General features: G+C 32.1%; 2 protein-coding genes across 5 annotated transcripts; both read right to left on the minus strand.

The window, feature by feature from the left end:
- Positions 1-33687: 33687 nt before the first annotated feature.
- LOC148278198 (uncharacterized) lies at positions 33688-53037 on the minus strand. The gene is made up of 4 exons (XM_088231774.1): positions 52915-53037; positions 35725-35788; positions 35358-35461; positions 33688-35264 (listed from the first exon to the last, which is right to left on the minus strand). Exons 2-4 carry the CDS (start codon positions 35786-35788, stop codon positions 34449-34451), a joined length of 984 nt encoding a protein of 327 aa, XP_088087900.1. The 5' UTR covers positions 52915-53037; the 3' UTR covers positions 33688-34448.
- On the minus strand, positions 39429-45661 carry LOC148278199 (uncharacterized). 4 transcript variants are annotated; one of them, XM_088231773.1, is made up of 6 exons: positions 45198-45661; positions 44662-44724; positions 44129-44218; positions 43503-43577; positions 42216-42382; positions 39429-39954 (listed from the first exon to the last, which is right to left on the minus strand). In XM_088231773.1, the coding sequence occupies exons 1-6, from the start codon at positions 45439-45441 to the stop codon at positions 39940-39942; spliced, it is 654 nt and encodes a 217-aa protein (XP_088087899.1). In that variant the 5' UTR covers positions 45442-45661; the 3' UTR covers positions 39429-39939. The 4 variants fall into 4 exon arrangements, 1 of the variants encoding a protein (XP_088087899.1); XR_015823253.1 differs by lacking the exon at positions 44662-44724; XR_015823252.1 differs by lacking the exons at positions 39429-39954; positions 44662-44724 and having other exon boundaries at positions 41303-42382; positions 45198-45588.
- Positions 53038-72089: the final 19052 nt, after the last annotated feature.

Raw genomic sequence — 72089 nt, forward strand, 5'->3', positions numbered from 1 at the left:
AGGACAAGAATGCATGAAGAGAGGATAAGGAAAGGAAGAGAGATGTACATATTTATTATTATAATGTCTACTAAGTTACATTTACAATTTTAAATCTGACAGAATGATGTTCGTGTTGTTTGTCTTTAAATTTTGTATTGTACACTGAAAAAGTCCTACGAAAAAGGCATTTTTAACATACGATGTTTTACTTATTGGTACATAAAACAGGTGGTACCGTCTACAAATCCTAGCTGGCACATTTATTGTTATTAAACTAAGTAATTCTGCACAGTCAAATATTCTTGTCATAACTTTGTGAAGCAGTAGTTGGTCCGCACACACTCTGCGGTAGTTGGTCCGCACACACTCTGCGGTATTACATAGAATTATTATTAGAATTACCATAGAATTACTTCTCTACTATTGTAGTAAAGTAATTCTATGGTAGGTGGAGACAGCGAGAGTTAATAATAGTTTTGTGTTTTAGGTACTTTATAAATTTGTTCCGAATGTTTTCTATTTTTGTTATATATATGGCGGCATACTAGGGATTCTACATATGAAATGGGCATTGCAAATGGCTTCTAACAAATGTAATATATAATGAAATTAGGGCCTTTGGATTATCAAAGTGTTTACTCATTCGAATTATGAAACCTAACATGCTCAATGCTTTGGAGGTTATTTTATTTATTCTCATAAAACTCATAAGTCCATCATTATTTAGTTTGTAATAAAAATAAAAATAAAATATTTTCCTTTTGAATGAAAAAATAAAGTGCTCGAGTTCTTGTGAATCGACCAATGTTAGTGTTGCGATAGATTTCCGGTTAACGGAGAGCCAATTCACTAATCAGCAGAAGTCTGTGAAGAAAGTGCGAAGAACTTGTGACGTCACAGGCGGAGTAATTTCAAAACCACAAATTGATAAATCATACCGCAGATAATATGAAACGTAAAAATATACAGTTTTGGTTTGATTGTCTCAAATAAAAAAAAAATTAAAAAACACTCAACTTTCCCATTCCAACCGTCCGCGTCCATGCGCTCTCTAGCTGTAGGATAAAATGGTGCTATGTAAATTGTCCATAGTAATAATAATATTTAGTACCGGTACCTGTTATAATAAAATAAATGTACTTACCGTAGTAAGCACCTAATAAACATTAGGTAAAATATAAAAAGTAGAATTGTACTTATAGTAGATATAACTGTGGGTAGTGTATGTGAAAATCCTCCGAGTATTTCATTATTCTTTATTATTTATTCACTTTTATCACCATCAGTAAGTCCACTTTTTTTCTTCCGTTTTGGTAAATTTTCCTACGATTTTTCCTCTTCAGTAGCCTAATAGTTACAGGACTCTCGCGCGTTAATAGGAAAATATCACGTACTACGAATACCGATAAAAATATGTAAAATGGATTTAGAAAAATTAATTGTATTTTCGATATCAATGTGGATTTTGTGGAGAAATGTTTTCATACATAACATTAAACATTGTCCATACAAAAATAAACAAATAAATATATCCTGACATTTTAAAGTTTTTTCATCGTGTTTTTTTGTATTATTTAATATAGTACTTATTGTTATTTGGCATATTATTTATTACTCTTATTTCTTATTATACTTGTAGTATAGAGTGAGTTTCTAGAAACCGTATCTAAAATATCATTTCAATTATCTTTTCATATATTTTTTTTATTGATTTCATTGATACTATTATTTTGTATATTTGATTATGTATGAATCTAAATTTGTGTAATTTATATTTTAATATTTGATTATATCTGATTAGTTTTTTTACATTGTCTTCTTTGGAATTTTATTATTTACGAGTATACCTTGTTTTTCTGGATTGTTATTCTATTGCATCACATTTTATTATTATTTAATCTAATTAATTTTACTGTCTATTTTTTATTGTTAATTATTATGGCTTGACAAGGGCACAGGGATTCAAACTGTCAGTAGGGTCACAGTGAGTCACATCTTGCTGGAGGGTGTGATTCTATAAAATGCTGCAAACGCCCAGTTGCATTCCACCGGCAACACTACTGACTAGTCCTACTCGTTAGCGTCCACGTCGCGAACCCCGACAGAAAAATCTACCATAGAAGGCAACGGGAAACCACTCTGGTCATCTTTTCCCAGGAATCGCTATGGCGAATACATTCAATAAGCTGTTGTCCTGGCTGTGGAGTAGCGCAGGACCGAGATATTTTCGCTGTAGTGATCGCCAACGTCGGGGGGACCTGACAAGTCACCACAAGAAGAAGAAGGGCACAGCCTAAAAAGCCTCCATGTGTAGTCACAATGGGTTCAACGATGGACTTGATTTGTTTCGGAAAAGTTAAAGTGCGGAAACAGCCAACTTTCCTTAAAATACATTTAAGCATATCAGCTTTAAGCTGCTCGCTTAAAATTTATTTAGGTAATAATAATAATAAGTTCAGTAATATTTCAACAAGTGTTATTTTAAATCAATAAATCAAATTTAGAAAAAAATTATGACTTCAAGATTCTCAACAATGTTCCATTTAAATTTAAACGATCACAAACAGTTCAAAATTTACCCAAATCGTGACGCATTGGAGGCGTGGCCGATGCAATGGACCGTTTAAGCGGGAATTAAAAATTATAAATAAAACATTTTCTTACTCCGCAGTATTTCATAGACCCTTATTTATTTTTAATTATTTAAAAAAAAACTCATTCTATTATTTTGAACTGAATCCGATGATTATTTAGAGCCATCTTTCAGACACGGGACAAAAACAGCCGGCAGAGTTTGAAGAAGACGTGTATGCTGTATGTAGGTAGTAGGTACTCTAAAACTAAAAACGTATGATGGCAAATGGAGAAAACACTCGCTCATTACTTTTCAATAAAATATGTGCATATATTTGTAAATTCTTCGCTGCCTTGAAGTTGCCGCCAGAGCAGCGGTGTTGGGTGTGTCGTTTGTCCACCATCTGAAATGCTGTAAAAGGCGTTTCTCAGCATTTGATATTATCTGTTAATGATTTTATTATTTTGTGCATAAAATAACCGGAAATTCGGATTAAACACACCTACAGCTGACTTACTACTGATCCCGTTACTATAATTTAAATCGATCTGTGATGATTAATTAAAAGATTACTTGTTTAAACTTTGAATTGTCGATACCCGGAGCTACGCGACTTGCTAAACTTGGCTTGGTATTATAACAGACGCAAATAATTATTTACATACTCTTCGAAATTCCAGGCTCAAATACTTATTACATAAAAACAGCACTCTACGAAGAATACTGACTACTTACAATGACAGTTTTAGTGATTTCGAATAAAATAGTTTTATAAGGGCCCCGATTACAGTGCTAAGTTAACAGAGTTGTCATCAATTGTCATTTATAAAAATAAACATATAATTTAGTCCCGTTATAGAAAAATAAATTTGAAATCTTAAGTACGTCGCTTATTTAACATGCGTACGTCCCCGATGGGGGATGTGGATACAGTGATGACTGTCAATAACCAACTGAATCTGTTTCACACAAACACTGAAATACTGGCCACAGAACCACGTCTCTGTCTTCCTTGTTATGAAGTACATGTTCGTGATCTCTTATACAGGTTTATTGCCGTATTGGGGGACATTCATTCTTCGCGTAGAAAGGATAAATATTTTTTGTATTGAAATCCATTATAGTTATACAAATTTTACTTCCTAAATCCAGTGTGAAAATGTCCGTTTGAGGATTGCAAAAAATACCACTACATCATTTAAAAAAATAAGAAAGATATATCAAGTCTAGTTTTGTATGTAGACTAGCGTGTCATCACAGCCACTGAAGAGTTAATACATTGTAGGTATTATTTTAAGTGTGGCCCAAGTGCCCGTGAGTTAGGTGTCACCGTGTTATTCCTACTATTTGTATCAAGTATTTGAATAAACTCATTTTACTGCCGAGATTTAATTGGAATTAAAATGTAATTTGTTTTTTATATTTATATTAGTTCCGTCTGAAATGCCATAAATCACAACACGTTTAGTAGGATTGTAGAATATTTAGAAACTATGTTAAATTGATTGGCTCCGAAAACACCTTCATAGTCAGAGCGCTTGCCTACCATGCGAGAGGTCTCGGGTTCAATTCCCGACATGGTTGATATGAAATATTTATTTGGGTGTTTTCACACTGGAATATTTCATAGTTCCTGGACTAGGACTTGAAGTGTAAGACTGATGATCTTACCTTCGTGTAACAAAAATGATCAAGATACGCTGCGATTGGTGTACCGATGCAGTATCCTATGCACCATTAGGTACGAAAAGGGAATGATGATGATTTTGAGTTTGTCCAAATGTTTGTAAACAAAGACTGGATATCACCCCCTAAGGAGTTATTAAGATTAACATATTACAAAAAAGATGGAGAACATTTGAGGGAAGGAAATATGAAAGTTTAGGCATTTAAACGCCTCATGACCTGTCATTGGCTCGTTTAAGTGGCCATTTTTCACACTGTAAAACATTCATCATTTTGTCTATAGACATAGGTTTCACAACCACTTTTAAAAAAATCATCAGATTAAAGAATTGAAGAAATATGGGTGTTTGAACGAAGGAAAAATTGTGAATGAATGTGACCACATAAACAAGCCAATGACAGGTCGTTAGCCATGTAAATGGCTCTTAAATGTTCTCAATCACTGTTGTAATACGGTCATTCATTTTGAGTAAGGGTACTGGTCATTTTGATTCAAGTAATTAAAATCATGAGTATTGAATCTCTTTGATTTTGGAGCTTTACCAGAAACACGACTGACTCAATCAAGAAAAAACAATGTTTTATATGATAAATTGTCACGAAGGCGAAGGTTCTCAGCAAGTCTCAGTTATTATTTATAGTAATATCGGCAGCCAGGAATCATTAGACGAGATCAGAGGTCGAATGGAAAGGCAGTTTACGAGCGATATTGAAGTCGGTAGTTTTGTGTAATTATGAAACGCTTTCAATGAGCCTGACATTTGGGAATGGGTGAAGAATTGCCACTCTCCGCTCCCGCGGAATTGGGCCTGCGACAGTCTCCAAAATCCGATCTTATCGGCTCCACAAAACAAAATCTCCTTTTCAAACTAGCTATGATTTATAAATAGCTATTTCGGTGAAATTTAACCAGTTCGGCGATCAATCACAATTTCTATACGAGGTCAAACGGGTCAGCATTACTACTTAACAAATAAGTAGTTGCCACGCAATTAATGATTCGTGCTGTATTGAAATGTCAAAATATGATAGTCGAGATTGGATATATTTATGTACGTAATTAGCTGTATGTACGAGTGTTCGCCGATATTAGCACGAATGTTTTTATTTTATTTTATTTGTTTATAATTTAAATAACCCGTTAGATTTACATAGACATATAATAAGGTTTAGTAATGTTATTTATCGTCTGGTAAGTGCAGTCCTCGTGTGCTTTTTAAGGTTGATTTTAAATTTGTCTCCGGTATAATTTTTCAAGTAGTAAGGTAAGTCAAGTCCAACGCATAATATTTTCAACTGTCCCGCTTTTTTAATGTGGTAGTGTTATCGTCTTGTGTTATATTTGTGCATGTCAATATTTTTGGTCACCGTAATGTCATCATTATGTATGTTTCCCAATGTAATTTTGCGTACATCTTTTACCGTCTTAATTTTGGTTAAATATTTTATGCCAAACTGATGTGTTTTTCCCTTAGAGCAGCGGTCGGCAAACTTATCAGTCAAAAGAGCCAAATATCAGAAGTATGACAATTATATTTACATAATAAATTATCTATTTATAATAATTAATAGACATAATGCTTCCATACCGATTTATTATTTACATAAAAAAATCATTTGAGAAACTCAGTATTTTTATCTCTCATTAAATACATTTTTTATTTTAAATCTTTTCTTTTCTTTCTTTCTAATTTTTTAAACAGATTTAAGATTTAATTTAATCTCTCATGAAATACATTTTTTATTTTAAATATTTTCTTTTGTTTCTTTGTAATTTTTTAAACACATTTAAGATTTAATTTAATTTTAATAGGTACTTTCAATTTTAAGTTTAAAATTTTTGTTTTTTTAGATGTAAAATTGATTTTTTAAATTTATTTTGTTCTATTATATATATACAGACATACATATTTTCTGACTATCTTCTTAATACTGCTTTTAATACTAAAGCATCTTAAACAAAATTATAAATGTTAATTATTTGATATGTGTATAACATTGTGAATGTACTCTTTTACTTTTATTTTCTTCTTAATTAAAACTAATGTCTGAGCACTCGATGACAAACTTTTATTTAATAGTTTATCGGGACAAAATATGATTCATACTTATGTTTCTTTTTATTAATATTGTGAAAATGTGTATTTTTTATTTAAATAATTTATTGAGAATTCCCTATGGAATTCCATTGTAACGATGTAAATAACTAAACTTAGATTTACATATTAGTTATTATTTTAAAATACTTGGTACACTTATAATTATATTGAAAAAATGTGTATTTTATTGAATGTTTTGAGGTTTGAGGTTTTTCGTACAGTTCAGTCGTAGGGGTCACATAGAGTAATTAGTTGTATGTTAGTTTATTATTTTATTTTGTTGTCTTTGTATCCTTGTTATGTTTGTGTTGTTACCGGTCCCTCTATCACCATCATCATTTCCCTATCCTCACTGCATTGCTACTCCAATCCAGCGTATCGCGATCATTTTTATTTACGCGGCCCTCAAGGTGGTCGGTCTTACGCTGAAGTACCAGTCCTGGGACCTTATGCTGGACTCATTCGTCTTTAGAATCGTGTGCGACTACCGTAATTCGACGTGTGACAGCATTCTTGAATCACCTATCCGAATGCAGTCGATTGAAAACCAATCGACTTTATCTCGAGTGCCCCAAAGCACTCGACATTGACAATCGAATGCGACATCGTAACTTCAGCTGTCAAACCTGTCAAACTTCCTTTTGTAAAAAGCTCGGCATTTATGTTTGAATGAGTGTGTATTTTTGTTGTACTTAACTTAAAATTTACAACACCGATCAATATTATAATGATGACGTATCAACAAATGTGCAACAAATATAACTGTACTTATTTTTAATCTATTATCAAATGAAGTTTCACTAGAAACATGATTTTAAAATTATTTTATCGCTCGTCGTATTTGAGATATACTCGTATTTTATACAATATGTTTTTAAAATCCATTAAATGCATATGAAATATAAGATAACATGTAGATGTGTGTTATGTCAAAGGCAAATAATAATCATAAATGTTGCAGTGTCTCAGTAAAACATTTTCTTTTATTTTTTCATAATATTCCATACACAAAATATTCAACAATGAAGTCTGACAAGAAAAAATAAAAGTTTACGCGTCGCAGGAGAGCCATAGGCCATAGATAAATACGGATTTGTTAGTGTTGCCACTTTCTCATTCGTCTTTGTAATTAAATTGTAGGAGGGTTTTCTAGAATAGCATTATGACAAAGAAATCAAGATGCCCAATCGACTATTGTCGAGTGGGTGACAAAATGTCACATCTTTCCAGCATAAGGCTCCTTGAAGAATTCAATATTGCCTAGAACCACTTTTAAAACGCATATATCACGACAGTGCACCTCGCCCGGGACCTCAAGCGTAGCAGGCAAACGGGCCAACACACTACGGACGGACTTTTCTTCTCTCGATTTCCCTTTTCAGGATTTTTACCTGAGAGTGGAGATCCACCGAGTCAAACACACTCGTCCAGGGTTCTGGATCTATTTTATACTCGGAACTGTATTTTTCATTCGCCCGTAGCTCAATCACAAATAACTATCGACGTGCTTAAAAAGATGCTAAGCATTTGAGCGATCACAATGAACAATAATGAACATGCTTAAGTTATCTCAGTCATAAGTCAGCGCGTGTGTAATCTCTAAGTCAACGCTCGCGTCGGTTTGTTTTCCTCGTAAATAAATACAGTTCACTGGCGAAAAATCGGCGTTCACTATAAAAAAATAAGACAATATATTGCATTCGCAAAATAGTAGAGTATGTATACAAAAAAGTGAAAATTAAATTACAATTACCATGGCGACTGCTTTTCTTGACATTTGGCTTGTCAACCGCCAGCTAAATGCAATAAATAATAAATACACAAATAAAAATAGTAGTTTTGGAATATTTTCCATATTAACACCGGTGAATTTCAAATATGTGATTACGCAGCAGGATTATACGTCGCGAAACGTAAATATTTTGACATTTAATATTAGGTGTTCACGGATGTTCCATTGTGATCGCAAACACGATAAATAACAATGGTGAAAAATTGTTATCAGGTCGCTTATTAGCACGTCGATAGTTATTTGTGATTGAGCTACTGGACACAAAATTTCTTTACGATACCTACACAGGAAAAAACGGATCAGTAATTTTCGCATACGAAACTAGTTTTATAGAGTAGGACTGTTATAAACAAGTAGGGTGGGTTCTATAGTAATTGGACATGCTATGGTGATTTGGCACGCTAATACCCGTATACAGAGACAAACCTTAAGGTAAGGAAAGTACATTCTAATCTCATATTATTATTATCTCATTGAAGTATTATTGTTTGCAGATGACATGAAGATTTTTAGGACTATTAACAATGTTGATGATTGTGCTATATTGCAAAATAATTTAGATAAGCTATCTGTATGGTGTTCTATTAACAAACTTCAATTGCATATAAAAAATGCCATATCATGAGATTTTTCAGGAAAAAAAATCCTATTTTATTTGACTACTCAATCGGTAACACTGCATTGGATTCAGTTACTGAGATGCGGGATTTGGGTATGATTTTTGATCGGAAATTGTCTTTTATCAGTCACATTAATGATATTAGTAGTAGATCTTTGAAGACGCTTGGGTTTATTTTGCGCATCACTGAGGACTTTAAAAATATAAACACTTTAAAAATTTTATACACCTCCTTGGTGAGAAGCATCTTGGAGTATAATTCTACAATAGGGAGCCCTTATTATGCCTCTTACCAAATTGCCATAGAAAGAGTTCAGAATAAGTCTTTGAGATATGTTAATTTTAAATTAGGAATACGTAATGAATTTCGTAACTATGATTATTTTTTAAATATATAAAATTTGATTAAATTAAGGGACAGGAGAACTATTAATGATTTATTAGTTCTATTTAAAATCGTTAATTCAGTATAGGACAGTCGTGAAATTTTGGCACTCATTGGTTTTAAAGTACCAGTTAGAGTGACAAGGCTAGTTCAACTTTATCACTGCAACAATCATATCTCAATATATTCTAGCAATGCAGTACTGAATCGTCTACATGCGCTGGGTAATAAACATTCGGATTTAGGTGACACATTTTTATTGAAATTTCCAGCTTATAAACAATTACTTGTAAAACATTTTAGTGTGGAATCAATATTTTAATTATGTTCTTTCTAAGTAAGCATTGAAAAAGTTGTTACTGTATAAACTCCACTGTAAATAATTATGTATGTATGTAATGTAAAAGGTATTTGTACCGTTAATTCTTGAAACATAAATAAATATGCAGAGAAATACCCCAAGGTCAAGACAAAAGAATGTTCTTTCCTCACCTTAAGTTTTGTCTCTGCATACGGGTATAAATTTAATAATATAAGAAATCAAACACTGATTTGAGTCTACTGAAAACTTTATTTATTTTTACAAATATAAAAAATATAAAAACAAAAAAAAAACGAACATTCGTTTGAAAATGCCCTAACAAGGCGAAACAATTGTCACGAAATTTTTGTTTTTATGTTTTAAATATTTGTAAAAATAAAATAAAGTTTTCAGTAGAATCAAATAAGGGTTTGATTTCTCATATTATAAGTTTAAATAAGGAGTTCTACAAAATAAACACCAAACCAGTCAATACACTAAATATAATGTTTAAAAAAAAATATGTATTTTACTTCCACCATATTATAATAGATTATTTTTGTGATTTTTTTCTTAAAATGAGTGCATTACATTGATTTATTTTTCACCATTAGATTTAGAATAAGCGGCTTTCGCGGTGTTGTGGTTAAAACGCTTGACACGAACGGAAGGTTTCGGGTTCGATTCCCGGTGAGAACACAAAAAGTTAATGCGATATTCCTCAAGCCTGGGTGTTCTGTGTTGTAATTCTCCACTGGCCTCTAAGCCTGTTATGGTGAAAAAAAAAGACAAAAAATAATGTCCAATTACTATAGCACCCATACATAGTACGATCTCAAAAACGATCTCAAACGAAAAAAGTTTGGAAGATTTGAATTTCGAATTTAGATAGATTTTTTTCTGAAAGTGCTAGTTTCAATTTTTGTTAAAATATCATTAGTTTAGTTGACTTTATTATTAAAACAAGGTATTAATTTACGTTATTCTTGTATATTATTTTTAAGTTTGTGTTAATTTTTTTATTCGTTGTCTTTTCTGATGTTGCTTTTTCTATGCTATATTTTCGACCGGTATTATTATGTCTCGGTACGAGTAGAAGGTCTCAATAGGGGAAAGTTTATTTTTAAATATATTTACCTACCCCATTATTTATAAGTACCTACCGTTTTAGAAACGTTTCCGAAAAAAGTGTAAATGAAATTTCACATGTATACTACAAAAAAGAAGTGGAAACTATTCGCATTGTAGTACAGTGGAATGCGATGTCGCTCAGTTTCACACACGCTTTCTCGGGTTCGAAATCGTTATTCGTCCAGGAACAAAGAAAGGTATTACGTGATAGTGATTTTAGAAAAAAGAGCACGATTTGGCATGACGCTATTTTGTATAAGAAGATCCTGAACTCAGATAGCGCAAGGTCCCATCATCCGAGATCTGCCAGTATTCGGACTTGTAGTCGCAAGGTTTGACACAAAAAAGTAGAATGCCTTTTCTGTATTATGTCTTGGCTATCCCTTTCAACGAGCGAGTCGGATATTTGTAATATCGCGTCATCTTAAATCTAAAACACGGGTTATAGTGAATTATGCTTTGTTCACGAGATAACCATTCTAGACAAAGCAGTTGACATATCTTAACCTTCCATACCGATTAATGCCTTCAAAGGCAGTTGAAATAATATGAGAGCAAGTCTGATGCATATCTCAGAAATAATAATGTATTTCCAGAAATAAGGTCATGGGAGAAATAAGGGGACTGTGATAAATCCTAACTGCAGCTATTTATGGGTCGGATATTCCTAAATGTTTCTTCGGAGAAAGCAAATGAAAAAGTATAATAATAAAACGGATAAAAGATTGTCACCTCGGTGTCCTGCAGTTCAGCTCCAAAGGGTACTATGTACTTCTATAACGACCCCAGATAGCAGTGAAACTTGGTACAAACTTGATTTAAGATTGATGGAAGGTTGAAAAGGAAAATTTGACGCGACAAGTTTTTATCAAAAGTTGCTGGAATATTGTTATGACAAATTTGAAGAGACAAGTTTTGAAAAAACTTGCTGGAATCTTGTTATGTCAAGAATGGTATTTCAGAATCCGAAAGTCATATAGTGATAATCGACACATTGCCATATACATATAAATATGGAGAGAATTCCTTTTTTTTATTTATTTTTATTTAAACTGTTATATTTAATCTCAGGACTTTTCTACAAGACCTATGTTTTTTTTGGCACCACAACAGGCCGTGAGGCCCAATTACAGTGGTAAATTACAGCACGGTACGCCCAGCTTTAAGAAAATCACATTTAATTTTTGTGTTCTCACCAGGAATCGAACCCAGAACCTCCCATGTGTGAGCCAAATGTCTTAACCACTACACCACGGAGGCTACCGAATTAAATTAGTGCATGACAAATATCCAAAAAAGTGGTTAATTCCAAACAACATTCAGATTGGCAATACTATCAAAGTCATAGAAAAATGATATATTTCACCGTTTTTGTCCTTGGGTTTCATGTCATTTTTAATTACGCATTTATTATTGGACGTTTTTCCGGCGATTTGAAAACTTTTAATATTGTCAAAGTGTTAATACTCATTTAAAAGGATAAACTATTGATATGCCACTGAGGAAAAAACATTAAAAATGAGTTTTTGTTGCACTGTCACTCGACAAAACATTTCTTGGTGCTGCATTTTTAATTATAATAATAAAAATACGTATTTGGTTTTATTCCACTTTTATTTGTACCTTGGGTTGGCTGGGTTTTAGGGTATATTATTTATTTTGCTGTTGAATCCAGGATGAATGTTTCTCACTCGATAGCTACTCTTAGGAAATAATCTTGGAAAACGTAATCGACCGCAGATAAGTCCCCCCCTCGTTGAGGTCCTGAAATGATGGACGTAATATTGGTATGAAAAGTGAAAAAAACTTCCTAAAATCTTTTAACGAAAATACAAAACAAAAATAATCAACTTGTAAGGAAAGAAAAGAAAAAAAATAATTTGAAATTTATTATTTTATTTATTAAAAAAAAAACAACAGCCATCATAACAAAAAAAAATATTTACAAGTAAACCAAAATTATAGTTTTCTATACATTACTAAATACAATGTCAAAAAAATAAGAAAAAAACGTACCTTTAAAAAGCCGCGTCCCACACGTAAAAAATAAATAAAATATTACAATAACAATAAAATAATTTTAAAAAATAAAATAATTTTTTTTTACTCGGATTTAAAAAACCTTTCGCCGGCAGATCCATACGGGGTAACCCCAGATCATCCCTCCCTCCTTTCTTCTTTTAAACGAGAGAAATTAATTACAATATCAAAGTGTACAAAGAAAATAATTAGGTAGGTACAGTTAGATTAAATTATAATTATTATTTTCAATAAGGGTTCAAGCATTTTTAAAAAAAAAGTTTAAAGTGAGGTAGTATATCGATTTCAGTAAAAAACGTGTTATAATTATTAAGAATTCTAGGAAAAAATGCATTCTTTTTTATTATTCGTGCTTGAAATACCAACATGAAACAATTGTTGCAGCCGTGTTTTTCATATAAATGAGATAAAATAAATTAATTGTCTTAAATTATGTCCTTATGTCGGTCACAGCTTTTGCGGCCATCGCTCAAACGGGGTAAATGGATCCACCTGTGATTTGGAGAAGCGTAATAAAAGTCGCGTTGGTACATTTTTAGTGGCGACCCTCCTACTAGTACCTACGTTATAATAATTTATCGTAATAATAAATATGTATCTATGTAGAGCGTTTTGTCTTCTAAACTGTAATTTGACAGGAGAGTCGGTAATTAAAAATCAGTTCCGCCAATTGAATCAGTAAATAAATATATTAAATTACCGATTCTCCACAGTTCTACTGTCTTCAAAGCTTTGATTTCATCTTTCACAATAAGCCATATTTCCTTCGCGACGATTTCTTGTCCGACAGAGAATCAAGTTAGTGTATCGGCATTTTTATCAAGTATCGTGTAACAACGGGTTTTACAAGTGGATCAAATTATCAACTTCTGTTTCTAATTCATTAATAACACCGTTTATAATATTTGTAATTTGCATCGATAATTAAAACTAGATCCATTTAGAATAAGTTGAAATTTACGAGGGACATTTAAAGCTATTAATTTTCTGCAATAAAAATAGTATTGGTACCTATAACAAGCTAGTTTCGAGACGTTACACGAAACTCTACTCCAACTGTTATACTTGATGCAATATGTATTTAGGCATGTAGACAAAAACATACTTTTTCATTTGACAAGAATTTACCGTTTTTCACATACGATATTTTATTTTTCAGTCTAATCCAAATTTCTCCTTTACTCTTCAATTTTCATATTGTTTTCAAACGTTTCTTATAACTTCAAAAATATATGTTCGTCTTTTAGTTTTTAACTCTTGTGTGGCTGTGATGTCACACTAGTCTACATACGATGCAAGACTTATTTTATTTAAATTATTGATAGACAATTCTTGATGGAATTCTATTGTAATGATGTAATAACTTATATTTACATATAGGTTATTAATTAAAAAATACTTGGTACACTTCCACTTATTTATTTTGACCAATTAGTGCTTTCACCCTCTAATGGGCATCTTCAGACTGGTGAATATTATATAGTGTAAGGATAATTTATATAAAACTAAATATTATCTTAAGTATAGGTACATTTAAAAATAAGTTGAAAAAGCTACAATACTTTTTGTCTCACTTTGTTCCATTGAAATATTGCGTATTGTAGCTTTTTCAACTTATTTTTAAATGTACCTACACTTAAGATAATATTTAATTTTATATAAATTATCCTTACACAGTATAATATTCACCAGTCTGAAGATGCCCATTAGAGGGTGAAAGCGCTAATTGGTCAAAATAAATAAGTGGAAATGTACCAAGAATTTTTAAATTAATAACTTATATGCAAATATAAGTTATTACATCGATGCAAGATTTGATATATGTCTCTTATTTTGTTTAAATTATGAAGTTGTATTTTTGTAATCTTCAAATTGTCATTTTCATATCGGATTCGTAATAAAAATTCAGGATTTTAAAACAAAAAATATTTATCCTTGCCATGTGAAGAATGAATGTGATGCCAATTCAGCAATAAACCTTCATAAGAGAAAGCACGTAAGATAGAACACATAACAAGGAGGATAGAGAAGACGTTCTGGGGCCGGTGTTTGTGTGAAATAGATTAAGTCGGTTATTATCTGTGGGCGGGGGTGCACGCGTGCAAGATGACTGGCGTATTTATGATTTTTAATTTATCTTGCTATAACAGAGCCAAATGATCTTTTTTATAAATTATGGACTTTGCCTGCCATGCAAAGCTCTCGGGTTCAATTCCCGACATAGTTGATTTTATTGTGGGCTTTATAATACAAATAATATAGGTGTACATAAATTAAATATAAACTTAAATGCGTAGAGTTTAAAACTGTTTAAACATTTTGTTCATTATCTCAGTATATTAAGTCTTCTTTGTTTATTCTCACAAGTAAAAATATTTTTAAAAAGTATATTGTTAAGTGTCCTCGGCACGGGTAATCCCAGTGAGGTCACATTATTTTTATTATTAATCTTTGTTTATAATGGAAAAAAAAAAACAAATAAATAAATCTGAAATGGTGTTTTTACATTAGAATATTTTATAGTCTGGACTGGCTGCTAAAGCGTAAGACATCTGGTCATCTTACCTTTATGTAAGAAAAATGATCAAGATACGCTGTGATTGGTGTACTAATGCAGTGCCTTATGCACCATGAGGCGCGGAAAGGGAGTTAAGAAAAAAGAATATCTTAATATATTTTTTTTAATGTCTGAACAACAGTACATTCCGTATTTTGATTGAGATAAAACGATATTACATCATCGCGCGCAAACGATTTTTTTACCACAGACTTTTAGGAGTTAATGATGTTGATATTGTTTTCTAAATTTATAGAACTTCTTCTACAATATATCTCTGTAAAGGACAAAAACCCTGACAAGCTGGTTTCACGGTTTAGTGCGTTTCATGTACCTATCTATTCAAGTAAATAAATAAATAAATAATAAGTGATGTTTATATTTATTATAAAGCAGTGCAACAATCCGTGAGAAAAATCTTCGGAAGATCTTTATCGATATTTTAATAATAAATTCAATTGGGATTCGTTGCATATCATATTTATATCGTAGTTCGGATCTTCACTTCTATTAAATTTATTACGTATCTTCGCTATTTGGCAATCTCATAGCGATAACCCTAAATTAGTCGTGTCTCTGAAAATATGCATTTTTAATTATTTTTTTTGTAGTTTATTTTCAAAATAATATAAAACTTATACGTACTACGTGCAATTTACAAAAAAAATATTTTTTGCTTCCAAAAATTATAAAGTTAAATTTTAAAAATTACATAAATAATATTATGTTTTTCGTCCATGGTCCACTTTAAAAAAAAAGTGAATAATTATTGTCTTTTGGATGTTTGTAGCACTAATTTTGTGGATTGTTGTTATATCTATACAATATTTTTGGGAAATAAAATAACTTTGTTATAATGTATATGATATTTATATTTTAATATCCTTTCACCTCTCTTCCCTGATTTTTTTGCCTTCTCTTTTAGAATCGCAGCTGCTTGATTGTGGAATAATCTACTCACTAATGTTAGAGACGCCCCTTCTTTATTTACATTTAAATCAAGATTAAATGTCACCATCTAAATATTCGAGTTGTTCCTTTCTCCGTCTTCTGTCCTCTCCTCTCTTCAGAGTATAGTGTTAATTTAAAAAAAGTTAATTCTTGTTTTTAATTTTGTATAAAATTATAAGATTCAGTTCGTAGGTAGGAAGAAATTTCCTTAAAGCAATATGCCCGCCCTTATACGTATATATATATATTGTATATGTATAGTTAAATAAATAAATAAATTAATTAACCACTTTATTCGTTTACACAGCCGACTAGTTACGGCAACACCACTATTCTATAGTCAATTTAAGAAGAAACTTTTGACGTTTACACGCTCAAGAAGTTTTGTAAATATATGTAGGAAACAAAGGCTGTACTTTATTGTCGTTTTCGCCCCAATAGTGACGTGCCGCCGGATAACTTCACTATCGATCGATAACGCCGACTTTATATTGAATATCGAATTATATTATGTGTGTTCATTTTAAGGAATTCGCAATACGATTAATTAAATTTAATCGAAGATTATTTTGACGTTGACCTTATTAATGCATCCATTAATAATAGTTGAACTATCATTATTTATTTATTTATTTATTTTGACGGCTTACGCCTCTAAAAAAGTATAAAATAATATTGAAAAACAATTATAATAAAACAAAACACCTGAACACAATATTAAAAATATAGATACATGAAATAAAATCAGCAGAAAATAAGGAAATAATAAAGGAAAATTAAATAAGAAACTATAACACAGGTATGCAGAAAAATAACAATAAATAAAGGGTTTAAATTAAAAAGTATTAAAATAACGGAGGCAATGTATCATAGCATAAACAGTAAAACAAGTATAACACTTAGTACATTTTTACAATTTAGAAAAGAAGTGATTAAAAACTAATGATTTTAATTGGTATAAAGATAAATGAAAGAAATTTAAGTCTCCATGTTTGTTTGCTAACATGTGAAACCGTGAACATGTGAATATGTAAGTATTTGGCATAGTGTGAACTATGCAAATCAACAGCAAAAGAAGTATTTTGTCTCGTTCCGAGCTGTCTCACATAAAAATTCACACAATTTAAAAGTTCGGGACTGTCAAAAGCATTAACTTGAAAGCAGCACTAAATCTGAAATTTCCCTTCTATCAATAATACGTATTCATTGTAATCCTTATCATTCCCTTTCCACACCCAATGGTGCATAGGGCACTGAATTGACATACCAATCGAAGCGTATCTTGATCATTTATGTTTCACGAAGGTAAGATGACCAGTCTTACGCTTCAGGTACCAATCCTGGGACTATGGAATATTCTAGGGTGAAAACACTCTTTTAAATAAATATTTCATATCAACCATGTCGGGAATCGAACCTAAGACCTATTGCATGGTAGGCAAACGCGCTGACTATTACACCACGAGGCCGTCTATAATATATATAATAGTTGAAGTATAATAAATAAAATATACTTTTATGCGTTATGGTTTCTTAAAACAAAGTATGTTCAGGATTTCGAAGTTTAGCTCTATATTTCTCGCATTACACATCCCCACCACCATTCCTCATCCCTATCCCGAGTCAATCTAAATAAAGCAAAATAACTTTCATTATAATTGTATATTGCTACTTCTGTAACTATCTTTGTCTTCTTATAATTACTGTAGGGGGCATATTATAACTTTTCCTTTTGTATTGTTTGTCTTAATTTATGTTTTCCTGATGAATTACCAAATTAAATAATAAGTAAACGTACCTTTTTTATACTTTAAAGATTATATTTTCAAATAGTATTAAGCCATTTAGTCTTAAACACGAAAACCCGTTTCTATTTACCCCATCTGACGAAAAATTATTCAAACTTGAAAAATCAGTATTTATTTATTTATTAGTTCACCCTATTGAAAACTATTTTTACATAATTATATCGTGAAAATGATATAATTTTAAAAAATAAGTAAGAAATTTCATAAGTTTCGTAAGTTTTTATTTTATTTGTCTTTTCTGTCTTTGAAATAAATAAATAAATGAACATTTATATTAAGGAGGGCTCTAAAAAGTTGCCTTTCGGATTACTCGGAATGCAAAAAATATTTGATACTACTTTTGGCCGTCTTCCAGAGCTTGAAGTTTTCGAAAAAGTCATATTTTTGCGCTAAACCGGCTGTCATTTTGTATTTAAGTAAGAAAATCAGTCCAATTAAATTTTATAGTGTGCATTAAACCTTATTAAATAAGCATCGAAGGACGTGAGTTGCACCTTGTTTTGAAATAAATGGGTAGCATTGTATAAATGAGCCATTGTTTTCATCAACATAAGCCAGGCGCTCAACAGAATCAGTTCCGCGGAGTGTAAACTTTTTGCGTTTCGGTAGTTTTAAAACGTGTTTGAATTTGTAATGTAATTAAGTTATATCTTTACCAACAAAAAAAAAATTATCAGTACAGATAATTAAAAAAATGTTCAGACAGTTGTAAACTTCAAACCTCGGTTGAGGGCCAAAAGTAGTATGGAATATTTTTTTGACAATTTTTACGTTCAATTTAATCCAAAATGCAACTTTTTAGATCTCTTTCACTTTGATGTCTAAAAAATAAAACACTTCATACATCATCGGCTCACTCTAATGTACATACATGATTACGTATTGAACTGCAATTGCCCACGATAGCTTGGAAAGCGGTATGTTCCATTGTAAGCTGGGCAAAGTTTCGAATAAAAAAATGTAAATATGATAAAATGTATGAATAAATATGAATTAGAATCAATCTCGTTAAAACAAAAAATCTACACCTAGAAAACACGCCAGTGTTAACTTAAATGGATTGATTGACGATGTTGAACAATTTCTAAATAATCAAGTGGTAAAAAAACATGCGACAAAAAACCAAAAGTTGTTAATGAAATCAAATTAGTTTGCCATGTTTAAAATAAATGCTAATTATCTGCGTTGGCAAAATGTCCCGATATATTTATCTTCAGTTCATTTAGTTGCTATTTCATTTATAGTTCTTTAAGCTCTTATTTAACTTATTGCACTCAATCTTTGGGGTCATAGAACTGACTAATTGAAGTAATCAATTGTAGCGTTATCTCGATCAAAATTTGCAAGAGGGCAAACTTATCATACTGTCGCTGCTATTTAAATATCAAATTAAATGGCTTATGTACTCTCTAAATATGAATATTGTATTTAGATCTGAAAAATCCGGCGTGAGTTTGCTAGATGGTGCATTTGGGGCCAATCATGAAAGGTTTACGATCAATCGTTATAAATATGTACATAGTTATTTGGTCAACTTGAAATTTCCATACGAAAATTGAAATATTTGCATCACAGAATAGATAATTGAATCTCCATTCTGTGATTTGCATAAAATATCATCAGTAATACATGACACGTTAGGTACAAATACGCGTCATAAATAGAACTAACAGATTACGGTAATTAAGCTTTTAAAAATAAATTAATTTTAGCAGCTCAATAATTCAGTGGCTAAGATCTAAAAGGGCCAATGTCGTAAATCACATCATAACAGGAGAGTAATTTTACAGCTATTTTGTGATGTTATAATAAACTGTTCGAGGTGTTTGTTAGCTTCAAACTATGATCAATAAAAAACACACTATCATATACAGGGTGTTCTTTGAACCCTGTCACATCCGAAACCACGATGATCAGTATGAGCAAGAAGACATATCGGCACATCAAAATAAATTTTTAGAACGAATAAAATTTACAAAAATAAAATATTAAAAATAAACAAATGTTTGCTTACTTCTGCAGAGGAGAAACGAGGAGGGAGGAGTCTGATACTGCGTCGCACCCCCCCTCACTTCTCCCCCGCAGCAGTAAGCAACCATTTGTTTTTTTTGTTATTTCATTTTTAAAAAAAAACTTTGTTCTAAATATTTTTTTAAATATGCTAATATGTCTTCTTGCCCATACTGATCATCGTGGTTTCGGATGTGAAAGGGTTTAAAGAACACCCTGTGTGTGTGTGTGTATATTTATAAAATTGTTCAATATATATATTTTTTTATTGACATCAACCCTATTCTACAAAACGTTGTCAAGAAAAAAAATCCGACGCTAGCCCTTTTAGACCTAAGACACGGAATTATGATTTTTAATTAAATTACGATTTTTGAAGGCTGCATTATTTGAATGCTGAATTTGGAAAAACTGTTATTTGGCACTATAAATTATACTATAAATTTAACTTTTTTCTGTAGAATAATGAGTAATATCTCGTATATCAACATAAATCGGGAATTACAAGAAAACTGACAAAATATTTGAGAAAATTGATTTCACCCGCGAGTAGAAACTGAATAATAATAATAATAATAATCATGGTTTATTAACAAAAAATAACAATTTATTTATCTACTACAAACATACTTAGGTAATAGATTTCCCTGGGTCATGTCTAGTCTGCTTAACTAGGTACCTGTTTTAAGGCAGACATTTTTATACAAAATAAACAATAACATGACTACGTACCAGTTAATTTGTTAAACAGTTATCCAATATACATATACCATTTACTATTTTAGAATATTTTTAAATAAGTTTTCCGATTTTTCTCTACCTAAATCCAGCAATTATTTTATTACAAATTTATTTAATTGAATTCGGGTCATGGTTTTGTAATGTTCGGGTAACATATTAATATTTTGGGGCCCAGAAACCCGAAATTACTTTACCCAAATTTAGAGTTTGTGATAGACTCCAGGACCCATCCTCTAGTTTGAATTCTGGTAGTGTGGGAGTGTTCCTTTTGGGATTTGGTAGAATAATTCGCTTTCACAAACATTATTATTCTAAAATATATAATTGCCTTATATCTAAGATCTCAAATTCCTCAAATAACTTGACGCTGAAGCACCCAAAGGGCTTTTTAAAAATTATTTTAAATACTTGTTTTGATTTGATTAAACAAAACAAAAGAAAAAAGGTAAATAAGTATTCACCCACTCTAATTTTATCGGTCCAAGTGGCTTAGGATGATACGTGTGAAATGGGCCTTAAATAAGAGCTCAAAGTACGAGCATTAAAATAAACGAAGATTTTTTATTTCATCATCAGTTCCCTATTCGTAATCAGTGGTGCATGGCGCACTGCATTGGAACTCCAATTACAAATCAGATTAATCTTCATTGACGTTTATTAAAGTTGATCAGACTTACACTTCAGGTGCCAGTCCAGGGACAATAAAATACTGCACTGTAGTAAATTTTATTTTATTTATTATGGTTCACAAACAATAAAAAACTCATATGATATTAATATCATAATCACTAATTGTTATGTTTAATATTGTTCATCAATTATAAATGAACACGAAATGAAATGCATGGAAGAATGACTAGACAGGTGCCACCGTTTTGTAGCAACAATTTACGGACAGTGTATACTTGTAATGCCGTATTAAATAGACTTCATGAACTCGGGAATAGGTATTCCCACATATCTGATATATTAAATACTAAATTTTAGTGTAGGGCATGGTTCCTATAGAACAAACCTTTTGAAGTTTTTCAAAGATGGTAAATGGTAATTATATTTATTTATTCATGCATTTCATAATATTCACAGTTTTTGTTTACTTTGCCCAGCTGTATGAAACAGTACTTATGATTTTCTTGTATTACTGTAGAATGTTTTATTATTTAAACTTTCTACTGAATATGCTGTATAATTTTTAGGTTAATTTTATAAATATAAATTTTGGATATTTTTTTTTTTATAAATCTTGGGTATAAGGAAATTTTTGTTTTTTTTTAATTAAGCTAAATATGTAGTATTATAAATGTTTGTGAAAGGCAGATTTGCCGTTTATGTTAATAAAATAAAATAACATAAAACACAGCGTACACAAATAAAGAAAAGAGTTTATTAAAGGTTTTTTTAAAATTGGCCAGCTTAATTAAATTCTATGATTGTTATAAGAGTTATAAAAATAAATTATTACTAACAGATTATTATAAATTATTTTACCTAACTTACATAAGAGACTATTTGATTGAATACATTGCGTTACAGTTCTATAAATATTTAATGTATCGTTAAAGATATCAATATCAGCATTACTTTCTACATTATTATGTACGTGATAATGCATTAAAGTGCGCCATATTATTGTTGACGGTTGGAAGATAAAATGTTGCGTACGATCTCAATCGCCGACAGAGGATATTCAGGGGTACATTCTCCAAACAAAATGCAGAATAAACATAACAATGAATTATTTTAGAAAGATATATCAAGTCTGAATCTGTCCTTTAAATTCCAACTTATCTCGACCAAATGTTCTAGGCGCTGATCATAAGACTGAAGGGTTCTACACAGGTAACATTTAAATGTTACAGAGATTCAATTAAATACTGTATGTTATGTAATTTGGTGACCAAATTACAGATCAAAATTCCAAATTACTACGAACTTATGAATTGTATTATGAAAATACTGCCTTTAAAACCAAGATTTCACCTCTACGCTGCGAGGAATCTAACCTGGGACACCTAACTCTGCGTTTCACGTTTTCTACGAGGTGGACTTGTCCCCACTCGATTTTCTTTTTTGGGATTTTTACATTAAAGCCAGGCATCGAGACAAAAACACTCAAACACATCAATTTTACCGCTTGGACACAGAAATATGAAGAATTCTCTTGTTCGTGGTTAAAGGAAACCTTTTTAAACCGTTCTAAAGGTTAAGCGAGATGATCGCTCCCTTTAATCACTAAGCGAAGTGAGTCGGGAACATCTTCATAATTATAGTCCATCCAACTGACCTCTGGCCCCGCCTGGAACTCGGAGCATTGTTAGTGCTGACACAGGGTCAGGTCCGCTGCACTAGCCCGCTCACACCACCGCTGACTCCTAACTCCCGACTCTCACAAAGGACACACAGCGGATTGTTTATGGCGGTAACGACCGGCAGTCATTTTCTATTTATCGCGATACTGAGGAAACTATTTCCCTGTGATCAATTTGACCTGTAGGCGTCCATCAAATGTGTCATCATCAGCGTAAAAAATAATAGGAAATTCCTTAAAGGTTTATTTAGAGGGCAGGTGGAGTATGGGGACGTAAAATATCATCATGGCTCAGAAATCTTAGACAGTGGGTCGGTGTGCCGGATGCAGCAGCGCCGATAAGACCGCCCAGGATCATGGCGAGTTCAGGATGATGGTCACCAACCTTCGTGGTAAAGGAAGAAAAATATAAAAAACAGTAAAAAGACAAAACCAGACAGACACAATGTAAAATAAAATAACCGCTTGCCTCACGAATGTGGATGAAAATAGTACAAGGTGATTTCTCACGGAGATAGCGCCATAAAAATAATCGATAATATTTTATTTTTTTTCTCTTCGGTTTGTGGGGACGATCTATCGATGCAAGCAGTATTGTGGTAATATAAAATTATATATCACGAAATGACGTATAATTAACGCGTACAACATTGAGGTTGTAAACGGTAAACGTTCAGTGTAGGTTGAAATAAATTATTTGGTCCCAGGTGGGCGACATTATAGAGATAGATTATCAAAAATCAATAAGTTAAAAAATTCTAAAATTAAAAAGAATAATGCAGATAACCAAATAAAGTACCTACAAACACTTACCCTTTCACCAGTTTCGCTCAATCGGCGAGAACATGAGATTTCTCCAAAAAATAAGATTATGTTGTATAAATTAAACTTTATGAATGAAATCAAAAACGTTATCTATAAAATACCTGTAAAATGGAACAAATATGACTTAAAGATCTGGATTTTATGAAATAAACAACTCGTTAGTGAAATACAAAATTTTAATAAAAGAAGCAGTTCTCTACAAATGTACCAAGATTAGTTAATATAAAAATTCAGAATTCTGCCTAGCTAATATGAATGAGTGGTTGACAGTAAATTTATCTCAGAAGTAAATATTTGTAACAATAATAATGACAAGTGAAATAGATTCTTGATTATTTTCTTCTCTGATATGAAATAATGTTGATTTTACAAAATAAAATCCGCAGATGGAACTCGATTTAAGATGTCTTCGGTTGTGTATTTTTACTCGTGGTTGCCTCAGTTGATGATTTCCCAGAAGATTATTTGTCGACATTTTAATTCAGCAAATGATCGTCTGCTTCCTTGCATTTGTAAATTTGTGTCTCATGATCTTGAAGAAAACTTTAAAATGCTGACATCGACTTTTCTAGATATTTACGAATAAACTTCGTAATAATTAGTGATCCATTCGAATCATGGAGTAAATATACTACATTGTAAAATCTTTATCATCGGACAAGGTAGATAAAAGATGGAGTAAATAAAATAGAATAAGGTAAAAAAGGTAGAGAAAAGGGTAGAGAAAAAAGTTAAGAAAAAAGGTAGAGAAAAGGGTAGAGAAAAAGGGAACCTGTATAAAATACAATCTCATTAGAATATGATATCTCTCTCTACAAGAATTTCGGTAATAAATTTAAAACAAATAGGCTTACGTTACGTTGAACGTTCCCTTTCTTGAAAGACTACATTTTTGAAATGTGCGATCGCCTCTCTTTGAGTCTTTGGGCGATAAATGGACTGTTCGTCTCGAGTTTTCAAATGGAAAGAAATCTACTTCTAATGCACGGATATCGTATGGATGAGTTACTACCGCGGCCGTCAGATGGCGCTAAATCAGGCAACTTAGAATTATAATCCAGTACTAAAATGCTTTCAAAACGGGGTACGTTGGACTTGTTTTTTACAACGTTACAAGCTGAACCGACTTTAGTCTATTGCGAATAGTCTCCGGCTACTTTTCTCCTCGCAATTACTCAAATGCCCATATGTACGCTAAGATGCTGCACAAATCCATCTGGAAAAGCGATGGTATAACCTTTCACCGGTAAGTAATGTTCTTATCTAAATCAATACTTGTTTAAAATAGCTATTTTAATGTAAAAAAACTTAGTATTAATATGTATGTTACCAGTACTTACTATTCGTGAGTTATCTCCAGTCTCTGTCCTGCTAAGTTAGTCGGGCGTAGAGTGAAACAAAAAACAAAGGTGACGCGTATGCGGAAGGGAGCGACGTATTGAATATAACTTACAGTAGACCGGTGTAAACAGTCCGTGCTTGTACTGTTCTACGTGTTTTGCTTGCCAATGTCGAGGTGATATGACGTGACGACACTTACTCCCTCCGCTGGTCATTCCCTTTCTTTTGGGGATGACTTTTTAGGTTGGATTTGTATGGAGTGTTATTTCCATATATTATATCTCAATGACGTACCTATACATACACATCCGCTCCTGAGTGGAGCATGTAGACATCTCCAATTGCCTCCCGGAGACCCTATCGCCAGCCAGCACTCCCGCCTCCTTCCACGTCAATCCAGCGCCCCTTAGTTCCGCCGAATAAAGTCGAAAGATCATCATCGACGGTCTTCCAGGACGGCGTGAGCCCGCAGGTTTAAAGAAGAGGCAACTTAGGATTAGGTTAGCGCTTATTAAAAGGCATTTAAATTCATGGGTAATTGTCTACCTTTGTGCTTTTGACGTGATTGTAAAAATGCCGCCATGTGTGAAATTATTTGAAGTAAATTATGGATATTATATTTTCACATAGGTTAACTATCTATCAAAGCCCTTCACTCAAATAGCGTATGGCGAATCAGAATCAACGATGTTGTCACAGATTGGTTTGAGGTCACCACCGAAGTTCGTCAAGGTTGCGTCCTTGCACCGTTCCTTTTTATAATCCTCATGTACCTTATCTTAAGGAAGTCAATTCCACTAGATCGAGGAATATCCATCTCCTCCTCCCAAAAACTTTGCGACTTAGAGTATGCGGTTATTATTGATGATTCAGCCAGGGGTCTTCACGCCACTGTAGATAGCCTAAATAGGCACTCCGCATGCATGGGTTTAAAAATCAATATTGCGAAAACCCATGTACTGTGTAACACTTCATGTCTTGATGCCCTAAATTCCCTGACTCTTCCAAACCAAGTCATCGAAAGGGTTAAAAGTTTAAAATATCCGGGAGTATATGTTACGGAAAATGGCAGCATTCAAAAAGAACTGGGAGTGCGGCTAGGAATAGCAGGCGCCACGTTCAATAGTATGAAGGAGATCGGATATTTACTCAGTGAAAACCAAATGCCGCCTATGTAACGCCTGTATAACACCTATTCTCCTCTACGGATGCAAATCGTGGCTACTCACTAGGGTCCAAAGCGAATAAGAGTTTAGAGAATATGTGTCTCAGAAGAATCTCGGGTGTGCGGTGGTTTGACTTTGTGAGGAATGAAGTAATAAGAGAACAGACGCAGCAAACTCCGGTGACAACTGTCATCAAGCGGAGGCGATACGGTTGGTTTGGCCATGTGCTGCAGAAGCCTCCTGAGAGGCTTAAGCACGCTTGCCTACTTTACAAGGCATCAGGTTCTCGACCTCCTGGACGTCCGCTGCTGACTGCAGTTCGGGTCAGAACTTAGGGATGCGAACCTGACTTGGGAGGATGCACAGGAGCCGGCAGCCGACAGAGATGCTTGGAGGATCTTTGTGGACACCATATGCTCCAACTAGGGAGCGGACATGGAATTATGAAAATGAATGAATAACTATCTAACTTCAATATTTTACCATATCAAAACATGCGGTTATTTGATTTATTAACATGTCTGCGCGAGTTTCTCAGAATTTGAAATTTTGGGTTTATCTCACCGTTGCCTCGGGCTAGCGGTATGTACACATTATATCGTTTCATTCGAAGATGCAATCAAATTTGTTAAACAAATAGATAATCAATCATGCTTTTACTCACATTTTTCGCCATTTTAAAAATGCATGAATATTTATGTTAACACTACATAGAATAAGGAATAGTCTAGAAGGAGCGTAGAATCATATTTTAATACATCGGACTGTGTCCAAAAATTCCCCCACTATGCCCCACTTTCGCCGCGCGCATTTGCGATGTCGCCGCGTAATGTTGCACGATGAGAAAAAAAATAATCATAACACAAATTCGAGGTAAAAAAAAAGCAATCTGTTTTATTATTATTTAATTTTATTGTGCACGCGAAAATATTGATTGACACAGCAGAGTTGATAAGTAAAGGGTCGTTAAATAAGAGTAATTGAATTAATGAACTTTGAACTACAAATATAAAACAAATTTTATTTTACATACAACGGACATTTTTATATTTCATATCAATAATATTTGATGTTTTTAAGATAATTTCGGTCAAATGTCCACCACAGAGTTGTTTAATCCGAGGTCCAATTTTCATTAGTTCTCTCATTAGGTGAGCAAAGTAGGGTAAAAAAAATTGCTACCCTGGCAACACTAACGAAATGTCCATTTCGATTTCTTCGACAATCTAACAGATAGAAAAATAATTCAATTTTTAAGTCACGCATTTGCTACCTACACATTCATTTGCCAATTACACATGAAATGTGATACCATCCTGTTTCTTTAAGATCCTAGAAGTATTTTTACACTTTGAAAGGACACACAACACGGCATGGTTGAATTCAAATCAGGAGTTACGTACAAAGAAACAAATTGGTCAAAACGTAAAACTATTCATTTATGAGTAGTTTAGTCGCCTTCTGTTTGATGCTCGTATGCGGTTTCTGGACTAGTCCCAGTGTCCGTAGCTATGGTACTGAGTTACATAGAAATATAATCCCTTTTTATGTTAAATAATCACTATCAGTTTTTTGTTGGGTTTTTTCCGATACTAAGTTACCTGTTATAATTTATGATAATTTTTTAAGTGTGTATATTATTACAGCTTGCATTTTATGTTTTTATAGTTTTTTGTTGTTTTTATGCTGTCCCTTTGGACTTTGTAAATATTCGGCCGATACTACTTCTCGGCCTCAATCAATAATTACACAAATGAAGGAACTGTGTATCTCTTTCCGTATCCGTAATCGGCCTCGTGGTGTAATGGTACCATGCAAGAGGTCTCGATTCGATTCCCGCATGGTTGTTACAAAATATTGATTTAAAAGTGTGTTTTCACACCATTTTAATCCCAGTCAGTGAAGAATTCACTTGCCTCTCTTCTCAATCCAATGAAGTACATATTATGTGCTTCTGGATTACTTTCTTCCAGCACAAAGATGCTAAGGCTACCAGATTTCAGAGAGCTCCTTCGGGCAGCTTTTCCCGTTTGACAACGAACAAATTTTTCGTGTATGTGGGCACCGCCAAGGAGACTTATGTCCTCAGATGCGGTGTGCGGTATGTGGTGGGTAAGCTGTTTTCACACCAGAATATTTCATAGTCCCTGGATTTATACCTGAATCGTAAGACTGATCATTTTTTAATTTGAAAATTTATTTATTAACTCTTACGGATTATTACATTCATTTTACAAAAATAATATAAACATTTTCATTCAAAATAATATTTTTTACATCTTTTGAAAAGTTTGTCCGAGTCTTTTGTTTAGTTTTGTCTGGTAGTTTATTGTATAATTTCAGTCCCCGGTTCATTAGTATTGATTGTCTTTGTCTTGTTTTAGAAAGTTGTATATGGTATTTGTCTGATCTTATCTTCATGTAACAAAAATGATCAAGATACGTTGCGATTGGTGTACCAATGGAGTACCCTATGCACCATTAAGTGCGGAAAGGGAATGATGATGATGATGTATGTCTTCTTTCTTTATTCTAATAAAATATTATTTTTAAAGTGCAGAAAGTGCACTTATGTATTAAAAAAAAATACGGTTGAGACTCGATTACAATGAGAAGTTTACAGAGTTATTTTCTGCTGTCTCAAATTAAAGTCAAATTAAATTTTCTGTACGAAAATATATGTATTTATACAAAAAATTGCAGTATCTTCGTCAGCAACCTATTTTTGAGGATGTTTGAAAAAAATTATGTATTTAATTTTTCGTGCAGAAAATTCGCTTTTATTTACGTCCATTCCCAATCATACAATTTTGTCAAAAAATATATTTTCATATTGGGGTATTTATGATTCTTATTGGATGTTCCCTAATCATACGATAAGCGAGGTACAAATAGGAGGCTATCATTCTGAAGAAGTACAGCACCCCGGATCTGAGTAAATAATGTGTCAGATTTGATTTTGAGGACAGTTTTTATTGCCTCCTGGAAAAAGTTACGTAGATTTGCGGTAATGCACGCCGGCTGACGATATACAGCCCAAGCCGATTACAACAGTTACATGATAAAACATATGTACAAGAAACTGAACAAAACAAACATCAAACTATGTAGCAAAGACAAACAAGGACAATAAAATAATGCTATACAATATATTTAAAAACACGATCCACATATAAGACTTCGAGCTAACCCGTGCCAATTCATCTTCATTTTACACTGTGTAAATAGCGAAGAGATCTACGAAAAACCGGAAGATCTATCCCAAAAAATTCCAAGTTGTGTGACGAATTGACTAATTTAAACATTCTGGACATTGGGTCATAAAAGCAAAAGTTGTTCTTAGAAGATTTGATAAAATGCAGTTTTGACTTCTGGTGACATGGTTGGGAACATAAAAAGAAATGGATTGCAACAGAGATGGGACATCACTTATAGCATTAGGTACTTTAAAAATGCATACAAATATAAGGTCCATCTCAGCTCTACGTTTCTCTAATGAAGACAGATTGAAAGATTGCTCTTTTTTAAAATAGGAAAATTACCCTTTTGCATTCCGAGTAACCATGCCACTTTACCAATTGCCTGCACTATTCCTGGTAACCTGCACTGGTAAAATAAACCAAAGTAGGGAACAAAATGCCGAATACTCTCCCGTTTCACTAGAACTACGTTCACGTCGAACTAGTGAGCAATAAATAGTTTTAATGGTATTTACATATATTTTTTAAGTCCGTCGTCATTCTATTGATAAAACCAAGAAGTTTGAGAGATTTGTTTTTTTTATAGACAATTGAAGATAAAATTGTCTATGAGCCCGGAATGTATAAATTGACCAGTGAATTGACCACGTCTAAAAAAAGTAACTTTTATAAAAAAATATTATGTATGGGTATATAATAAACGCGAATTTCATAAACTTTGTACTTATTTTTTGGTGTTGGATAATTGTAATTTAAAACAGTATATTGTATTTTAATAAAAAAACTAATTTATTGTCGCCATTATCCCGCTCTCCAATAGAAATCCTTATTCGCGAAAGTAGGCATATTCGAAAAGTGATTACATATTATTAATTACAGATTATTATTATTAATTACAGATTTGAGGTGCCGCTATTTTTGTTGTTTTTCACGTCGGATAACTAATGAGTCGAGATGGAAAGAACATTTATATTTTAAACCGGAATAAAACATAAATGACATGTAGATAAGACAGTCAGTACCGAGAAGTACACTACATGGAAATAATTATGATGTTGGATATTTATATGTGAGATATTTTAGTTTTTACTATGGCTTATTTATTAAAAACATTTAAGTTTGTAAGTGGAAATTCTTGATGGAAGTTCACTGTAATTTATTATATAAATAAAAGACGAGTGTTGCTTTTATCCACAAATTTAGAATATCAAGTGACCGGTTTCATCGCTTTCGCGACATCGACATCGACCAGTCTCGAAGATGTCGCGAAAGCGATGAAACCGGTCACTGGATATTCTAAATTTGCGGATTAAAGTATCACTCGTCTTTTATTTTTTTATTTTTTTTTTATTTAAAATAAAACACTTTGTAATTTTTACCACATAAGAGTTTAATATATTAAAACAAAACTAGTTTCAGGTATTCTGAATTACCCATCATCAGGTGTAAACTCAGTTTATATTTAGTTCCTTAGCCAATAAATTTACTCGTGATATAAATATTTTTAATACAGCAATTATTCATTTTAATACGTTCTTAAATGCATTGTTTAAAACAAATTATTAAAGTCGTAATAATTTTTTTTCTACTTTTGATGTGTATTATTATTATCTTATCTCTTTCTGAAATTATTTTATCAAATATTTTTGTGTCCTATATATTATATTATTATCTTATAAAATATACTTACTGTTAACTAATTTTTATAATTTGTTTTTAACATTATTTGTTAAAAGCATTTTTTTGTTTAAATTTTTGACAAGTTATTTTAGCTTTTAATTCTAACATTTTTCTTTTATTTTCATTTTTAATTTTTTTTTTTAATTATTTTAATTTTGTAAAGTTTCCCTTTTTATTTTGCATTGCAGCATGCCTTTTTGTTTTTATATATATATACAAAGAAAAAGTTTTGTTTATTTTAAAAATTATTACTTACTTTGTTTGTACTTGCCTGTATAATTTTTGTAAATGAACCTTGGGCGTACTGTTAAATTAAATGAATAAATAAATAAATATAAAAACCTCTTATGTGGTAAAAATGACAAAGTGTTTCATTTTAAGTAAATTAAAAATGTTTTTACTGTGGCTCTTTAGCTATTTAGATATAGCCTCAGTCGCCTTGTAATTCACTAAATATAATTAATATAAACATGCTTTTAATATTTCTTACTATTTATTACTTCTTAATACCGAGAACACGTACGATGTTTGCTAGGAGACACTTTTCATATATGGCTCCAAGAGTGTTCAACGTCTTGGATGAACATATTAAGTTCTCCAAAACAACGTCTATATTTAAGATGAAGATCCATAATTGAATTGTATCGAGGGGTAGAAACCACTGTATGAGATTGCTTCGGGAATAAATATATAACATCGCTGCTGTCTTTATTATTATCCATATACGTATATGTGTATATCATCACTGCCATTCGTATTATTATATAACTTTTCTTAATTCCAATTTTTGACACGTATAAATTTTTATTATTAATATTTTTATATTATTATTTTGTACATTGTTTTGATTATTTTGCATATTGTTTTGATTGCTTGTATATTGTTTTAATATGTAAATAAATATTTTTTATTTATATATCGAAGAGTCCCGACTTAACACGGAATTTCATTCACGGAACAAGTCGGGACAAAAAAAAACATATAATTGTGTCAGGGTAAAATTGTGCATTTTGTGCATTAAATAAAAATAAATAAATAAATTTAAAGCATGAACTTTGTGATCAAACTTTCGGGGCAGGTTTACAGGTATGGGTCGTTCCTAGTTGTGTCAATATAAACAGTCTCTCTGTACTCAACTAATGTATGTATAATGCAGAGATAATGTAGAATTATTGTATAATGTTTTTAATGAATTAATTAAAAATTAAAACATTTTACGAAATATTAACCACTTACCGAATTTACCGAACATATCTACGCTCTAAAATGACATAGCTTCAGTATGACGTCATAGTTGAAGATGAAAGTCTCCCGATCGACTACAAAGGTATAGTATCGATACCCCCACCATCAAGTTTTGATGTAAGTACATCGTTTTATACCGTCGGGTCTAGAACTCCTCGATGCGTTTATCTACGCATTAAGTGTCAAAACTTTTGTTCCACAGAGCAATTTTTCCTTTAATTATGATTTTTTACAATTTTAATCGTTTTGAGGTTGGCACATTTAAAAAAAAGTCTATTTAAAATATGAGAGAGAAATAAGTAAGTTTTGAAGTCGAATTAAATTGCGACATAACTGTCACTTTAATAAAACGAACGCCTAGATGTAGAAATAATATCGCTAGGTTCTCTCCTATTAACAAATAAGAGTATCTAGGCGTCAGACACAGATTATATGCGTCAGAAAGTTACCGCTCTAAAAAAATAATTTAGTTATTATATTTTTTCCATCTGTTTTACTATCTTTCCGAGTGTATGTATCGAGACGTTATAGAAGCCGGCTTTGTAGTCGATCGGTAGATACATACAGACGATCGTTAAGCGTACCGTCTAGGTGATTTCCAAAAGTCATGCAAAATTAATATTCAAGCGAGCATTTTTTGCTTGAATTGGGATTTATTGGAGTTTATAATCGCTTTGAAGTGAAAACTTTACAGAAACCTATTTAAAATATAAATGAGAACTATTTTAAATGTTTATGACGTAAGGGACGCGGACTAATTGCTTGTGGTCATTCCATTGGCTTGTTTCGGTCATATGATGTCGATATGACAAGTAGCCGAGGTAAGATACAGATAGTACAGAAGTTAAGTATACCGTCTCGATATAGACAGATAAAGATAGCGTTCATAATCGAGGCACGGGGACCACAACGGGCTGTAGCGCCACTGATGATGATGATGAGCAAAATAAATACAATTATTTCTGACGGTCAATTATTGTAAAGATAATTTTATATTTTTTATGTGCCAATGTTAATTATTCGATCTACGGTGCCTAAATTTTTCTTCTTTATTTTAGTATTTATCTTATTGGAACACTTTTGGTGCTAACATCGAAAACACAACATACATTATCGTTATGTCCGACAATTAAATAATAATACTCGTATAACCTAGAGAAGTACGATATACTGCCGTAATAAGATTATATTGTAAAAGTGTGCGCGTTGTTTTTTTATACAAACATTAAAATAAACAATATAAACAAGCATATTGATAAAGTATTTTATGTTTTACTGCACCAAAATTTACACCAAGAAATTATAATAAAAATTAATCGGACATTTCTCAACGAAACAGCGCTAAACCAATCGCTCTAAGGCTATTAGAAGTCATTATTAATATTACATACTTTGAAGAAATCAAGATAGGTAATTTTATAATGTCTAATATATTTTCCAATTCTATGCAAACTAGAAAGTATTTACAAGTACAGAAACATAAGAATTTCGTTTATAAAATACGGGATGTCTTTAAATAATAGTAATTTATAATAGAAGAATTTATTCGATATAACCGGTTCGATAACATTGGCTATCAGTGACGCTTTTTATTTAGTATAAAAACTAATTCTGTACATTACAAGTTGTCAAATATGAATAGTTATCGTCTCTTCATCTTTGGTTAATATCATTATTACTTGTCATTCCCATAGATGTTGCTCGATAGCGCCAATCCAGATTTCTTTTAGCTCATCAAAATATTGGAGACTAATGGCGATAGACGGGATTCTACAATAGTGATATTTGCCTTCTACTGCCACCGACATCTTACCGGCGGGCCAGTCGTCTCACATATGTTCCACTAAACACAACTCCCATTATTTTCATTAACTTTGTCGATTAAATTCGACCGGCCGAATAAGAAATTACCTCACAGTACACGGAATATACATATACACAAAAGAGTTTTCGTTAATGGCCAGAACTGCATAAATTGTAAAACTATATATCCATTAGATCACCGTTCAAAGACTGAAGGAAACGTCCATGGTCGATTTAGATGATATATTGTCATCAGTCTTCGGTCGCGCCGTCTGCACTTCTATATCCCGAGTGATCAACTTCCTCTCGTGTGGGTTGAATTTGGCGCACGGGGGACTAAACTCGATCCTCCATTCCTCCTCACTCGCGATGCTCTCTTGCGAAAAAGTTCGATTCAGCTGATCGTGTTCCATTAAAGACTTCAGCATACCATCTATTAATGTCATTTCTCCTTTTGGATCCACGGCATCTTCAGAAACGTGAACTTTTTTCTCTATGAACATTTGAACGAAGTTTTGGATTATTTGATCCTCTAGAAAGAGACAAGGGCACTCGTCGTTTTCTGCCGCCGCTTTATTGAGAAGTTCTCTATCGACTTTGGAATACACTTCGTGGCAAACGTTTGCAAAAGCTTGACGATACTTCTCCCGTTTCACTAAAGCTTCTTTCTTCGCGTTTAAGCGCTTTCTTCTTCGTATCTGCTCTGGCGAATCATCTTCAATTCTGAAGGTGTAAGGTTCTCCTTCTTTGTACGGGAAGTCAGATACGTGCCGATTCTCGATATTACTCAGCTGCTGCAGCGTCACCTGAATTTGTCCGTCTTTATTTTGAACGACCATCAACGGAGGGAATCCTTGATCCGATGATGTCGCGGACAAATTATCGTGCTTCGTTTTGCTCTTTGATCCCTTCTTTTTTAATTTGTCGGTAGATTTAGTGAGGGCATCCGTCGACTTACGTCTGTGATACATTTTATATATACACGTGGGAACTGCTCCGGGCCGCCATTGAGGATCAAACTGGTGAAAAAAAAAAATCAAAGTCATTAAAATGCCAGCGGAAGGAATGCCGAGGAAGCACCGCCAATAAACTAAATATTGAGCAGATTTTACCTTCAACCCCGGTACATCTTTGGCGTTCCACATCCAGCCCATTTTTTTCGGGACTCGAGGAAGACCCGTCTTGAGGCAGCACGTGGCGTGTCCCAGGACAACGGCTAAAGAAATCAAAGAAATCATTAATCGATCGGTAAGCCGATACGATAATAATTATTAAATAAAATGTTTTAAGTGTGTCATAAAATTTCTAGAAATTGTTAGGATTTATCCCCTAGGGAAATCTCTATCGAGCCGTAATGTCGTAAACACTGGTCCAGGGTTATTAATATTTCATACACAGAACTGAATTCTTCATCAGCCTGGACACGGCCCAAAGTTTGTATAAATAAAATAATAAAAAATACTTTAACAGAAAACTTACCAACTCCTGCGGAGGCATAATTATTATTTTTCGTCAAGCCATGTTTCGAATTTCCTTTTACCATCTGAAAAAACACCGCACATATAATAACAATTACTATCCTAATACTAATAACAAATTAATATCAAACATTAAGTACCAACGTAAATACAAAATACAAGCACAAATTTACATGTAACAAATGTGATGGTGTAGATTCATTGATACCTATGTCAACAGAGACGGAGAAAAATATTTTTTGAGAAGAAAATATAATCATTATTCCCTTTCCGCACCTAATAGTGTAAAGGGCGCTGCATTGTTACACAAGAAGCAGACTATCATGATCATTTTTGTTACATAAAGGTAAGATGATCAGTAGGGTGATGCTTAAAAGACCCAAAAAATTTTTTTGTTTCTTTTCTCTTGATTCACCCTCCTGTTTTGTTCTACCTAATAAGAGAAACTTAAATTAATTTTTTGAGATTTTTTGAGAAAAATTTATAGGTCGCTACCGAAGATTAAAAAATCTAAAATTTTCCCAAAAAGTGATTATTTAAAAAAAATTGTATTTATTATATTTTTTTTTTTTTTACATAATAAAAGCTAAAATGAGGTTATAAGGTCCATATATGTTACTCAAAGCTAATTTTGTATCATATATGTGTTACAATTTACTTTCGGGATGTGAACAAACAAGAGGAAAATTAGACAAAAAACACAGATTTTTATAAAATTTCTTTAACTGTCACAATTTAAAAAAAACTTATTACAGAATTAATATAAGCTTATATTAGTTGTTTAGAGTCCTTAAAAGGATTTTGATGCACAATTAACACGTAAAAAACTCATTATGCAGACAGCAAAGTTGCTTTTTTGTAGTTCGGGAACTTTTGTCTGAAGGACTTCACAAGAAGCAAAATATACTGCTTCTGGTCTTCATCTAGGGTCAGTATTTTGTTGTACTCTTGGATTAAGGACACCTCTCTCTCTGCTGTATCATTGACTACCTTAAATTTGGATACTATCTCCTTACTTTGAATATATTCCTTGTCTTTGATCCAGTCTTCAACTTTTTTCTTGAGGAAATCGGAGCTTAATCCGGTAATAGAAAAGAATCGTTTGGTGTTACTAGTGACAAAATCTTCTAGATTTTTATTACCAATGTTATCAATGTCTACATTAATTCTTTCCGGGCAAAAATCAGCTCCTTTTTTTTTTAGAGCTTCCACCATTTTCTTCTTAGTTTCATTTCTCACTTTGTCGTCAAAAAATGATAAGGCGATAAGTTCCTCTGAGACATATCATAAATGGCCACATACTTTATTTATTGCTTTTCTAGCTATGACAGGGTTTACATCCTCATACTTCTTTAAATCTTTGAGGAGTTCTAAGTCGTTTCTTGGGGCTGAACAAGCGGATGGAGCTTGGAACCAATACTTTATATAGATTAAGACTCTAAAAATACAGATTTCTCGCAAACCTTTTTCCTCTTGTTTTGTTAGTCTGAATTGTTCTCAAAACAAGAACATTTTCAGAGAGTAGATAGACTTTGCCATCCAACGTGCTCGGTGCAGACCTGCAGGATTTTTGAATGACACGCCATTTTTTAGTTCTCCTCCCAAAAATACAATGCTTAGTTGCAAGAGTTCCTTGTAATCATCTCTGGGCTGATATTCTGTCAATTGTTTCTTAGCAAAATTAATTATTTCATCTTTCACATCTTGGAGCTTTTCAATAGATTCTTCATCAGTTTCTAACGTCGCATACTCTTTTTTATTAATTAATTGCCAGTTTTTCTGAAATCTTTTGAATAATGAATTATCTGGTCCAGACGAAGGCCCAATTTCGTTTTGAACAACTGACTCCAGCATAATTTCCATAATGTGATGCCTACATGCTAGCCAGAGCATTTCCTTATCCATTTTCTGCTCAAGTAGAATACAAGCCCCTTTTCGAGACCCGGTATTAGATGCGGTTGTGTCAAAACTCATACTCATTACTTTATTGAGTAAACCCCATGAAAGGAGGGATTCATAAACTGCTGATGCAATTTTTTCACCTTCAGCAGACTCAAGTTTCGGAATGCAGAGAAGCTGATCCACCCCTTTACCAGAAACTAAAACTGGAAGTCGGTCAACAACTTCATGGCCTGTGAAATCTTCTAACATCTTTCCGTCCCAGTGCACAGTTAATGGAAAATCAGTGTCAAAATCTTTTTTTATATTTCCAGCTATTTTTTGTCTACACTCAAGTCGCTGACGGCGTATGGAAGAAAAGTTTAAATTATATTCAGCAGGATCACAGCCAAGGCGATTCAAAGTGGATGTGAGAACAAGAGCTGCTTTGCGATCGCTTATTTTTGCAACATCCAGGCTCGTAGTTAGTTTTTCATTAAGTAGTTTTTTTCTACCTCTTTTCTTCACAACTTCATTTTGTTTTTCACCTGCTGATGACGTTGAAGGGCCATAAAAATCATTGTTTTTGCCATGAAGGGACTCATCGTCGGATGATGAGCTAAACATATTTGATTTAGAAGTTATTGAATTGATAGATTTATTTTCTTTTGCCTTAAACAATTCGATTCTAGCTCTTTTAAGTTCTTTTTCTTCCTCCTTTTTTGACAGTTTTTTGTCAACACTACCTATTTTACCTGGACGTCCTTTTTCACGCTGTGCCAGCAAAAAAACCCTATCTTCTTGAATGCGAATCATTTCTAGAGCATTTGCATGTGCTACATCAAATAAATCATCTAGGTTATTATTCCATGTTTTTTCTTTCAGCCTTAACCCATCTGACCTTTTAGATTTATTTTCTTTATTTTTCTTTAGATTCTGCCACTCTTTAAAAAGTTTTTTAATATTATCCTCAACATGAACTTTCTGTTGTGTTGGAATTCTAGCTTTATTCCAAATTTCCAATACATCTTTGGAAGTCGAATGAGCAGCTTTACGGATTGTTTGCTTTTCATGTTCTTTGTAATAAAAAAATACAGAAAGAGTTTCACGTTTAGAAGGCAGTTTGGTTTGATTTAATGTTTGAGAAATTTGACCTACTAGCCATATTTCCGTCTGTTTTCTTGTAGAAACTACAGGCACTTTACAATTCTCCATAAATAACAGTAATAAAATTATGGAAACCAAAAATTGAGAGTCCTAGGCCTTAATACATTAATCTGAAGTCTGTTAAAAACAGCCAAGACAAGTCATATAACCTTTCAGTCTATTCAAATTTATTTATTCATTATAAAGTTAATTGTTTATAATTCCCACAAATAAAAACTCTCACTAACGAAACTTGTTAGATTCACTGTAAAAAAAACACAGAAGATAAATCAGTCTATAATATAAGCGAAATACACTGTTTTGAAGGTTAGACTAACTGCACACGTGCATACACCACACTGATCATAGACAGACTACCACAGATTACAGATATCTTTAGATAGGAAACTATGGTACTATATCTAAGCACTTTGGGCGTCGATCGCAGCGCTGTTTAGTGTGGCATACAAGAAGCTTTGACGATGGCGCGAAAATTCAAATCACTGCGTTGCATCGTATATTGATATTTATTGTACAATATCAATACAAAATTGCTTAATTAAATACAAGTATTAGCACGCAATTTAATTTTTCTGTCCTGTATTTAAAAAAACAATTTTATATTGATATTGCACATTAAATTTATTATGGAATAGGAATACATAAATAAAAATTTAAAAAAACATTTTTTAATAGTTTTATTTTACTGTTAAAATAAATCCCTCGATTCTATTAGATGCGTCAGAAAGAATCGAGAAAGAAAACTGACACTCGTAAAATAATATTATATACATGTGTGGTTAGTATATTGGATTATCAAAAATAACAAAATTGTGCAGCATTGTGATCAGCATTGGATCCCTGCTATTCCTGGATGAAAAATATTTTCTTCGTGAAGATTAAGAGACATGGCATCAACAATCACCATTCTGAAACAAAAGAATATTATTAATGGTGGATAATTTATTTTATTTCACATTGACATTTCTAGGCTGCTGCTTAGGAATAAAACAGGAAGGAAGCATTTATAAGGTTACTAAAGAATAAAATGAAGTGCTAATATGCTAATATTGGATTATCAAAAATAACAATTGAGTATTATTTAAAAATTGTGCAGCATTGTGATCAGTATTGGATCCCTTCTATTCCTGGATGAAAAATATTTTCTTCCTGCACATTAAGATCCATGGCATCAACAATCACCATTCTGAAACAAAAGAACATTATTAATGGTGGATAATTTATTTTATTTCACATTGACATTTCTAGGCTGCTGCTTAGGAATAAAGCAGGAAGGAAGCACTTATAAGCTTATTAAGTAATGAAATGAAGTGCTAATATGGTAGGTAAGAAGAAAAGGGTATGCATGTATCTACTCTATTGTCTGCGCTTCTTATTCTTAAGTCTTTTATTATAACACTTTCTAGCTTGTAATTTGAGAGGATCAACAATGCAAGACTCTAATTTTTTTCGCCCAGTTAATAGAAAGTTAATTTGTTTACACCAAGAAAAAATATATAATTGCAATACTAAGTTAACAATAAAATCAAAAAGGTGGCCTCTATGTGCTGGACAAGATAAACATGCTGAATTTAATTTAGATAGTACTATTTCCTTCAAACTCGACATAACATGAAACTTATGGCAAATAGTCGGTAAATTATTTTTGCAGTGATTGACAATGGTATTAAAAACTTTATAGATTTTGATTGTTGGGTGGATTAAAGTATTTGGACCACATGCCCTAGAAGTTATTAAACTATGCCCCGGTAACTGTGTTTCAGATTTAAGATCCAGTCTACATTCACAACAAGATCCAAATTTAGATAAAGCCCGTTTTGCCACATAACCAGCTATATATTTACAAACCGCAACATATTGACTACTTTTCTGTCTTGAAGAACTTGTTGGTAAGGAGTGATCATCAACATGAAATTGTTCCTGTACTTCGATGTCCGATGTTAAAAAAAGTTTTAATGAATCTAAAATTTCACCGTCATCATTTTCACAATTTGCTCCAATGGAGTGAGTATGAGATAAGTTTGATATGAGAAGCGACTTAAAAGCATCTATAAAATTTGAACTAGAGGGGTTTATGTTACGTGCACCCTGACTTCTTACCATGCCAAAAAAGTTTTCAATGGGGTCTTGGTTAAGGTTACGTGGAAGCACAAAAGTAAATTTATAACATGTAAGTAATTTATTACTCAAATATGATATTGCTTCCAAAGTTGTAATCCAGTTACGCACTGTAGGTGGTACTGATATTTTTTGGTTTTTGGAATCTACAAATTTTACTGATTTTAAGATGGAAATAGCTTCCTGCCAAAATTTCCAGTGGGGAGATGTTAATCTGACTCCACAACGGTATTTACAAATAATACTATTAGCATTGAGAGAACTGCCATTTAAACTGTCGAAAAGTTTATTTATAAATAAGATAAGATCAGCAGTCTGTGATGCCCCATTGTCAATATCATCCACAGTATCTGCCAAAGATTTCATGGTAGTTCCTACTGTCCTGCTGAATACCTGAGCAGCAACCTTGACCTTCATTTTTCTTAGTTTGTCGGGGAAAATATGACTATCGGTTAATTTGTGCATTTGGAAAAAGTCTTCCCCTCTTGCTTGATCGTATGTGTATGATTGTACAATATGGGACCACTTTGCTATTTTTGATACAGAATTTTGAACAAAATGTACATCTTTTACTAGCATATTATTTCTAAATCCCTTCAAAAGATGTGGCACATCAAACATTTGTACAATTTCATGGCCTTCAATTTCAAACCCGTGAACTCTACATTCAGTACCACCCCGAAGGTACAATTCACGGGTTTCCTGTTTCAGGATATTTATTGCACCAACATTTGAGCTACCTTGGTCACAAATTATTGAAACTAATTCCAAATTGCTACGAAAGATATTTGAGATTATTGATTTTAAGATAACAACCAAATCTGAAGATTTAATGGGTCCTCCTGTAAAAACAAATGCTAATGGTTGTTTCCATTTATTATATAAACCCTGTAGCATAAAAACACAAACGTGATCAGCAAAAGCTGGAGTACGTTTTCCTTCACCCAAGTCTTGGAATCCCTCAATAAAATCTTTATGTTTTTTGTACATTAAATTCTGACTAATTGACATCTCGTCAAACATCAAAGAGCATATTCGAGCTTTAGCAGAAAGATTTTGGGCGACCTCTTCCAAATGTTTAAATATATGCAAATTGGTACCAGGATTAAATGGGATTTTATTTAGCATTGTCATCAATGTTTTTCTGGATGGTAAGGAAAATATGCTTGAAATATATTTATAACTTTTATAGCCCTGCTTCATTAATGACAATGCAAAAACCTTATCGTTAGTTGTATATCTACGGCCCTGTTTTGTCCGTTTCTGAAGCCTCAATTGAGACTTAAAAAAACGGTATGTGATTTTATTTAATTTATTTTTAAAGGATACATGGCGCTCTTTGTTTAATTTGAGTTCCATCTTTCTAATCTTCATCTCCATGTTTCTTCTAGCCTTTTTAAACTGCAAACATTTCTTGTAAAGCTTCCTTTTCCTGGGTGTTAAATTTTGAGATTGGGTTTCATTTACATCCTTCAAGATGTGGTCATATTTTCGTCCTGTAATATAATATTTCATAATGATGCATTAAGGGTCCCAACATCATAATATAATGAATGCCTAACTATTATTGCAAAGAATGATAAAATGTAAAGGGATGCTGTTTGGAAATAAGCAAAAAGAAATACTAGCAGTTGGTTCTAGCAGAAATACTAGCAGTTTGTTAATGAAAGTTCTTGGTTGAAGTTCATTGTATTTTATATCTTTAATAAATTTGAGTAGTATTAGGGTAATTCAACGGATACTAACGTCATAATTGAGTCTTTTTCAATGTGTTTTATCTATATAATGTAAAAAAATATTTATTCTGTATATCTTCTTTAGTTTTTTATTGGCTTTTTTCACTCCTAACTGAGGTGTTCTAGCCAGTGTCAAGTTTGAGATTAACTTATTTAAATATTTACACATGTGTTAGTACTATACATACAAGTTAGCATGTTAGTATTTAATATTACATACATTTTACATAATATAAAACTTATTTACAACTTAATACCATTTATAGCTACATATTTACATAAATTTTTTAATATATTATTATTGGGTGGGAACAAAAGAGTTTAAATAGTAGTAGGGAATGGGACGCTGATTTTGGAGAGGTCAGATAGGAACTCAGGATAACATTATATATATTGTGAAGACGACGACTCCCAAAGATTGTACAAATTGCACACTAATGCATCTGTATTCTGTATATCACTGTACATTGAACAACGATTAAGGAAAAATTTCATAAAAACAATAATTCAATTAGGTAATTTTTTTGATTCCCGATAATAAATAATATAAAAATTGCACCACAGCAGGACAAGAGGGCCCATTACAGTGATCAATTACAGAAAAATCATATTATAATTTTGTGTTCTCTCCGGGAATCGAACCCGGAACCTTCCGTGCGTAATTCAAGCGTCTTAACCACTTAATGTTTTTTAACACCTCATGAAGTTTTAATGACGAAAAATTTATGTCGCATTTTCATGGAAACATCCGTTAGCATTATTCATAAACTGCATGAACATGATAGAAACAAAGTATCTGTGGATATTATGTAGAACGAAATCTCTCTGTCCAAGAACCAAGAGAAAATGCATTATTGAATACATGTCATTTGATACTAACTTTTTGGTGTACTCTGCTGAGGTGCACTCGGACCAGAAATATGCAGTGGGCCTGATATGTCATCAGCGTTGATATCTAAAAACATTATTAATTAGTAATATGTGACAATGTGTCAATGAGTCGGACAAGTAACTGTATGTATACATTTTAAGTTCTTTGAAAACACAAAGAGCTTTAATATGCCGATTTGCTGGAGAAAATTATGGGTCAGAAATTTGTTTCAACTGAGAGGGTCACTTTCATGGTCATGTCATACGATATATATGTGCTATAAACTTTTTAATAATTAAAAAGGGAACGGCCCACGCTCAGACGATGTAGTCTTGGTCGATCACAAAAACGGCATTTCTCAATTTGCAGAAAATGTATGAAATTAATAGAAAAATGTATAGATTAAACAACCATAGTGACATTACACATCCCTGTTTCACGCCTTTTGAGATCGCAAACCAAGATGTAAATCTCCCATTAACTCTTACACACGCTGAACTCTCCTGAATTTATATGTATTGTTTATTATTTTTTTCTTTTTAACAAAGAAACAAAGATGTTTCTCTTTCTCTTATATATAAATATGTATGTTTGTAAATTTTTATTACAAAAATAAAAAAAATATTACTACAAACCAGAAATAGGTTGGATGAAAGTCGTACCACTGCAACTGGCAACGCCTTCCGGGAGTGCACAGGGGTGTTCTTCAGTAACAGCTATGCCTACTGTAATTCACAATAAAAATAAAATGAACATCATACCAGATAACATAATGCAAGAACTTCAGGAAAAACCTTGAAAGATCGAGTAAGGCTTGAACGAATAGAAAAGAATAAGCTGAGATGGTTACGTGTAGAAAGCATTAACGACAATATAATAACTGAGATAGTACATAAGTCTGAAAGAAGGGGTGTAAGGAAATGTGAAAATTATAGAAAATACTTATCCGAACTCGGTTCACCGAGTAAATAATGAGAACTATTTTCGTTGGATGGTGACTTGTTAAATCCTATAAAATAAATACAAATTACCAACACCACATTGCGAAAGCACATCCTTACAATTGAAAACACACCATGCCACGACCATAACGACAATATAATAAATGAGATTGTACATGTCTGAAAGAAGGGGTGTAAGGAAATGTGAAAATTATAGAAATACATACCCGAACTCTGTTCACCAAGTAAATAATGAAAACTATTTTCTTTGGATGGTGACTTGTTAAACCCTGTAAAAATAATACAAATTACCAACACCACATTGCAAAAGCACATCCCTAAAATTGTATACACACCATGCCACCCTGGTAATTGTTTGTAAATAATGACCAAATAAAAATGTCGGAAGTTGCAGGAAAAGGCACTACGCCAACTTTGTAGATACATAATAACCCGATTAACCAACTGTAAGACAAATCACAAACACCACATTCCAAAAGCAGACTTGCAATTGTATAGACACAAGACAGATAAACAAGGTGCAATTACAGTGGAAAGCCAACCTGAGTCGTACATATATTTTTCTTGCAGAAATACTAATAACTTTCATTGTAAAATGGGTCCAGATTAATAAAAGTATGCTTTCCCTATGAGTTGTAAAGATTGTCAATAAAAATTTGCAGGGCAGACAAACAGGACAAATAAACGTGCAACATGAGACAAATTCTTGAAATAATTATGTATGAAATATCATGCAATTTACCTGGCAATCCAATGGTAGGCACAGAGCACAATAAAAGCTGGATGTCATTGTATTGGCTAAAGTTGAATGCGTTGAAGTGTTTAATGCACACAAAACAAAGTCGATTAATTTCGTCATCTGATAAATTCATAAATTTGGGACTTTGAACACGATTGATCCATTCTTTAAATAAATGTGGATATCGTTTCGGAAAACGATGTAGTTTTTTCGTAGAATTACAATTCGGTACGCAACAACTCGGCATTTCGAAGAAAAAAGTGTAAAAACACAGAGAGCAGTGTGACAGCGATTTCGAATGGAAACGGATAAATTGGCGGTTCGTCTAGAAGGACGCCGGCCGGCACGGCGTGGCTGGGCACACGCCGCCGACAGTTGCGCCACAAACTGTATTGATTTACTAGCAAGTGGCTTGTGCGACATCGGAAGAATGACTAGAAAGTCTTGTATTGGCTGAAAACTGCCTGCAGACTACACAGACAAGCAGTGACAGGCTCCTCAAGTTGATGGGGGGGGGGGGGAGTTGGTCTAGAGTGAAGGAAGGGGTTGTGTGGTTAGATTGGAGTCTTCCTGGCATAAAAATAAAGTGTTTAGTGGGATAATATTTTTTTGTAATATAAAAAATTACCACAGAAAATTGAATTGAATTTTATCATTTTTTATTAAATTTAAAGCCTGGTAGCGACCCCTAAAACTTAATGAAATCCAACAAAATTTTAGTTAACTCCATTTTACATACGAGAGATCAAAATGGGAGGGTGAACCGTTGAATTTTTTAACTTTCATTTTTTAGCATCACCCTAATGATCAGTCTTACGCTTCAGGTGCCAGCCTAGGGGCTACGAAAAATTCTAATGTAAAAACACTTTTTTCAATGCGCTGATTATTTATTCGACTACTAGGCGGATATAAAATTTAAGGTATTGGCGCTGGGAAGAAAATGTTACCTATTATAGTGACATGTAGCCACTTTACAGACGAGCCAATCACAGTTTTTTTTACTCCTATTTTATTTTTTCATTTAAATTATGTAAGAATCACGCCAAAATAATACATATGCATGAGATTTTTTTATTAATGAGAAAAAAACTTTAATTGCCTCTTTTGTAAAGTTGTTCGTTGCTACATGTCGCTTGGTAACTTTATCCTTTCCAGCGTCGAAATTTAATGAGGAAAAAAATACCTAGACACTAGCAAGTCTTATGACCTGTTTTCAGTTCTTGTCTACAAAGATTTAGACGAATTCGATATATTTATAAACAAACTCATAACCGATTATTATCTGGTACAAGATAGTGTATTGTCAGTTCCAGGATGCAGAACTAAGTTCGCACAGAGGCACTACTTAGATGTTGGTCCAAGATCCTTCAATCTTCTAACTAAAGAACTACAAAACATCAAATCACTGGTATAGTTTAAGGTAGGATCGAGGTCTTGGATTAGCATGGAAGGAACACATAGACACATTCTTTTAAAAATAAAAAAAAATGCATTCTGCAAATAAATCATGTTTTCGTAATATCAGCATATGTTAATTTGGTTTTTCTTTTCTTTTTCTTTTCTTTTCTTCTCATAGTCATGTCATACCATAAATATGGTGCTATAAATAAATATAAATAAATAAAAATAAATATATGCTTTAAACATTTTAATAATTAAAAAAGGAATGGCCCACGCTCAGACGCTGAAGTCTTTGTGGGCTTTTTTTCCAATTTATGTTATGGCTTAATTTTTAAGATGTAATTTTCCAAAGTGTATTTTTCTAATTATATCTCCATGTAAATAATACAGGTATGGAAAAATTAACAAATAAAAAAATAAAAAAAATAATTTCTAAACTGTTAAACAAATATGTCTTAACCTTAAGTTTAAATAAATAAATAAAATCTTCTTAAATGTATCATAATGTGTCTTTTAGGTATCTGTATAATAATATATATATATTTATTTATGTGTGTGAGTGTGTGTGTATATATGTAAATATTCATAAAAAAATATTTATATATTTGTACATCAGCGGTTCAAAGAACCTTTAAAAAATGGTTTACAGAAATACTCACAGCAGTGAACAATAATAAAATATATATTTATATATAGATATATGTGTGTGCAGTGTGCATGTATGCATATGCATGTGAATGTAAGTGTGTGTATTTATATATGTAAATGTATAATATCTTACTGTATACCCGTACACCTATGGGGGTACATTTTCTTATTTTAACTTATTATTGTTTCTTTTAGTCTTTCTTATGTTATTCCTATTTTTAACTCAATTTATATATTTATATTGCACTGCTGTTAAAGCCCATAGGGCGAATAAATAAGTTTTTAAAAAGTTACTGCGTTATGTAATTTTGCGTAGCATAAATTTTCACTTCACATATTTTTTATATTTTTTAAGTAAATATTTGCGTTCTTATAATTTACCCAAATATTTGATTTTGAGGGCCATTTTCAACGAGTTTTAAATAACTCACTTTTAGAAAATGGGTATCAAGTTGGGGTACAATGGGATTCGAACCAGGCACCTTCGGTCCGTGAGTCCGAGACACTAGCCACAGAACCACAACCCGCTCTTATTCTTCTGTTTCTTCTTCTTTTTCTTCTTATTTTTCACATCCGCTCCTTCCTAAGTGAACTAAGGGACTTTCGCCTCCTCCCACGTCAATCACGCGTCCTTTAGCTCGCGTGAAAAATAAATTTACACATTGCGCTTGTGTAGTATCTGTGACTGTAAATAAGCGCATGGTATGACGTCGCACAGCATGCGCAGTATGAAAACAATCTCTGTCTCTCTCGCGCTCAGTAGCTCAATCACAAATAACTATCAACGTACTTAAAAACATGCTTAGCATTTGAGCGATCACAATGAACAAGAATTAAGTTATCGCAGTATCAATGAGTTACCTGAACAAATAAAAGAGATAGAAAAGATCGAAATATTAAAAATTAATTTGAAAAAATGCGTTACTGAGAAATTTTGGTAAAAAAGTTGTAATGTAATTAAAAGTTTATATTAGTTCTTTAGATGTTATGAACTAACTTAATAAAGCATAAATAAATAAGTGTACGCTAGTGTCGGTTTGTTTTTTGTTTTCTTCGTAAATAAATACAGTTCATTGGCGAAAAATCGGCGCTTACTATAAAAAATAATACAAAATATTGCATATGCAAAAAAGTAAGGAGTTTCTAATACAAAAAAGTAAATATTTAATTACAATTGCTACGGCGACTGCTTTTTTTGACATTTGGCTTGCCAACCGCCGGCTAAATGCAATAAATATCATAATAAATAATAAGTAAATAAATAAAAATACCACTTTTGGAATATTTTCTATATTTACACCGGTGAAATTCAAATATGTGATTGCGCAGCGGGATTATTCGTCGCGAAACGTAAATATTTTGACATTTAAAATAGGTATTCACGGGTGCTGCATTGTGATCGCGAATACCATAAACAACCACGGTGAGTAATTGTTATCACGTCGCTTATTAGCACGTCGATAGTTATTTATGATTGAGCCACTGCTATCGAGACGGAATACATTAATTGCCACAAAACATGAATAATTCATTTTTATTATTACTTATTCTCATCAAATCAAGTGGAATCATACGTAAAATGAAGATATTGAAAAAGTATATTTAGATAAATAATATTATGGGTACCAAAGACAGGCTGATGCTTAGTGGAGTATGAATAATGTAAGAAAAACGAGACAAATATCTATTCGCTTTAATAATTATTGGGTTATTAACTTATCAAATTATGTTAATTATAATGTATAATTAACATCGGACAGCAATATTGACTGAAGGCAATGTGGGCCACTCATACTAACAGAGATGCAGAATGCGCAACCACCAGTTTCTCAGTTTTTGAGGGTTTTAATAGCGATATTTGTCGACAGATTAATGGTTTTCAGCACAGAGACATTATTGCTTCACATATTACAACAGACATGAAGAACATTTTACATAAGGGAAAATAGAAGTCTAGGCATCCACAAGGCTTATGACCTGTCATTGGCTGGTTTAAGATCACCTGGTTCAAGAAGAAGTATAACAATTGAAAAATATTTTAAGGCGTTGCCTAGTATGCGGGTGAAATAATTAAATCAAATTAATCTAAGTCGCAACAATAAAGGTTTCAGCTCTTTAACTTCACAAACGTCAATAGATAAGAAGAGTCTTCGGAATGTAGATGTTCGATTCAACGTAGTTATGCGTAAAACAGCCAGCCTTAGAAAAGTAAAACTGAGATAATAGCGCTTTTGTGAAAAGAGTGAATAATCAAATCTACACAACAGTTGGAATGTGTTTGTCTTTAACAAATAATAAACAATGAAAACATTAGTTTTTTTATGACAAACAAGAATCTAATTATGTATTTGACCAGTTTTAATGATTTTTAAAGAGCCGTAAGATTTTTCAAGTGCTGTGGGTGTTTTCTGCAAATTGAAAAAATATCGTTTTTATAATCGACACCATTTTCAAAAGGTGATGAATGAAATTCTTTGTATGAAAGCGGGTGGCTGTTTTGACCAAACTGCACCCGAAAACATCAATACCTCATTTTTTCAAAATTATGGACTGGCTGCTTTCTGCATAACCACGTTCAATTAAAAACAGAATGGTGAATGTTACACAGTGTGTAAAGTGACCACTCAAACCAGCCAACTAAATGGGCATAAGCCCTGTAGATACCCAGACTTCTATATTCCCTTTGTAAAATATTTTTCATGTCTGTTGTAATATGTTAATATTAACAGCTGCTTAGGGGGTGAATCCAGTCCTTGTCTACAAAAATTTGGACAAACTCAAAACATTTCTGATTTTCGCTTCATATGACAAAACTTGATAATATGATACCAGAACCGTGAAAATGTTACAATAGTTCAAGCAAAAAAGGTTACTGACCGCTTACCTAAGTGAAATTGGTCGCGGAAAGTCTGAAGCGTTGATAGATAGATGGTCAACACATGTTCTTGTTCAATTCATAATAAAAAATATTTAGTTTATATAGAGTTTTTCTATTGACATTTCATGGTGAAACTGCATTTGAATAATAATAAAAATACGTTACACTGTGGCGGCCTCGTGGTGTAATGGTCAGCGCGTTAACCTACTATAAAAGAAGTCTCGGGTTCTATTCCCGACATTTGGTTGATATGAAATATTAATTTAAAAGGGTGTTATTACGCTAGAATATTTCAAAGTTCCTGGACTGATGCCTGAAGCGTAAGACTGATCACCGTATCTTCATGTTTTAAAATTGATCAAGATGCGCTGCGGTTAGTGTACAAATCCAGTGCCCTATGCACCATTAGATATGGAAAGGGGAATGATTTGATTTTATTTACAATTTTTACCAGGGACCGGATTTTGTCCCGACCGACATCGTCAGACTGGCGACTTACAAAATTAACGAGAAAGGGTAAATCACTTTTTTTGTTGTTAAATGTCCTCAAATTCCACTAAATCAATTCATTGCAGACATAATAAACTTAATTTATATTTATATTATTTAATGTTATTTTTATTTTGTATTTTTTGCATCACAACAGGCAAGGAGACCTAATTTTAGTGGTGAATTACGGAACAGAACGCCCAGACTTGAGAAAAAAACATTATTAATTTGTGTGTTCTCACCGGGAATCGAATCCGGAACTTTCCGTGCGCGAGTCGAGTCTCTTCACCCATTACACCACGGAGGCCGCCATTATTATGTATTGTAGTATATAAAAGTGTTGTTCATATGTGTTATTATTATTTATTTGTAATATGATTGATTTTTGATTAGTTTTTCAGTGTTTACTTTTTTTATAATTTACACATAAGTGATTTAATTCTTTTTTTAAAGCTGAATTTTTGATTAAATTATTTTTAGATGTCATAAACACTAACCTTATTAAGCAAAATAAATAAATAAATAGGACGCTTGAAACATGCACGGAGGGTTTCGGGTCCAATTCCGGATCAGATCAGAAAAATCAACGTGATTTATGGTAATCACCACTTCAATAAATTGGACCTCCCGATCTGTTGTGGAATTAATATTTTTTTTATTTTTGAAGCATTTTTTATAGTGAAACTGAGCTGGAATTTTGTAATAAAATATTTTATTTTTTTTTACATTTTTAAAGTGATAAAAGTCTATGAAATACTGTTCAGTATTTAAAAAAAGTTTAAATTTGTAATTTTGGATTCCCGTAAAAACGGTCATTCTGTTGGCCACGTAATACGTCACGATTCATTTTATTTGTTCCTGACCATTCAAATTTGTTTAAAACATTGTCACGAATATTGACGTCACAACTTCTAAGACAAAACATGTCGCGTTTTTCTAGCGACGTATTTAAAAAAAAAAAAAAAAAAAACATAAATGCAAACGTTTCTCCACAGTATGCATATTGATTAAAAAAATGTAATGAATTATTCTAAATCCATTTCATATATTTTTATCAGTATTCATAGTATGTGATATTTCCCCATTGTGATGGGACGGGATTCGAACGTCGGCGTCGGATCTGTGACTACCGCGGGACCGCAACACGACTCGGGAAGCATTAAATTAGTACAATAAATAAGGAGTTAATAACTCACATTACCCGATGATGAAGGGCCAGTTCATTACAAGTCAAATAAGAGTTTTTGAATAATCGGTCACGATAGTAATTACTCCGAATGTTTAAGTGTATTTTGGTTTGGTGGCGTGGAATAATATGGGTTCAAAATCCCCGCTGCGCTGGTCAGTTCACACTTCCATAATAATATAAACAACGCATGATGCGTTCGGATGTTTGAATGAAAACCATTTGGTAATGTGTTAGTGCCTGTCGGTAAACCAAGTTAACATACAAACATCGTTTGTGCTCCATAATCTAGTGAAAAAACACGAGACTACGAATAGTAAGACCTCTTCATCTTAATACAGTCCATTTGCAATTTAAAAATAAATTAAATCTAATTCTTTCGCCTTGAGGACTAATGGTCAGCGTGTTTCCGGTTCGCCCGATATGAGTGACATGAAAAATAAATTGAAATTATGTTTTTTCACTGGAATATTTCAGAGTATCTAGACTGGCACCTGAAGCGTAAGACTGATCATCTTACCTTTATGTAAGAAAAATGATCTAGATACGCTGCGGTTGGTGTACCAATGCAATACCCTATGCATTATTATTTGGCGGATTTGTGCGGATCACAAAACTGAGCGCTTGGCTACACGTTATGCCTTCTTTTCATAACTTCGTCAGAACTAAGGGACGCGAACCTGACATGGGAGGACGCACAGATGCTGACAGCTGACAGAGATGCCATGAGACCCTTTGTGGACACTTCATGCTCCGACTAAGAAGCGGATATGGGTTTTGTTATCAATAAAAAATAAATGTTTCCGTTCAAATGATTAACCCAAATATTTCAATTTGAGGGGCCATTTTCAACGAGTTGAAAATATCTTACCATTAGAAAATGGGAACCAAGTTGGGGTAGAGCGTGGTTCGAACCTCGGACCTCTGACCTGCGAGTTCGTAACACTATTCACAGGACCACAATTTGATACTAATGATGATTATTATACGTCATTGAATAAACCAATGAACCAAATTAACCATTTATAAATCAAAAGATTTTTTAAATAAAACATTTACATTTTAAAAACAACAGATATACATGAATATCAATTAAATTTTTAAAATCTTTTATCTACCTTAACAATTTACCGCTCTTCTTTGGTCAAAAATAAATACAGTTAATTTTGACGACAGTTTTCAAAAACAATTTAATTTTGAGTGACTGCTGATTTCGTCATGCGCGTGTTCGGAAGTTCCTTCGAATATTTAAACTAGTTAATTATCGAAATATCTCGGGTCCTACGTTAAACCTACCCACAATATGAAATATTATGGGTGGGTACTTTATTTGTGCTTTATTGGTGCATTTTAAGGTGATTTTTAACGAAAATATAAAACAAATTATTCATAGATGGCACTTTCATCACTTTTTATTGAAAAATACAATTTTTACAATTATTTTCAATGGAAATTCTACAAAACTTGGTTTGCGGATACTTTACACTATATTGATTGTAAAATTTACCTTTTTCGGGAGTTGAAATGAACCCCCTAGAATTTCATTCATTTCATTCATTTCATTCATTTCATTCATTTCATTCATTTCATTCATTTCATTCATTTCATTCATTTCATTCATTTCATTCATTTCATTCATTTCATTCATTTCATTCATTTCATTCATTTCATTCATTTCATTCATTTCATTCATTTCATTCATTTCATTCATTTCATTCATTTCATTCATTTCATTCATTTCATTCATTTCATTCATTTCATTCATTTCATTCATTTCATTCATTTCATTCATTTCATTCATTTCATTCATTTCATTCATTTCATTCATTTCATTCATTTCATTCATTTCATTCATTTCATTCATTTCATTCATTTCATTCATTTCATTCATTTCATTCATTTCATTCATTTCATTCATTTCATTCATTTCATTCATTTCATTCATTTCATTCATTTCATTCATTTCATTCATTTCATTCATTTCATTCATTTCATTCATTTCATTCATTTCATTCATTTCATTCATTTCATTCATTTCATTCATTTCATTCATTTCATTCATTTCATTCATTTCATTCATTTCATTCATTTCATTCATTTCATTCATTTCATTCATTTCATTCATTTCATTCATTTCATTCATTTCATTCATTTCATTCATTTCATTCATTTCATTCATTTCATTCATTTCATTCATTTCATTCATTTCATTCATTTCATTCATTTCATTCATTTCATTCATTTCATTCATTTCATTCATTTCATTCATTTCATTTATAATTATACACGCCCTACGGGCTTTTACATTTTTTCGAAATACATTTATGTGCAGAAGTGAAACATAAGTATGTACATTTAGTTCTAATTAAAGATAACATAAGAAAAACAAAAAGATACAATAGTTCAACAATATTTTGAGTTTGTCCAAATTTTTGTAGACAAGGACTGGATTCAACTCCCTGGGGAGCTGTTTATATTAACATATTACAACAGAGATGAAGAACATTTAAGAGAAGGTAATATGGAAGTCTAGGCATCTACAGGGCTTATGACCTATCAATGGTTGGTTTAAGTGGCCACTTTACACACTGTGTAACATTCACCATTCTGCCCATATTTAAACATCCATATTCCTTCAATTCCTTCATCTGTTGATGTTTGTGAAGTTAAAGAGCTGAAACCTTTATTTATGCGGGTGAGATTCATCTAATTCAATTATTTCACCGACATACTAGGCAACGCCTAAAAATATTATTTTTTCAATTTATATACTTCTTCATGGACCAGGTAATTTATCAACAATATTTTGAGTTTGTCCAAATTTTTGTAGACAAGGACTGGATTCAACTCCCTGGGGAGCTGTTTATAATAACATATTCAAATCTCACCCGCATAAATAAAGGTTTCAGCTCTTTAACTTCACAAACATCAACAGTTGAAGGAATTGAAGGAATATGGATGTTTGAATATGGGCAGAATGGTGAATGTTACACAGTGTGTAAAGTGGCCACTTAAACCAGCCATTGACAGGTCATAAGCCCTGTAGATGCCTAGACTTCCATATTACCTTCTCTTAAATGTTCTTCACCTCTGTTGTAATATGTTGATACAATAGTTAGTAAAGATAAGGAAATAAATCAATAATAAATAATAATAATAGTAAAAATAAATATTTTTGGTAAAACTTAAGTGCTGAAACCTTTATTAATGCAGTTGAGATTCGTCTAACCGAATTATTTCACCTACATACTACTAGGCAACGTTTATTACGGATTGTACAATGGCGTGTAGATTTGGACGATGCATGTGAAATGGGCATTAAAATTAAAATTTTCCTTTGTTTACAACTAACTTAACTTTGTTTACGAGCTCTTTATTTATGTTAATTCGGCGTTTACTGGTCCTCTGATGTAACGTTATTTCCAGTGTTGTTTATTCGAGTTGTGCTTTTTGAACTCCATTATCATATCATGGAGTCTCGCTGCGAAATGCAGTATTCGTAAAATATTTACATTTTGGCATATTCGAGACAAACGGCATAAATATAAATATGTATATGTGCACTGTACCTTTAAGTATTTATAATTGTAGTGTATGTATACATACCTAAATATTACTTACATCCGATTGGATCATTTTTATATTGTCAACAATTTATTAATTACATTTTTGTTCAGACTTTTTTTATTCATCTGGGTTTTAACTTTTATTAAGTACTTTTGTAAACAGTTTTTCATAACGTATATAGACTTTATATTTTCTGTAAGTCCATTAAGTATATTTATGATTTTTTTATTACAATAATAATAAATTTTTAGACTCTTTTATAAAGTACATACAAACATACAAAATCCATATAATATAACAACAACAAAAAACCTTAATTTTAATAAGTTGTATCTACATACCTTATATTCATTATGTAATGTACAAGTAATTAAATTCTCTTATAAATTAAATGTGAGTATACCAAGTATCAAATAGTATGTTGATAATATTTTTTTTTAACGATCTGTCATCTGTCCTTGTCCGCCCCGTAGTATAGCGGTTAAAGCGTAACGCTACCGAGCGTAAGAAGTGAGGTTCGACTCCAAATTACTATTATAAATTACTGTTATACAAGTACATGTTTTAAAATATTTTTGTTAATGCTATCTATATCTGGGTCGAGATTACAAACGCTAGCTTCATCGGTACATATTTGCTTATTGAAATCTTCAAGTATAAAGAATAAGTACTTTGGTGGACGAAAAGTAATACCTTCCAGTCAACCATAAACCATTGCCTCGATTATGAACGCTATCTTCATCTGTATATATCGAGACGGTATATTTAACTTCTGTACTATCTGTAGCTTACCTCGGTATGTTCTACCTACTTGTCATATCGACATCATATGATCGAAACAAGCCAATGAAATGACCGCAAACAATTAGTCCGCGTTCCTTACGTCATTAACATTTAAAATAGTTCTCATTTACATTTTAAATTGGCTTCTGTAATAAAAAAGTGCTCCCTTTAAAGCGATTATAAACTCCAATAAATCCCAATTCAAGCAAAAAATGCTCGCTTGAACATGAATTTTGCTTGACTTTTGGAAATCACCTGAACGGTACGCTTAACGATCGCTGTACGTATCTACCGATCGACTACAAAGGTACAAAGTCGGCTCCTATAACGTTTCGATACATACACTCGGAAAGATAGTTAAGCAGATGGAAAAAAATTAATAACTTAATTATTTTTTTAGAGTGGTAACTTTCTGACGAATATAATCTGTGTCTGACGCCTAGATTCCATTGGCCACGCCTCTTATACGTCACGATTTATGTTTATATGTTCCTGCCATTGAAATTCTTGTAGAACAATTTCACGAATCTTGACGTCACAACAACCAAGGCCAAACACGTCGCGTTTTTCTACGAACGTATTTTTATTGAATTTCTTTTTTTACATTTATGCATGAAAACATTCCTCCACAATATCCAAATTGATTTTGATGAAAATGCAATTAATTATCCCAAATCCATTTGATATATTTTATCGGTATTCGAAGTATGTGATATTTCCCTATTGAACGCATTTAGAAAAAACATGTTTCTCACACGTATTATGTTTCGAACAAAACTTTTAATTTTACTTTAAAAAATAAATTAAGTAAAATTTAAGATAAATGTTACCTTCCCATTGTAATACGGGCCCTGGTCCCGGATTGAGTGTTAAGATAAGTTGTGTCCGTTTTTTTAAATATTTTAAAAAGGAACACTAAAAGTTTTATGATCTACAAGACATTGTGTTTGCTTTTACGTTATTATTATTATTTATTATTTAAATCTTAAAATAAGGCACACATATCATACATATTGTTATGTGTGTTCTAATAATAACATTGCAAATATATTTAATTTATAAATTGTTTATCACATATGTCTTGACCATTATTTTAAATTTTGATATGTTTTTTTCTTCATAAATATTTTTTTCCATTTCGTAATACTTTTTAATTGCTTTAAATAAAATTGAATTTTGTGACTTTGCCTTTTTCCTAAATGAAAGTCTAATTTTGTTCTTTTCTCTAGTATTGTGATTGTGTTCACGCTGGTTCCGATCAATTTTTTTCCAAAATTCTGTTTTTTTATTAGAGTTTATAATTTTATGAACAAATATCAGTGTATTGTAAAATATTCTTTGTTTATATGTTAATAATTTCATTTCATTTACCATCGACTTATGTATTAATTATAAAAATAAAAATACGTATATAATTTTATTCCACTTTTATTTATAAATTTTTAGCAGTGACCGGGCATCGTCGTGACCGACATTACCGACAAAGTGGAATAAAACTATATACGTATTTATATTATTATAATTAAAATGCAATTCCACCAAGAAATGTCAGTAGAAAAACTCAATATATGTTATGTATTATTTCGTCTACTTGACATTAAATTGTAATGCCAAGTAGACGAAAGTGAGCATTTTCGACACTTCTTTCTGTTCGTGTTCAGTTGAGGAATAAAGCTGCCAAAGCTGCTCGCAATATTTGCGCAGTGTACGAAGAAGATTCCATGAATTATTGGCTAATTTGATGGTATTAACATAAGTTGTGTCCGTTTTTTTCCAAATGAAGAGAACAAGAGGGTGGAACTTACGTTTTCACCTAATATATTAGTTTTTATGTTTTTTGCCCGTGTATTTTTAAATGTATAAAAATATAAAAACAGTGTTGTTTTTAAAAACTGTTTTCTTATAATTTGTAAAGGGATTGTGAATATGGAATAAATGTTTAACTACTTTTATAATCCATTAATATTTTTAATGAATTTTCGGACCTTAATTTTTCGTTCATCGATTAGTAAGTAAACAAAGCAGTGAACTCAAGTATTTGGTCATCTGAACGTATTGAAATTTTGCTGTGGAGATTTTTTCCCGGATTTTTAATGATATTAGAAACTACTTTTTGTGGTTTAAAAGATTTATAATATGTTACAATTAAATTTACTGATATTTTAGAGAAATAACTATTAAACCTTAAGTGTGGGTACTCAGTATCACAAGAAAGGTGAGAAGCAGCAGATCTCCGTTAATTTCAAATTTCTGTAGTGATCAACAAATGTTTTACGTATTTTAAATTAATCGGAATTATTTATCGTGTTGTGCTGTTAAATATTTGTTTAACGTTTGGTTAAGTTAATTTGTTTTTAATTCAATTTTAAATACTGTGAAATGCGTATGCAACATTATTTTTTAATCAAAAACTTAAGTATTTAACAAAAATTATATTTGTTTCATTTTCAATTTTCGGAGTTTAATTAATTACGTTTACCCGATTATTATTATTACATTCTAACTTTATTTTAATGAATTGTTTAGTGCTTTGTGACTAATTAAACTATTTTGTGATTGAATATATACGTTCGTGTTTTGTTAGAGACAAAAATTCATTGTTTGGAAGGCAGGAAAATTCACGCGGAAAACATCTGAACCTGTAAGTATGTTTTTTATATGTTTATCGGAATTATAAGTATTTTTCCACAGTTAAACAGACGATTTAATGTCACAATTTTATATATTATTACTGATCGCACTTATTGTTGTATTAATATTGTTTACATACATTGTTTATGCTGAATTACAAATAGACATTTTGTTCAAATGGGACCAAGGTACGTAAAAAGCAAATAATCTTTTCTAATTTTATGAATTTCTAACTTGTGACCGCCAAAAGGTATTGTGAAACGCTTAAAACCATTATTTCTCACACTAAAATTTATGTTATTTGCATTATGTTTTGTAAATTAATTTCATTTTTAAAAATCGACAAACATCTGTAGAGTGCGAATTTAGGTTGTACTTGATATTAAACACGGATTAATATAAAAAAAGGAATCAAAAATGGCAGTGAGTGTTTTATTTTCACAACATTATTTGTATTTAAGGTACCTTGAATAGTCAGTGACCTAAATTATAATCACTGCTACAATTTTGATGAACTTGCGATCCGAGTGTCAATAAAGTGTCATGAACCCCAAGATCATAATATTTTGGAAAGATAGGATAAAATAAGAATTTAGAAGATGAAGACGTAAAAAGGCACAATAATGTCGGTATTTTTCGCAGGTAATCAATATCTACACTCAGTTCGAATGAGGTCCGAATTTAGTAAAAACGTTTGAACATTATAAATATGTATCATGTTTATAAATAGTACAAAAAACTGGACATCAAAAATACAAAAAATACTACTGACGCAATAATGTGGGACACATGGACATAGTGGTACAGTATAGCGGAATAAACATACCTACATACGCCTAAAATATGGTTCCATTCACAGAACAGGTCAATTCTCTATCAATTGAACGTAGTTATGCAGGAAGCAGCCAGTCCAAGATTTTGAAAAAAATAGATATTGATATTATCGAGTGCAGTAAGGTCAATGTTCTGCTAAAAACAGGCAGACCGCTTTCATACAAAAAACGGTATTAATCACCTTCTGATAATAGCGTTGTTCACAAAATCGACATTTCTCAATTTTTAGAAAATACCCACAGCACCAGAAAAATCTTACCGTACTTTAAAAATCATTAAAACTGGTAAAATACATAATCAGATTCTTGTCTGCAATATAAAAAAAAACGAATGAATTAATTGTTTATCATTTGTCAAAGTCAAAATATTCCATCTGTGTAGATTTGATTATTCACTCTTTTCACAAAGGTGCCATTATGGCTGGCTGCTTATAATTATTATTCCTGTATGGGCAATACTCGTTTTAAGCCACTGATATGCTGCAGCAAGGTCGAGGTGGGCATAATCGAATGAAAATAATCGAAATTCTCGATTATTAATATCCTTAAATAGGCCGTTGAATATATATTTTTTTTACTATTAAGAATCGCAGCGAAATTCAGACGAACGCATGAGCAACCTGTGTATATTTTATTACCATATACACAGGGCAACTAACAAAGCAATGGTTATCTCTGTTACGATCATAAGCGCGTCTGTAGCGAAATCACAAATAACTATTGAGGTGCTAATAAGCGACGTGATAACAATTTCTCGCCATGGATGTTTATCGTATTCGCGATCACAATGCAACATCCGTGAACACTTAATATTAAATGTCAAAATATTTACGATTCGCGACGTATAATCCTGCTGCGCAATCACATATTTGAATTGCACCGGTGTAAATATGTCAAATATTCCAAAACGGCTATTTTTATTTATCATGCTATTTATTGCATGCGGTTGCACGGCGGTTGGCGAGCTAAATGTCAGGAAAAGCAGTCGCCATAGCAATTGTTTGTAGTTTAATTTTCACTTATTGTATTCGATACTACTAACTATTTTGCAAATGCAATATATTGTATTATTTTTTTTATTTAACGCCGATTTTTCGCCAGTGACATGTATTTATTTTCGAGGAAAACAAAAAACAAACTTGACTTAGAGATTACACACGCGTTGACTTATGACTGCGATAACTTAAGCGTGTTCATTATTGTTCATTGTGATCGCTCAAATGCTTAGCATGTTTTTAAGCTTGTCGATAGTTATTTGTGATTGAGCTACTGAACGCGAGAGAGACAGAGATTGTTTTCATACTGCGCATGCTGTGCGACGTCATATCATGCGCTTATTTACAGTCACAGATACTACACGAGCGCAATGTGTACATTTATTGTTCGTGCCAGCTCTTCCTAACAGACCAGTATGTTACGATTTTTAAAAGAGTTGTCGTGTCATGTTCTTGAATAAAATTACGGTATGATATATTTTATTTTTTTTTAAATTCCGAAGTGGTTCTAGTGTAATTTAACGGAACTGGGTTGCAGTCCCCTGATATTGTGGAAGGATCACAGATAAGAGACCCGTGGTACAAACCCGCTCTAGCACAACTCAATCCGCATTTTTCAAGCACAGTTATTTCACCACGATGTATTTTGATAAATCATTTCATCGATGAATTATATGTATACACAAGATGCGGCGGTAAGCACCCGTCTCGTGTTCCATTCAACTGAGGTTCCGGAACTTATCTCGTATTTCATCGTTTTTTAAATATTTTTTTTTAATTTTTTTTTTTCATTTTAAATATTTTTTTAATATGCTAATATATCTTCTTGCCCATACTGAGCATCGTGGTTTCGGATGTGACAGGGTTTAAAAAACACCCTGTATAGCTTTGAATTTACAATAAACTGGAATAAACAGTTCGTCTTTTTTACTCTACTATGCGTTTTGCACGGCAATGTTTATGCGGTAAGACGCGACAACGCTCATTTTAAAAAATAATTTGAACCTATCGTTCTATGAAGCATCGTTTCTATTTTAATTATACCTCATTGAAATAATTGATTGAATAACGCATAAATTTAACAAATAAATACATGTGTTTATGTAAAATATTAAAAAATATAAATAAAAATATATCTCGTTTAAAAACAATGGTTTACTTCAAAACCATAAAAACAACATACATAGTAGTGTTTCTACGTCATGAAGCGTAAGTACGAGGCCTAGAACAATTGGTAACATCTTAATTCCAAAATTAAAAACAACAGCACATCATTTCACTAACAGAGAAAAAAAAAATTAATGAGATGAACAAAGGAAATGAAAATTGCGATCAGGAATACAACATATTTAAGAAAAAAGTCAAAAATTATATTCATAATTATTTTTTATGCCACTCATTGATAACACTGTGTAATTAATATTTTAGATTGGAAATATTTACTAACCTTAGATTATGCAATAAGAAAAAAAAATTAAATTGGCTTCTTAATCAAGAATTTTTATATTAATGTTAAAAATAAACAGGGTGTTCTTAAAACCCTGTCACATCCGAATCAACGGTGATCAGTATGAGCAAGAAGACAAATTGGCACATTAACATAAATTTTTAGATGAGTAAAATTTACAAAAATAAAATATTGAAAGAAACAAATGGTTGCTTACTTCTGCAAGGGAGAAGCTCGGGGAGGGGAGGGGGGAGTCCGATACACCGTCAACCATATGGCCACACGCAGAGGTAAGCAACCATTTGTTTTTTTTTATATTTTACTTTTAAAAATTTTCTGCGTTCTAAATATTTTTTTAAATATTATTTTATTTTATTTTTTAAGATTTCAGTCTTTCTAAAAATGTATTTTTATGTGCCAATGTGTCTTCTTGCCCATACTGACCATCGTGGTTTCGGATGTGACAGAGTTCTAAGAACACCCTGTATAATTGGTTCAAATTAGATTTTTACGTATATTATTTTTTGTGATATATTATTTTTTCTTATTGATTTTTTTTCTTTTTTTGATTGAGCGGATAAAGTCTAACTACTGCTCCTTATTTAGACTTTAATTGTTTATGTAAAGATATTTATTTTTAAGTAGGATTAATATTTATCTAGGTAAACTTCACCAACAAGCCACAAAAAGTAGCTTGGTGTGGTTTTTATATTTATTAGGTTTATTTCTTTTTTATGTGTCTTAATTTTAAATAAATAAAAAAATAACGGAATTGTACACAATAATTATTTTTTCTTTTAGGTAATGGGAAACGTTAATATAAGTATATTTATAATACGTAATACGTAATATTTTATAAAACGTTTTATAATACGTAATATTAGAACAAAATACAAAAATGTATTTCGTTCTAATATTACGTATACTTTTTTATAAATAAATAAACAAAAAAATATATTAAAATGTTTATGGTATATTATCAACGTATCCATGTTGATTGCAGTTAAAAAATATTTTGACATCGGCACTTGATACAATATTTTATTACGCGAGCTATTTTCGATAAAGATCATTATTATATGCCCTGAAACTGGGTAGATTTTTGTAATAATTTATTCGTTCGTTATTTATTCGCTCGTATGATAAAACTTAATGGCTTAGATCGATTAAGAATATGAAATATCAAACATTTGTTTGAAGTGCTAGAAACAAATATGATACCTATGCATAATATATTGGTAATTCATTATAATGTAATGTAATTATATTTTTTTAAGATAGTTGTACAAATGAAATTTCAACACCTAGTAATACCTAAACTAATAAACAATATACAGGGTGGCCGGAGATGTGACGTCCAAAAGTAAAATGGAGGTGCCTTATATTGAGGGGTATACCAGTATAACAGTAACTGAAAGTACAATTTTAAAAGAATAAGTAATAAAAAAAATCCTGAAAAAACCTTCCAGAAATTAAAAAAAAACCGATCAGGTTCAAAATTTTTAAAAACCCATTAAAAATTCTTACTCGAAAACTACACAAAATCGCGGAACACACATGGGGGTGATTTGAATACCCCTCAATATGAGGCACCTACATTTTACCTTTGGACTTCACGTCTCCGGCCATCCTATATACACAACAATAATTTTAAAAACAAAACATTGTCGAGAATATTTTGAGTTTTCCCAAATTTTTATAGACAAATACGAGATTCAACTCCCTGGGGAGTTGTTTATATGAAAATATTACAACAGAGATGAAGAACATTTTAGAGTTTTTTTACAGAACAATTTTTACATTTCTCTAAAATGTTCTTCATCTCTGTTGTGATACGTTTAAAAAAAATAATATTAACAGCTCCCCAGAGAGTTAAATTCAGTCCTTGTTTGCAAAAATTTGAACAAACTCAAAATATTGTTGATAAATTCACCTGGTACATGAAGAAGTATAGAAATTTAAAAAAAAAGACTTTCAGGCGTTGCCTACTATGTAGTATGTAGGTGAAATAATTTAATGAGATGGATCTCACCCTCATAAATAAAGGTTTCAGCTCTTTAACTTCACAGACATCAACAGATGAGGAAATTGAAGAAATATGAATGTTCAAATATGGGCAGAATGGTGAAAGTTACACAGTGTGTAAAGTGGCCACTTAAACCAGCCAATGACAGGTCATAAGCCCTGTACATGCCTGGACTTTTATATTACCTTCTCTAAAAAATTTATTTATTTATTTATTTACACCTTTTATAAAAATACAATTTCACGTTCACTTTGCCCAGCTAACATGTTATTCATCTCTGTTGTAATACGTTAACAAAATACTGTTATAACATCTAGACGCTTTCCGATGACTCTCTATATACCTATATGGATGTTTGTTTTTAACCAAAACCGTCGCCATCCCACGAAACCATGCAATAGACCCACCATCCCAAATCTCTTTCGGTAACTCATTAAACATCTTTTAGCTCTTTATGATACAAATTGTTTTAAGTTGCCTGGTTTCTTGTTTAGGGTAGTCTGAAACCTTCACCTACCCGCGTAGGATGGCGATGAATTTCGTTAACACACAGCACATCACTAAACATATCGTCGGAATCGTAGAACAACGACGGATGTGCGAAAAATGCGGCAATAACTTTATTTTATTGTTGGGCATTTTTCTAGGGTTAAAAAAAACTATTCAGTCAAACTTGGTAACTACGAAGAAGGCGGGACCGACTGAATTTGGGGGTTATAACTATATCTCGTTGTACCAGAGAAATGTTGTTTTTAAATCCAATCGCCCTTGCATATTGTCAGTATTAAAATTTTTAATAGATGCTTACAAACATGCTAGTATCTAAATTTCCAATTCAAATAGATAAACATTCGTATTTTTTCACAATGTTAACAATAAAGGGAGAAGGATAGAAAAAACTTTTTACACACTTCAACATATTTCACGCCACGCACGTTCTATTTTATAAATAATATAATACTTACTAACGTACTTAGCGCGTCCGGTTGGATTATATCCTACCACTCCAATATGCGGCGTCATAGTATAATAATAATAATAATCATGTTTAATTTTTAAAAAAACTATTTCTTTATCTACTACATACACACTTGGGTAATAGATTTCTCTGGATCATGTCTAGTCTGCCTAACTAGGTACAACCTGTTTTAAGGCAGACATTTTTATGCAAAATGAACAATAACTTTACTACCAACTAGTTAAATTATTATACAGTTATACAATATTAATTTGTACCATTTATTATTTAAGAATGTTTTTGAGTAAATTTTTCAATTTATCTGTACCTAAACCCAGTAACCATTTTTTTACAAATTTATTTAATTGAATCTGGGTCACGGTGTTGCAATGTTTAAGTAACATTAAATATTTTGGAGCCCAGAAACCTGAAATTTCTATGCCCGGATTCAGAGTTTGTGGTAGACCCCATGAATCATCCTCTAGTTTGACTTCTGGTAGTGTTGGAGTGGTCCTTTTGAAATTTGGTAGAATAATTTGCTTTCACAAACATTATTATTCTAAAAATATATAATTGCCTTATATCTAAGATCTCAAATCCCTCAAATATCTTGACGCTGGGGTACATAAAGGACTTTTTCAAAATCGTTTTAATTATTGATTTTTGAGCAGATTCGAGAGGTTATTATATTGATTTATTAGTGCCACTAATTTAATAAATAATAAATTAAATAATTGTCACTTTTTCACAAATTGAAACACTTCTGCTTGTTTTTCTTATATTTGATTTATTTATACATCTTATCATAATACTTTGCCCAGCTAACAAGGGTACATACCCCGTTCCAAGCTAGGCAATTACATTTTAAAACGTAATAATAATTTACAAATTAAAAGAAAGAACAGACAAATTAAATATAAACTTACTGGTATACATATATTGATACATAAACATACATGAAATACGAATTTGTGTATGTGTGAAAGAAAGTTTTTCTTCAGATTTTATACGATTGTTTACTTTGACCGATGGTTCAGTACTATCCGTAGCAGAAATCTCGTATACAGTAGAAAAATACGGGGGTACTATCAATGAAGTAAAAAAAAAAGTCTAACATACAGACCTCGCTTCCTCTAATTTCATACATCTTCTCATGCACGTGCGCCGATTATTCCGATTTTCGACATGTCCATCTTCGAGTATTTTTCCTCTTTTTCTGTATCCATCAAAATTCGTATCGTATTTTTTAGCCGCTCTTTCGCCGTCCATTCGCTCTACACGTTTGTTTCGGACCAACACAGAACTCCTTTCTTGATCTCGTCGATTATTCTGGTCTCAGCCTCAAATAATGCGCGGATCCCAACATTTATCCACACATAAAGTTTTTGAAAAAATCCACAAATTACCGCATCAACTTGCTGGCATTTTAGGGGAGACCGAGGAGAGTTGAAACAGTTTCTATATTCCCTAGTATATCTCAGCCAACAAAAGCCCTAGGTACCTCTTTAAATTTTATACTTCAACATGGTCAATTTTATACACTGTAATTTTAATTAAAAATAGGTCAAAATAATCGCGGTCAATCAAAAAATCGACTAAAACTGAAACAACTACCCGCGTTACAACTATCCTAGTACCGACGTAAGTTGAAACAGGGGTCAGGGTGAGTTGTATCTGTGAAACTAGATAAAAGAGGAGAGTTGAAACAAGCTGTTTCAACTCTCTTAGGCCCAAAAAATCACACCATGTCTAGAATAATAACTTTTAACTTTAAAACAAGAGGCGAGCTATAAAAAACAATATCACGCTTTGAAACTTGAATAGTGAGTACATATTGGAAATAATATCACGGTAGCATTTACGTAATACATATCAAATAACAGGTCATCAAAGTATTAGCCTTAAACTTACTTTTGGTAAAAAAAAATTATCTATATATCGTTTATAACCCAACCACTCCCTGCAGACGGCTGTTGCTAACTCCATCATGTGGCGCAACAAAAACGCAATAAATGCGCGATGTTGTCAGTTCTCTATGGATCATAGATTTTTTTTAAATCGCCATTGTTACAACTCTTCTCTGTTACAATTCTCCTCGATCTCCCCTACTTACTAGGGAACCTACTTGAAATAGATAAAAATTCCAAAAATGGAGTGCAATATGCAGATGTGCAATAATGTGTAGATGTCAAAAATTTGCGTCAAGTGATAATTGAATTAATTGAGATCACAAGGCCCTAGACTCCCATAAAACCCTTAAAGATCTTTGTTTTTGATGATATATATCTACGTATCAAATATAATGTATTAGGGACATAAAACACTGTCGAGAATCGGAATGTGCTTTGTGCCTAATCATATAATCGTAACACCGATATAATAAAATAAAATACTTGTACATACGAAAATCTAATTAGAAATTTATTGACAATCAGTTTGGTCACGCAGCGCCTTCAGATAAATTATTATTAATAGTTTGTAAACCAAATATTGATAGTTTTAATAGGTTGTTTAATTTATTGAGGCAAAACATACGGCTTTCGGTGTTGTGTGATACATACCACAGCTTACAACACACGACACAAGGCACACAATAGTCATTGAATAAATTAGCATTACCATCGTTAATAATTTACAATAGCAATTTCTAAAGTTGGGTACTTGCTAATTACTATACACTGGAAACAAAATGCAACATTTTTTTTGTCTCAGAAAGAAAAATATGTGATTCTCATAGTATTTTTTCTCCTTAATTCAAATATGATATTGGTCATTCCCTCAGCGTAATAATTCTCTATTGCATAGAACAGAAGCGTTTTAATTTTTTGGTTTGGTTTTAGTTTGGTTTTTAGCTTAACAAAAACTTTTGCACTTGCAATTCTTAACTCAAGTACCTACGACCTGTTGAATCGCTGTAATCTGTAGCTAACTTCGTGGTCAAAAATCATATAATGGTTTTTCTTCGTATGGGGGACTTATTAGACGGTTATTCCCATCACACAAGATTTCCAAGAAACAGACATTTATAAATTCAAACATTTTAATACTTTTTGTATTCTTCACTGCTCGATATTCAAATATTCTGACTTATCTAGAAACTGTGAGTAACATTTTTGTATACTTGCCAAGCTGCATTCTCCAGTTGATTCATTAGTTCCTCAAACTTTTCAACATGCGTTAGTGATCATATTTGTGGACCCACAAATATTCCTCTTTAATTTTTGCATCATTAATTTATTGCAAGGAAACATCTGTGTGATGTACATGAAACTAGTGGTATTGTCCGTGGCTTTGATGAAATTCTGTGGGTGATTTAAATTTAAAATGTTTTTTTTTAATATACGTAAGGCGGGATGTGGGACTGTGTAATTACTTATTTTGGTTACATTTTTCATGCAGAACTGTATTCTTTCTCCGCCCGGACATCGACAAAATACAATAGCGATAGCAAGTGACTTCAAAAGAACTCAACAATACAGCACAATAAGGAAATTCAATGTTTTATAAAATTGATATTTGTCAATAGACTATTAAACTATGCCAATTTTTTTTTTTTAAATTAATTTTTATAAAGTCTGTTGTCAGCGCTATGATTATAGTTTTTTATTTCTGAAATAACTCCGCATGTGACATCAAAGGTTCTCTTTCGCTTATTCTCGACCAGTCCTGCCCATTGGTCTATTGACGGCAAGTAAACCGGAAATCTTCCATAATTCTCTTATCATTGGTTGATTCATATGAACTAGTCATATCGTTCGTAGTAGTAGTACGTTTTTATCAAAACATTTTTTTTTACGTTTTCAGGAAACTTTCCCGTGCAATTGAATAGTCCAATTTTTACCGCGCGCAAGAAAACATTTATTGTATCCTATTTCCCGTAGGGCCGAAGTTACGCATTTAACTGTAAATAATAATATGGTCCCACACGTGACAACCTCCTTCGATAAAAAGCAATACTTTTTTCACAAAAAGGATACTTCATATTTATATACAAAGTTCAAATAATGCTCTAGTGTAATAGAGATTCCCTGGTAATAAAAATATGTATGTATGTATGTGTAATTTAATACATAAAAATGTAAATAGCATTTCACGTGCTAAACTAATCTAATAAATATTTTTTTCACATGCTAGTAAAAATATAAATAACAATAAATGGCTAACACTAGCAAACAACGCGCAACGCGCAACGCTTGCAGCGTTAGTACCTAAAGGTGATGGATACTTTCCGCCATATTACATGTGTAACTGTTACAAACATTCCTTACTATCGGTAATAATTTAAAAAATAATAATTCATAATAATTTAAACTCAGGTGTGATAAACGGTATGGAATTGTTGTGGAGAATTTATACTTTATTCGCGGAGCGGCTGCAATCTGAGACGATCCGTCAATACATCCATAGGAATGTCGAATGTATCGGCTGTTTAGTGTTTCAAGCGAAGTAAATTAATTATTACATTAGCTGTTGTGTACTCGTGGACAAATTTAAAAACATCAATATAACTATGTTTAATCGATAATACCTAATGGAATTTTATTGTTGAGTAATATATCTTATTTGTCATTTTAATAAACTCCCAAAAACGCTTGCTAATTGAGTTTTTTGGGTTATTGTGCCGTGTTTCATTATCACTCTTTACCGATGCGACGTTTCTAATCGGATTGCCGCGTCCATCGTTAACCCTTCAAATTTGAAATGTTTGTGTAAAATAAGGGCTCAAATATATTCTTAAATGTCCTTGTAAGTTGATAAAAGGAAAATGTTCAAACATCCCAAATGGCAGTTTGCTTTTTAATCAGCAGAGGAAGGAGGCTCGAAAACAAAAAATAAAAATGTTGTCTTTATGGCTTCCTATTAAATTCCAAAATAGATACAAAACATTTCTCACCAAAAAGGCATTACAGATGTCCAGGTATTTACAAGTTTATGGCATGCCATTGGATGGTACATTCATAACTCTAAAGCGTGTCAACATCTATAGTAATCAGCCAATCATAATCATAATCATAATCAATTCATAATCTCTTTAAATTTCTAGACTTCCGTATGCATGTCTCAAAAATATTTCTTTCATCTCTGCTGTAAGTTTTTTTTGCACCACTACAGGCCAGGAGGCCCAATTACAGTGGTGAATTACATTACAGAACAATCAGGCTTGAGAAAAATCACATTTTAATTTTTTGTGTTCTCACCGGGAATCGAACCCGGAATCTTCCGTGCGTGAGTCAAGCGTCTTGACCACTTCATCACGGAGGCCGTAGTGTCAAGAAGGTGTACCTTATATCGTCGTATACGACGATAAATGTACGTCCACCTTGATAACTACTTTAATTTACGTCACAAGTTCTTCTAAACCAACCGATGATAGAGAGTTGTGATAGATCTCTGGTTCCCGGGAAGCCAACCTTCCAATCGGGGCAACTCACAAAAATAACTAGTGACGTCACGCGCGGAGTAATTAAAAAAACATAAAACTTTAAAACATCGAGGCGATAATAATATGATATATAAAATATATTTTGGCTTAGTATGACAGTCTTTTAACAAATAAAAAGGATTAAAAAACCACTGAACTTCCTCATTGACAATACATACGAATAAAAAAAAAAACGATTTTTTCAAAATACCTATAAACCTTAAAATCTATATGTTTTTATATTTGTCTTATTAATTATAAAAACATGTAATACATATTCAACATTTTAAACTCCCAGGGCTGGTATTCCAAACGCTCTCATGGTCATAGTATGTCGTGTATTTACATCCAAAATACACAAGAAAAACTGTTTTCTCGTGCCACGAGAGTAGTTCAGAATAGCACCCCAGGAGTTATAAAAAATCGTTTTGGACACTACCTAAAAAGAAATAATTTTTGTGACAATATATAACAGATAAAACAATCCAATATAGTTAGAAAACATATTTTAGAGGATAAAACACGGGAGTCTACTTTTTGCCGTTTTGAAGTTAAAAATGCGGAAATCATCCCAATTATTTTATACTTGAATAAAACACCAAAGTCCACTTCGTGATTAAAAGTATTTTTAATTTGAAATAAATATCTGAATTCCATATTCTTTTAATGCAAAACACATCAGTAGTTATGCGTTATTTTAATGTGTACTTTTATTATCAAAATGTTAATTATTTTATATTGAAATTTCTTTATAGATTGAAATTATCACATGTATTTCAAAAGTAAAGTTTTCATGTTTTGGAAATCACACAATCACAATATAAAAAATAAATTTTGTGACAATAATAAAAGTTAATATGATATAATCCAATATACTGAGAAAACATACCTCAGAGGATGGCATGGCAGTCCACTATTTCCCGTTTCGAAGTTGAAAATACAGAAATTATCGCAATTAACTATTTTACACTTGAATAAAACACCGAAGTCCACTATCTTCAGTTATAGTATTTTTATTCCACTATATTTTAATGCAAAAAACATAACTTGTTCCGGATTCGCTCTTTGATGTGTACTTTTATTATCAAAATAATATTTTTTTACATTGAATATCTTTATACCTTGATTGAAATTATCACATTTGGTTCAAAAGTAAAGTTTTCATGTTTTAGAAATCGCGCAATCATAAAATCTGGTTTTCTGACTATTGTTTTCAATGTGACTTCTATGGTTTATCCTTAATTATTTGAAACATAAAACGCATTATTAAACACTATGAATATAAATTACATCAATAGCTATTTTCGTATTTTAGTACATAGGGTAGTTTAGGCATTTCTATCGTGAATCACGATACTATCGATTTATAACGGATAAAGCAAGTTCGTTGCGGACTTGGTATGGATGGAGTAGAGTGTAATTTCGCCAGAGGCAGAGCGTGCCCTCAGTTCGGCAAATGCTTATTCACACGTGCGAAGTGTGAACATAGCTATACTTTATTTATTTGCAGCCGGCATTGCGAAATAATCACCGAATTTATAGTCGGATAATACATCCAGTCGGGTCAATCTTCACATACAATAGTTATGGGTGCTTTATGAGATAATCATGTGATGAATTTCAATTTGCCA

The sequence above is a fragment of the Micrasema longulum genome, unplaced genomic scaffold, assembly GCF_059751315.1.
Source record: "Micrasema longulum isolate JH-2025_06_02 unplaced genomic scaffold, ASM5975131v1 h1tg000915l, whole genome shotgun sequence".
Classification (NCBI taxonomy): Eukaryota; Metazoa; Arthropoda; class Insecta; order Trichoptera; family Brachycentridae; genus Micrasema; species Micrasema longulum.

Excerpts from the sequence above, each read along its gene's own strand:
- LOC148278198 (XM_088231774.1), bottom strand. The coding sequence starts at position 35,788 with ATGGTAAAAGGAAATTCGAAACATGGCTTGACGAAAAATAATAATTAT. Across the intron at positions 35,462-35,724 it reads TTATGCCTCCGCAGGAGTTG|CCGTTGTCCTGGGACACGCC; the intron begins GTAAGTTTTCTG and ends TGATTTCTTTAG. Across the intron at positions 35,265-35,357 it reads AAGATGTACCGGGGTTGAAG|TTTGATCCTCAATGGCGGCC; the intron begins GTAAAATCTGCT and ends TTTTTTCACCAG.
- LOC148278199 (XM_088231773.1), bottom strand. The coding sequence starts at position 45,441 with ATGCCGAGTTGTTGCGTACCGAATTGTAATTCTACGAAAAAACTACAT. Across the intron at positions 43,578-44,128 it reads TTTCATCCAACCTATTTCTG|ATATCAACGCTGATGACATA; the intron begins GTTTGTAGTAAT and ends TAATGTTTTTAG. Across the intron at positions 42,383-43,502 it reads TCAGCAGAGTACACCAAAAA|GACGAAAATATGACCACATC; the intron begins GTTAGTATCAAA and ends ATTATATTACAG.